The 71,571-nt window shown below is 48.0% G+C and overlaps 1 protein-coding gene across 2 annotated transcripts; it reads left to right on the forward strand.

The window, feature by feature from the left end:
- The first annotated feature begins 853 nt into the window (after window positions 1-853).
- Window positions 854-46,534, forward strand: LOC144120508 (uncharacterized). 2 transcript variants are annotated; one of them, XM_077652957.1, is made up of 8 exons: window positions 854-1,093; window positions 2,878-3,096; window positions 3,935-4,017; window positions 7,327-7,391; window positions 8,672-8,789; window positions 36,716-36,771; window positions 40,897-41,009; window positions 45,808-46,534. In XM_077652957.1, the coding sequence occupies exons 1-8, from the start codon at window positions 917-919 to the stop codon at window positions 46,042-46,044; spliced, it is 1,068 nt and encodes a 355-aa protein (XP_077509083.1). In that variant the 5' UTR covers window positions 854-916; the 3' UTR covers window positions 46,045-46,534. The 2 variants fall into 2 exon arrangements, with proteins under 2 accessions (XP_077509083.1, XP_077509084.1); XM_077652958.1 differs by having other exon boundaries at window positions 45,829-46,534.
- Window positions 46,535-71,571: the final 25,037 nt, after the last annotated feature.

Below are 71,571 nucleotides of genomic sequence, written 5' to 3' on the forward strand. Positions count from 1 at the left end.
GCACCTTTGCATTTGAAAAAAAAATATGGTTTTTAGGCAAAGTAAATGGCCCAGTATCTGTCTCACATATCGTTGGACACCTGAATCGCGCCGTAAGGGAAGGGATAAAGGAAGGAGTGAAAGAAGAAAGGAAGAGGTGCTGTAGTGGAGGGCTCCGGAATAATTTCGACCACCTGGGGATCTTTAACGTGCACTGACATCGCACAGCACACGGGCGCCTTAGCGTTTTGCCTCCATAAAAACACGCAGCCGCTACGGTCGGGTTCAAACCCGGGAACTCTGGATTAGTAGTTGAGCGCCCTAACTACTGAGTCACCGCGGCGGGTAAAACATCAGTAAGAAACTACAGTGATGAAAACGAAACTGAACAAACAAAAAATTAATCCGTAGCACAGTCGACAAGCCACTAGATGTCAAAACGGTGTGCTGTCTTCCCGGCATGCCCCGAGCGTCTTGGTGGATGAAGTGAACAAGTAGGTCTTGGAAGCTAATAGTAAAAAAACTCTATGCTTTGGAGTGAAAAGCCGCCAGCTTTCACTCTGGTCATGGAGGAAAAACTCTAGTGTACAGTAAGAAACTCTATGGTTTTTTTGCACCGGAGAGGGAACTCCAAAGAATGTGGTGCGATTATCAACTGGCTTGCAAGGCACAGATATTTCGACACATTATACAACTATCAATGCCCATACGCCATAGTTTTTGTGCACTGCAGGGCATAAATTCAAACGCGGTGCTAAAATTTGCGCTGCAGCGCACATTCTTTTTTTTTTTCTCTTTTCAAAGCTTCATGGGATTTGCCATAATTGGCGCAGCGGCAGTCACCATACTTTAGCCAAGTCTAGTTAGAAAGCAATCCACGTTTGGCGGTAGGTTTCGGATCATGGAGAATGGCTGCAGATAACTGTTGATTCTAGTCATGTTCCTCTTTTCACTGATATTCTTTGCCGTCGGGGCAGTGTCAGCTTTATGTTCGTCTATCTTGCTAGTCGTACTACCAGCGTGCGCCGTAGCCTTCGGTCTTCAAGCATTTTCGTCTCTGTCAATAGCCATTTCAACATCTCTGGTTTCGGCGCAGCTGATCCCGAGCATTGTTGTAAGAAAAGAAACTGCTTTTACCTTCTACAATGTTGAGTTGTGTAAATCGGTGCCGTAAAGTCACATGAACTCTTGAAATTGACATTATATGTGCGTCGCGTTGGCCGACAAGATGAAGGCACGATGCATTTTTGACAGCTACAACCTGAACACCTTAGAGCGCGATATGGACTTGTGTACTAGAGTTGTGGTTTGGGCTTGTTGATCTTGCTGCATGGCTAAAGGAGCGGCGCGAAAAGACGAGAACAAATACGGAAGATAACAGGTCGGCGCATGTCCCGTTAGCTTTTGTGTTCTTCCTCGTCTTGTTGCGCTGCTCCTCTAGCCATGGACTTGTGTACCGTTGCAGTTTTATGAGTGCATGCTAAATGGTTTTATCAACGTGTACAAAAATATGTTTGCAATGCATTCCCTTAAGTAGCGTGTCTGGGGCTACTGTTGTCCTCATGAGCTATTTGTTTACTTGCTTATCTCAACACCCCTCAATACTAATTGCTCACAAACAATATTTCTGCCTGCGATCAATGGAACACCACTTATAGAAAGGAATGATGCAGTCCCAGACCACACGCACTATGACATTAAGAAAACAAAAGTTTTTTTTATTTATATAGTTTGCAACATGCAGTTATCATAAATACATAGCCTATAGGGTTTGCATCCAAGCTGTGGGGTGGTAGTCTCCAGCACGCGTCGTCAAAGCCTCATACTTCACAGGGGTTAGGGCAAGAGTTCTCACCTTAGGGAGATTTAGAACTTTGCTGCTGCAAAACAAGCCACACTGCATGGTCCAGAAGCAAACCCGGTGGGCTGTATGATCTTGACGAAGGGTGTGCATGCAGAAAAATTAGTGACAAATTTTTCTGGGTACTTGGCTCTTTAATTAGTGTGGTCTCATGCAGCATGTGTGCAAAATAATGCTATCAGGCGGCAGTAATAACAATTGAGGAAGATCTTCAAAGTTATATGTGTATCGAAAGAAGAGTAAAAAGTAGGTACCAAATATGTAAAATTTTCACCATTGCAAAATAAATGAAGTCTGAGTGTGCATATTAAAACTGCTTGGGGCACGAACGTTTCGTGTGTTATGTTGAAAGAACGTCGGAAGAATGTCAGCTGAGATGGCCAGCTGACATTTCTGTTAAATTATTCTTTCTTGTAGTTCTCATCTTGTGCCAAGATTAACTAACAACAGTAATAATCAACCTTTATTCTCACCAGAAAATGGCACAGTACTTATAAGAAAAAACTATGACGAGGCTGGCTGGTTTCTGGGCCCTTTGTAACAAAAAAAGGCACAATGGCAGCTGTGAGAATAACACGAAGCTTTAGAGCTGCTGCTTTACTGCTAACATGATTGTCTGTATAAGTGCTAAATTAGTCATCTGTTAAGATGCAAAACAAGTTTTTCCTACAATATATAAGAGCTAGATATTTGTGAAGCTTTAATGAAAATTACAAATTCATGGACAGTATTTTGTAATATTGAAGCTGTGAGGCTGTGTTTTCTTCACAATGCATGTTACATGCATTATTTAAGATCACGGTCTGATTCTCTGCTGTGGTTTTCATGAGCAGATGTGAATTTTATTCTAGAGTCAGAATAATCCACTTTCTTTACTCTTATGGCCTGACATTCTGTTTTGTTGCCCAGCATGAAGGTGGGTGCACCATTGTATACTGCTAGCACACTTAACTGTGTTGTTTGTTGCTTTCAATTCATGATGTGCTACTTGTGCTTGGGCCATTTTCAAGCTCTTCTATTCAATTCTTATTTTGCAGAAGAAATGTGTACCGTTCCTGGAGCTGGTTGTGACGATGTCTGCATTAGTCTTTCCACTTGTATACATTCCCCCGTGGCTCTCACAACTGAATCTCACTCTTTTGGCTCTCCTTGACCCTGTATTCTTGGCTTTGGAGGTCCTTCAAATGTTGAACTTGGTTCGCTGGTGCAACATAAAGGCACAAGCAGGGATTGATAATGAGCCTGCAAAGTGGAAAGTGAGTATTGTTTTGTGTTGGCTTCATGCAAATTTCACTGCTGGCTGGAGCAGACTTGCCTTTACTGGAAATTACTTCAGCTATCAAAGAGATTGTGATGTGTTTATCAAAAGAACCTGAGGCTCTGTTTTGTAACAGTTGTCTTTGTGACTCATTTCTCTTGCTTCTGTACCGTTGGTCAGCAGTGTCTTTAGTACTGTAGCCGCCGGTGACTGACATTTCTTGTTTAGCTGCCAATAATAATGTCAGTTGTCTTGTCGACCAATGGTGGAAGAGCAAAAGAGTGATTAGAGAGAAACAGTTGACCTCTTATTCAGTTAATGAAACCAATCTGTGATAATCTTTGCCTTCAGTGATTGCTTATATAGAAGTGTGTACTCTACAAAAATGGTAAATATGTTAAAGAATAACATTTAGGTGTACTCCATTACCGTCAACTACTTTATTGGGCAGCCCCCTATTGGGAAATCTTCTTTTTGTGCACGTCCTTTGTATGATTGGTGCTTCAATATACATTCAATCAGCTTGTCACATAATCATAAAAAAATATTGGTGGTTTTTGCCCCTTCACAAATATTTTCTGTAACCTTTTGATGGGAATGTTGTCAGCAAATGAAGTCGCATTTTCTTAAACGATGTACACAGAACATTGGCGTGCAGGTTGGTATTGTTAAATATCAGTCCTATTCTGGTATTGTGTTTCATGAGATCGATAAAATTCCAAGAACACATACTGGAACTGGACTGGTTATCACTTTTTGGTAATAAATAAAAAGGCAAGAAATTCTCTATTGCTGGAAGAAAATACAAGCTAAGCCTTGCATTTGTTTTTCTGCAGGCCATAGTGCTGTCATTTACAGTAGTCAGCTGGTTTTCTTCTGTTCTTTTACTACTGCGTATTGTTAAAGGAGCCGACCCAAGGTAAGTTTGTTTCAGTCTTTGGGGGCATGGCTGGATAGATAAAAGCAATGGGGGTCTCACATCTGACCGTTTTTTTTTTCTGTGCCTGTCGAAATGTCATGAGTAACTGCGTTAACTCACTGAGCTACTCTTCCTCATGAGAAGTGGAGAAGTGGGGAGAATATAAATCAGCTTGTTTTAAGACTGTTAGTTAGATTTTTACCTTAGTGAATGTTGTTTTTTACTTATGAAGTGGTCAGCAGTGCATGTTATTTGAGTTGCAGTGTCCTTAGCTTACAAGACGTGAACAAAATGGCAGAATATTATGCTTTGAAATCATGAAATTTTATAGTCGCCACAGGTTCTCTAGGTTATGAGTACGTCATTGTGGCACAGATGTTGTGAGAAGAGTGGTACTTCATGTCACTGCTGCCATTTTTGAGATCGTGTGGCGTATGCATTGGCAGATGCATATTGAAACAATAGTCTGGTGCTCTAATGTGCCTTGACACAAAATAAAGACCAGCTTGTAAACTTAAAGCTTTGAAACATGCAACAATGCCTACCAGTGGACAATAAATTCAGTACACCTGTGTTCTTGTTGCTTTCATAACGCTCTACATAATGACATTGTGTACCAGAGATAGATACACTGATGGAAACTTCATGAGCCATCCATTCGGCTCCAGAAACTGGAGTTTAAGGTCTCTAGGATACATCCAGCACTGTTAATGCACGTACGGGTGTTTTTTTGTTTTCATTTTACTTTACAAAAAAATTAAATTCCACTGTGTTTTCTGAACACTCGGACATACTGGTGATGTTACCTGCGTAGTTAGAACAAGTGTTTAGCGCTGTGTAGGTTTTCTGATTGGCTGAGCCCATTTAGGTTGCTTCAGCTAGCAGCACTGACTAGTACTGAACGAGCCAAATTTGACCAGTCCGGTGTGACCAATTGGCGATCACCACAAAATCAACGTCACGCTTCGGCGGCGGCACCAACTGGTCCAAGAAGGATTGGCAATCTTGGAAGTTCGTCGTTTGCTCCTTTGATTGAGCAGTTCGCTGGCACATTTGGATGCTGTCATCAGTTTTTCTGTAAAAAAATATATCTTATGAATTCTGTTACAAATATGTTTTCTCGCTATCAAGGTAAAAAAGTCGCTGTGTGTCGTTGCACGAGTTTTCTGGTGCCAGCCATACAAAGAGAGCAAAGGAACAGGTTTCCACGCTATAGTACTATGCTTGGAGTACGATGATAGTGCAGTTATTTTTAGCCACACAGACTATATGTCAAAAGAGATAATTTGCCTGGACTATAGCAGCCTTTGTAAATAAGGGGCACTCTTTGTTAAGGAGCATCACGGAACACAGATGCACATAGAAGCGAGAAGAGTTTTCTGTATGATAGTGTGTAATATTCAGACCTTATTACTGTGTGCATGTGGAGTGCATTGTTCTCCATGAAGAGGGGAGGGTGGGGGGTTGGTTTCATTCTGTTTACATTTCATTCTAATTCGTTATGCACTTCAATTGCCACATGCGCTGTCACTGAAATCGGTCAGACAGACAGGTGGATGGCTAGAATTGCTTAAAATCGCGTCAAGAGAAGTGCATGATAGCGGCCTTGCTTTCAGTACATTCCTTCCAACCACTGCTTGCAAACAAACCAAGAGCACAAGGCGTGGTTAGTTGGTATGAGAAGACAACACGGAAAAAGGCGAGCTCATTGTAGTGCATGGTTAGTAAAATTTTATAGCTCATGAAAGTGCAATAGGGTACAGCTTTTCTGTTAAATCTCAAGCAGTAATAACTGGAAAACTTTTCTAGCCTGTTTTCTGCAAAGCATTACAAATTTTTGGTCGCAGTGCATCTCCTTACCTTACCTGGTTTCATCATTCACTCGCCGTACAATGGTCTCCATTGTTCATGTCATTGATTTTAATTTCTCTCCAAAGTGTGCATCGACCATCTACTACTGCGCTTTGACGCCAACCATTTTCAAATGCTAGACAGCAGTTTATTTCCGCTCTGTAGTTTGCTCCTTTACACCTTGAGAAAAGAGACTGTTTGACTCACATGAGGTTGCCAGCATTGAAAAAAAATCACAGTTTTATTGTGAAATATTCAAGCAAGTTACACTACCGAAAAACAGGACAGATTCAAAGAAGTAACTTTGTGCAGGCTGAGGATAGGGCACTCATATGCGATGCATTCCTATCTTCTAACCAATGCCCTGGCACCACATTGCTCGAGATGTTGTGACTGGCTTACGGTTATTCATGTTTTAATCATGTGTCGCAGGCTAGGACCAGAAAGGAGATGCCACTTTCCAGAGCTATACATATATCAAATACCTATGCACCTGTCCTTTCTTCTCGGTGACCATCAGGCGTTTTCTTTCAAATGAGTTTTTGACTTTTTGTCAAAAGTAAATTTTGTACATGCAATTACTTACCAACATGGACTATAGCCTCTTCGTCATTTTTGAGAAGATGGCTGTGTTTGTTTTTTAATCAGACATGTCAGGAGCCTTGCAGTCCTTGCCAGGGTAACGACTTCTGCTAAGGCATCTTGACTTTTCAAAGCGTATACACGTAGCCTTTCAGTAACTTTTTCTCATCTCATAATACTCCACAAATTAATTTTTAGGCCCTATACACCACGTTCCTTATACTCCCCTTTAAAAAACTTCACACCCAGCAGATTCCATTAACCTGAGTCGACCAGTTACCTTGTGTTTGGTGCTCTTTGGCTTGAGATGTCCTTGCGCCATAAAAATTAATTCATCATCATCATCACTTTCAAGCAAGTGCGATTTTACCCAAGCTGATCTCGGAGGCAGTTCTCTGCAACGCTGCCAGAGTCTATTGATTGAGTCACCCCCTCTGATCATGTAAATATCCAGCGCCACCTGTAAGTTATCAGCATGTTGCATTATGTGCGGAGTGTCATGTAGTGAGGGGATGGCCACTGAAATTGTTCTTTCCTCATTCTTGTGTCCTGCATAGAAGTAAATTTCTAGAACACGGTTGAAAGGTCTTATGCCCTGAAGGATTTTACATTGTGTTGTCATTTATGCACAGGTGAGATCCATTTTAGTGTCCCTTAAAGAGCTCTCACGAGGCTTTCCCATTTTACTTCTAGCAGATGCAGAGTGTGAGGAAAGAGGTCTTGTTTGTCTTGACAGAATGTTCATTTTGCCTAATGCGAAAGCAAAAGATTCAAGCAAAAGCGCATGCATGCTTTTATTTATTTATTAATCGCACCGTGCAAAGGACGAAGCTGAAATTGAGTACGTCTGCCCATATTTTTTCAATCTTGTTGCAGAGTTGTCATGGCACTTCTTGTTCTTAATGCTGTAGCTCATGCTGCCTGTATATATGTGGACTCAGGTGAGTGGGGACTATTTAATGTGACTGTTCATTGGGTGTGAACTTACGAAGTGTCAGCTTTACAGTCATTGAAACTTAAAAATTCACACAGTGTGTCAGCTGGCCAGAATGGTGTGATCAAATTTCTATTAAGTTTTGTGTTCAATGGCACTACTGCACAGATAATTGATAGCAAACTTGAAAAGTTTTAGCAAACGTTGTATAGAGGCCATTTTCTTTTTGCTTTGAGTGCAAGATGTTTGCCTTTCTGTGAACATGCTTACGTGCTGGCTGGTCCTGCTTTTCATTTCATAGTATTGTGTTTTTCATGCATGTTTTGCTGCCTTTTATATGTCCAAATCCTATTAGAGGCAACTTAAGGGGTTTTTCGAGGTTTATTTATTCTAATGAAACGTTTACTGTAGATATCTGTCTCCATCCTGACCGTTTCTACAAAGTTTGCAGCCATGTGGCATTTTGTTCCTGTGCAAACTGACACTAAAGTTTACATCCACTCTCCACTTGTTGGGCAAAATTTTGAGACCTGTATTAGGTCATTCCAAAAATTTTATGAATGGAGTCAGTGTTTACAGTTTCTATTTCAGTAATTCAAAATGTGTGCAAGTATTTATCCAATAGCATTGGCAACATCACTGCTACATCAAGTGGAGTGTCATCTCTGGCCCCAAACCGAATAGAAGTTTGCTGTTCTTGATGTTTTAACATAAATCCCCTCACCATTTTTCAAAAGCGATTAGTTGTGCCAAAGAGAGGGAACCCTAAGGAGTATGTTGCTGTCATCAACATAAATGTTCGGAAAGCCCAGGTCAGAGTTGCAATTTAAGGCTTTTTCGTTGACTTCTGGAATCCTGTTTTTACATGACATGTTGAGTTTGACTTCGACTTTGAATGTTGAAGCGAACTTTTTGGCCAGACTTTTTTCTTGCTTAAAGAGAACTTTTTGGCCATACTTTTTTCTCACTTATTTTCTGTAACTGTCTGCAAATGTAGCTGACTAGTAGAGCATGGCCATTCATTAATTTCAGTGACCCAAGCACTCAAGGCTCTAATAGGCATTCATCTCATCTCATCTAATCGTCATCTTATCTAATTTCATCCTCTGTTCTTATCAGATCACCTTTTTAAATGTTTTAATGCCATTTGGCACTAGCTACTGCAGTCTGAACAGCACACCCAGCTATTCTGCCGTTGTAGCTGGTGATTTGTGAAATTATTGTGCTGTTTTTATACTTTTTGTATATTTTCTTTCTATTTGTCAATGTCTTTCCTTTTCCTCCTAGGCATAATAAGCGATGCAGCTTTGATTCTGATAATGTCTCTGGTGTTGCTGAAGCTGAGCCCCTATGAAGCAGAGATTAATGGGATCTTCTGCCACGTTGTTAACTCAAACCATGCAGAGTGAGTGTGCTTCTTTTTGTCATTGTGTTTGTATTTTGCATGATTTAAGTATTAAATGTTTTGTTTGTGTTTCAGTTTAGCTCACACATTTTCTTTCCGTCTACCATGGCTGCGGGCAGATTTAAAGAAATGGCATGGCTAAGGGAGAGAACAGCTTTCCAGGAGCAAGCAATTTCTCATGGGGCAACCATCATGGGTCCTCATCCTTTTTGATGAAAAATATCTAAGATATGCTTTGAGAAAATAAGACTGGGGGATTAAAATTATATAATTACTTTGGTCATCAGATAGGACATTTTTAGCAAACATGTGACTTGACCCTTTGTAGGACAGCAGGATACACGAGTCCCACTTGGTTCAAGTACCAACCAACGGACAACGGTGTGCCTATATATCATAGTTTTGCATGCTGAACACTATCTAATTATCACACAAACCATTCAGCTAATCGGCCTTCTTGGTTTCTTGTGTTTGTTGATGTACAATTCGGCGCTGCCCGTTTTGGCAGGAAGAAAGAAATTGGAAAATAGTCAAGCTCTTGAGGCTTTTTCGTCAGTCATCTACCTCTTAATAATTCTTGAAACAGTTTTCATTTCTAATGCACGTTTTCTTATATGCTGAAAAGACCGAGGTACAGGTACGTGCCACATTTCAGGTTTTTTTGCAAAGCCATTGGTACAAATGTGTACCCATTTTTTTTAGGAAACCAATGTTCAAAACTGCTTGGAAGTGACGTCATTCAATTTCTACAGCCAATCTGAGTGTGTTTTTACCATTTGAATACATGTGGGACAGAATTTAGTGCTGCCTCACAAAGAGGGAAATATCAGACTAAGCAAGACGGATAGATTATTCTTCGGGAACATTGCTGATGTTTTTTGTTAGTGGAAAGGTGGATGCATTGCCTGCGAAAAGTGATCGGCCATGATTTCATTTTTATGACATCTTGGCAATCCGACCAGTCAGAGATGCCACTCCCAATGACCGTATAAAACCGAAAGTTAACAGATCAGTGTCACAGCGGCAAGGTGCAAGTGCGCCGCACTTCCGCCCCATTTGGATACAACTCAAGAACAGAGTGGCTTTTCCCTATCAAAGGATTCCCTTCCAGCCAATGGTGTCATGACCGTGCTAGCGTGACATTGCAGGGAGCTGTGCAGCAATGCAGGGAGGAGACTATCCCCGACCATGGAGGGAGCCGACTATCCCCTTTCGCCTGCCACTTCCTGCATTGTCATGCTAGCAGGTTCCTAAGAATCGGCTGACGCCATTGGCTGGAAGGGGATGCTTTGACGGGGAAAGCCGCTTCGTCCTTGAGTTGTATCCAACTTCCATTGCATCGCATGCGTCTGCGTCTCGTTACAATATGCTCATGCAATATAAATAGGCTCCGTCGGTGCAAAAGAAACTGAGTGAAATTACCGAAGGCAGTTGCAGACTGTAGAAAAAACAGCTGCTCGCGCTCAAAGCATGTGAGCTGCTATTGTGCTCAAACGCATTTCATTCAACATCAAATCTGAGTCAAAAATTGCATGCGCATTTCTCATCAAGCGGCGTACTTTGCTGTCGATTATCACATGTTTGTTAACTATGTAGTTTGATGATTGGTGAAAACCCTTGTGATTGACTCTGCTGGGGTTGTTGCAATTTCTGCATTTGTGAATTGGATCGGTTTATTAGCAGAAATGAACCATTGTATGCTCCGCCCAACTGTAGTCTGCTGCTTCTTGGCTACTGCTGTCGGCAGGGGATGCAGGCGTAATCATTACGAACATGCATCGGCCAGTTGAATGTTTTTCTCGCGGAAAAACCTGGCTTGCGTGCCGGCACCTCGCGTACAACATGCATGATGACCTACATTGGAAGAATTGTTCCTTTAATGAGCCTAATGAGAGGTGTTAGTGCAAGCATGTGGTACTTCTGAGATATTTTCAGTGCATCTAAAAGCATATTTGCCTTTAAACTATGCGGAAACAGACCACGCGCTCGTATAGCGCTTCACACAATGATGACATGCATGCATGCGCCCCTGAATGAGCGAGTATTAAAAATAAAAAACAAACAGTTTGCAATTTCATAACGCCTGCAGCCTGCACCAATTAGCCGATTCGACTAAACTGCTTCACCGGCTGCAAAGCTAGCATCTTGAATGCAATTGAGAGAGTGCGGTTCTGAACTTGCTGTTTACGACGGCCGCACGCAGCCCGAGTGCATAGATTGCGAGGCGAAATGTTCCGCGTTCTTGTTTGCAGCTAGCCTTTGTGTCTGTCTTATGCTGTTTTAAATACGAGACTGTTTGCACTGTTGGCTATGCTCGCCGCTATTTCGACGATAATTGCCCATCGAGACAGCGAAATGGCATTCCTCCGGAAAGCTCATGAATACGTCACTCGTCGCCGCTGCACGAATCTTCAAGTGGCAGCGCCACATGTGCCTCATTTTTGTGCGACATTTGCTACCAGGTGGCCCTAATCTATCAGTCTAGCCTGACTTAATATTTCATTTTAGTATCCCTTTAAGTATATGCCAGCAGAAAATGCCTAGTGGTTTTTGAATAAAGGAAATGATGCAGTAGCTGTCTCACTTCTTGGTGGACACCTCAACCAGTTCTGTGAGGGAATGAGGGAAGGTGGGATTGAAAGTAGAGAGAAAAAGAGGTGCTGTAGTGGCGTGCTCTGCAAATAATTTGGATGACCTGGGGATCTTTGTGCACTGACATCGCAGAGCACATGAGCGCCTTTTGCCTCCATTGAAATGCAGAGGCGGCCGTGTTGAACTCGAGTACTCCAGCTCAGTAGCCGAGCGCCCTAACCACTGAGGTTAACACAGCTGATTCCTACATAAGCATTTTCAAAAATAAAATTTCACAGCCCTAATCTAAAAGTCTAATTACTTATTTTTAGGAACAAATTTTTGCAACAATCATGGAGGGGTGTATGATGCCATGCACATCCCCCTCCACCTGAATACTGCTTCAGATGCAAGGAATGTAAATTTTGCTTCTAAAGTTGACTTATTTTTGTGTGTATCCGCAGAGCCTCAGTTCGTAACGTTATCAGATTGAATGGCTGTGTCTTTTAAGAATGGTGTTGCAATGCATATGCACATATTTGTGGTTTGTGGACTTAGGAAGCAGGGTTGCCTGCAACAGTTTGTGTGTATGTCATGTTGCTTTTGTGGTGTGGTGCCAGCCTAGGTAACCTGCCCCTCAGATGAAAGGACAGATGGTTTATGGTTTATAGCGTTTAACGCCCCAAAGTGACTCAGGCTATGAGGGAAGTCGTAGTGAAGGGCTCCGGAAATTTCGACCACCTTAGGGCTCTTTAACGTGCGCTGGCATGGCACAGTACACGGTCCTCTAGAATTTCTCCTCTATCGAAATTCGACCGCCGCGGCCGGGATCGAACCCGCGTCTTTCGGGTCAGCAGCCGAGCGCCATAGCCACTGAGCCACCGCGGCGGCTCGAAAGGACAGATAAGTACTGGCTGTATGCAATGTCAGACCGCAACCTCCAGCTGAAAACGGTAGTCTCCTCATTGTGTTGGCCTAAGAAGAAAAAGGAAGGAGGATTTCAGTCGCTGTTGCTCGTTAATTATGGGCGCGCTCGATCTCCTCACCATGGCTAGGCACTGTAGCATTCCTGCCTTCTCCTCCACTCTCTTCCGGTGGTGCTCGAGGCCATCTGTCTTGTTCGTTGTCTCCACCAGGTGCGCTTGGATCGATGTTTGCCTTGTTTCTTGTTTTCTTTTTGCCCCGATGTCTTTTTTCCCCGTGGTAGCCACAAGAAGACTCCTCACCACGCCGGCTGAAATATATGCGCTGGGCTCGAGAACGACTCGAGGAAGGCACACGCAGGGACTGCACGTGCGTGTCGCCACAGGGGAAAGGGTGAGGGCCGGCAGGAGGTGACGCTGCCCGTTTCTCTGGCGCTTATTATTTTTCAGTGCCCTTCCCGTGCCCGATAACTGGAAAAGTAATTACCGCATCGTTTTCGCGGAGGCTTGGTATTGCTAGTGTTTGTATTCTTCCTTAGTGCACCCACCGCCGCCTCCCTCGCATGCTGACTTTCTCACGGAGGAGTAAACCTGGCGTTGGCGTAGTATGCTGCAGCTGGAAACTCTTCCGTGTTGGCCACACACGTTTTTGTCGGAATGGTACTGCGCCGTAGGTTAAAGTTGGCTGAGGAGAACAGATAGGATTAGTTTGCATTGGATTGTATGGTCTCACCGTTTGTCGCGCGTCGACTGTAAAACCCATTGATAGTGATAGTAGCGACACACTACTTCCTGCAGCTGCTTTCCTCCTCAATTCCCGGATTTCACTCTCCCGGAACCCGCCGCGGTGGCTCAGTGGTTAGGGCGCTCGACTACTGATCCGGAGTTCCCGGGTTCGAACTCGACCGCGGCGGCTGCGTTTTTATGGAGGAAAAACGATAAGGCGCCCGTGTGCTGTGCGATGTCAGTGCTCGTTAAAGATCCCCAGGCGGTCGAAATTATTCCGGAGCCCTCCACTACGGCACCACTTCGTTCTTTCACTCCCTCCTTCATCCCTTCCCTTACGGCGCGGTTCAGGTGTCCGCCGATATACGAGACAGATACAGTGTCATTTTTCCTTTCCACAAAACCCAATTAATATTATTCACTCCCCCGGCGGCGGGCGCGCTGCGCACGGCACGCTTTGCCTGCCTAAGCGCGCTAGGCGCCGCTCGAGAGTCAGTGGAACTGAAGAATAATAATAATAATTGGTTTTGGGGGGAAAGGAAATGGCGCAGTATCTGTCTCATATAACGTTGGACACCTGAACCGCGCCGTAAGGGAAGGGTAAAGGAGGGAGTGAAAGAAGAAAGGAAGAGAGAGGTGCCGTAGTGGAGGGCTCCGGAATAATTTTGACCACCTGGGGATCTTTAACGTGCACTGACATTGCACACCACATGGTCACCTTAGCGTTTCGCCTCCATCGAAACGCGGCCGCCGCGCTCGGGTTCGAACCCGGGAACTTTCGATGAGTAGCCGAGCGCCCTGGGTAAAAAAAAAAAGTTTGTTTTGGCTCTGAGGAAAGGAAAGTCATTTTAGCTGCCTGGTATCTCGGTGGGCACCTGAAGCACACTGTGAAGGAAGGGAGGGGGGAGAGCGTGAAAGAAGAGAGAAAGAGGCGCCATAATGGGTTCTTCAGAATAATTGCTATCACCTGTGGTTATGTTGTTTAACGTGCACTGACATCGCACAAAATACGGGCGCATTCTGCGTTTCGTCTAACACTGCCGCCGCGGCCTCTCTCGAAGCCAATGTCTCCGGGAGGGAGGCGTCCTAGAGTATGGCACGCCTGTCCTGCAATGCATTTCGTGGTCTCATATATCGGCGGACACCTGAAACGCGCCGTAAAGGAAGGGACAAAGGGGGGAGTGAAGGAAGAAAGCGGTGCCGTAGTGGAGGGCTCCGGAATAATTTCGACCACCTGGGGATCTTTAACGTGCACTGACATCGCACAGCACACGGGCGCCATAGCGTTTTGCCTCCATAAAACGCAGCCGCCGCGGTCGGGTTCGAACCCGGAGTTCCAGTGCACGTTGATCCCCAGGTGGTCGAAATTATTCCGGAGCCCTTCACTACGGCACCACTTTCTTCTTTCACTCCCTCCTTTGTCCCTTCCTTCCGAAAAAGTAGGAAGAGCTGGAGACAGTCTCGATACTCAATAGAGGGTCTTTTATGGGTGGGAGCTCCCGTTTTAGCACTTATACTCGTTCTGATGTGTGCTCAAGACACTTGTCCTCTGAATAAGACATAGCGCATGAAGACAGGACAGAGCAGAGACAACACACGACGAGCGCTAAAGTTCTACCTTATTAAGATTCATTTAGCGCCCGTCCTGTGTTGTCTCTGCTCTGTTTTGGCTTCATGCGCTACGTCTTTTTCAAAAGTGATGCACCAACAAGCCCAAAGTTCTAACTTTCCCTCTGATCGTTTATTTTGCCAGGTTCCCTGATAAGGGCAGCACGCTTAGCTCCCGTGAATGCTCGTAAATACATTTCTGGGTCCCATAAGGGCATTTAGAATGCATTGCGGCATGCTAGAGATAACACCAGTTCCTCTTTATTCGACAGCATCAGCTGTTACAGCCAGACCGATGTTGACCCATGTCCGGAGCCATCATATGACCCATTGGCCACACGATGAGCGAGCGATGTAGCTGGGCCCCGAACGCATTCCTTTTGTCGGCTCTTTAATCGAAACCGCCGCTAAACTAAAGCACTACTTAATATCACACTAAAACCGAACCGATATTCTAGCGGATTGCATGACCTTAAGGTTGACCATGGCCAACCTGTAGATATAGTAAATATTGCCGCGACTAGGTTTCGAACGTGCTGCGGCGCGAACAGGTCAGCTTCGCTGACCACTACATGGGAGCACCATGCTATAGTCGCAGCCGTTCACGCCTCGTGCTAAACTGCAACACACTCTCTCGCTGTGTGCACTGCACATCGTCGTCTCCATCAGCTTGCATCTGTGCGCAAAAGCTTTCGCACGTTATACTCGGTTTAACTGCGTTAAAACCCTATACGATTTCTTTTGTCTTTAAGGCCTGCATGGTCGCGCAAGCTCGTTTACTTTGCGCTGTGCACTGGGAGGGTTCGTGAGCGAGGCGTACACGCGGGGCCCTGCGCGGTGAAGCGGAAGATGCGCCACACGAGGCCTGCTTTTCGCGGACACGCGCTGTGAACCTGGAGCTGATGGGATCCTCCCTTCCTCGTCGCCAAGGGGAGAGTGAGGGCGTGCGGGTACACCGCGGGTGGTTGCGGACCCCCCGGGCCGGGAGCGCGTGTCCCGACATGAGCGGGGGTTTGACAAGGACTGAACTTGGGCGCGCATGGGGCGCACTGTTAATGTGTACGCGCAGTGGCTGATAACGATGGGCCTAATCACGGTCGCGGTTGGTGAATGCGAAATGCGACGACGACCACAGCCTCCCTGCTGCCGCCCTTCTATACCCCCCCCCCCCTTCCTTCACGTCCTCCGTCTTTTTTTTTTCTTCTTTTCTCCTATTTTCCTGTTCGTTGTGCTTCGTCCTCCAGCCCCGCACTTCGTGCGCACGCATACTACTCGGCAGAGTGACGCCTTTCCTCGCGCGTAGAGAAAAGTTGTGCCGGCTTCTGGGCGGCGGCGGCGCGCGTGTCGCCAACTTTCTTCTTTGTTTGCCAACGCTGCCTACCCTGAACCAATCTCCCTTCACCTTTGTCTAGGAATTGATTTTTCTTTGGTCTCTTGTGTGGAGCGTCACTGATGGCGCGAAACGCTCTGAGGCCAAGGAAAGACGTCATGGTTGTCATATTTCTCTAATACAAATCATATAATCAAAATCCAGTCATGATCTGCTTGGACTGACAAACTCCGAAACTTTTGCGTACCCCCTGATGCGTTTTCGCCGTGCACTGAGCTTTTTCCTGCCCACCTACAGGATGCTGGACTTGTTCACTAACTTTAGAACTAATCGCACGCTCCCTTGTTTTGCACGCAGTTCACTTTAAAATAATGTCTATTTATAACTTCTACACCCTTCATTATCCGCCTTTCTCTCCCAAAACTCCTCCCCGTCACACAGTTGCATGTCAGCACTGATTCAACGCCGGCTAAATTATCTGCCCTTATCAAAGAGATTCTCCCTCTCTCATAATCTGCGACAGTTTCTGGAGACTTTCAGGGGGTGATGAACAGGGCAATCAGCTGCTGGTGACGCCTTGCAGCTTTGTCTCCATCGTGTCCATGTTTTGAACAACCTTGGGCAGTTCGTCGGAATACCACGACTGGGAGAGGTAGTTATAGTCAGCTTAACCTCCCTTCCTGCTTTGAAACAATCAGAGTGTCGGATTTTAGCATACGGGCCCTATGGGGCAGTTCTTCAACTGGTGTGCGATCAGGGAGCTCTGACTGACCGCGGTGAATGGCGTACTTTCTGACGCCACTACTTTGTTGCGGTATTCGGAGTGACGAGCCATGCTGCTTTCAGCGAAGAAGTTGCTGAAAAGCACCAAAAAGTTAGAAAGGAATAAAGATGGAAATACACGCTACGATGACGTCACCCGTGTCCCGCAGCAGGAAGAGAAGCTAAATGGGAGGGCTTGTTGGAGTGATCGACCCGACGAATTAGGTTATTGGCGCAGCAGGCAGCCTTCTTCTCGCATATTGTGCGAACCGCCGCAAGAAGAGAGTTTATCAATCCCGGCGCCACCACCCCGAGCTCTTGGGACAGCAACGTGACGGCGATGTACTTAGCGCCTCCCGTAGCTATAGGGCGTTTCCTCGAAGCGGGTTTAGATTTGCCACCATTCATCACAACGTCCTTTGCTCTCTAGTTATTTCGCTTTTGAGTCGGAATTTTCACAAACGATTTCCGCCGAGCACTGGAGTACGATGAACCGAGGGTGAAGAGGGCTGCACGGTGCGCTGGGAAGAGCGAGCCGGTGTCTGCGAAGCCGGAATAAATAAGGGGAAACACGTGAGTGGCGAGCAGTCGCGAAGGGCAAGCTCAGCGGAGCCACGAGGCGGAAGCGGTGCGATGCAGCGGGAGAGGAAGAGGATCCTACGCAGCAGATGCGCGTCCCGGAACTGCGAAGCATCGCGGGAGGGAAAATTGGGACCCGCCGGTTCCGTGTTCCCGTGATCGGGATCCGCGATGGGCGGGAAAAATTCGCTTTCCTTCTTGCTTTTAAGCTGGCGTTCATCCCCGTTTTTGTCGCTTTCTTTTTGCTTACTTTGTTCTCCTCGGCCCCGTGTGTGGATCGCTTAATTCCATCCTCCACTTCTCCGCCTCCTTCTCCCGCACTTTTTTTCGTGCACCTTCGCTCTCGTTGGCTCGGAAGTCAGTCTGCCTCACGGCCACTTTGCTTGCTCCATTTCTTCCGCCCTTTCTGCTTCCCCCTCTCCACCCCCGCCTTCTTCCCCCTCGCCTTTAGCTACCAGCTTCGGCGGCAGCGTGTGTGTGTACTCGTTCAGTCTGCCACGCACCGAGTGTAGCTTGATCCAGTTTTATATTATTGTTGCCCACGGTGTTTGACCCGGCGTTTGCGCAAATTACGTGGTGTTTCGATACATCGTGGTTGTGCCTCTGTACTGGGGCCACGCTGAGTGGAAATGAGGAGAGGCCGACTTGTGCGTTCCTCGTCTACTCTTCACAGCTGACGACTGGGCAGTCACGTGACAATACCGCTCCATGGTATGATTCCAATATGCCGTGTGCTGTGTGTGAATTTCGGTGCCAGACGTGCCTTCGGTTCTTTGATGATGGTTGTGGCCACTTGTGACGCTATAGTGGCTTTGTCAGCGTGCACGTTTTGCGCTGAGCTACTCTCCTTCTCACATATATGATGCAATGGCCCAGATCTAAACAAAGAATATTGCCAAAGTTGGAGAAAAAAATCTTTCTTCGGAGCATTGTGGACGAAATCAATTTGATTAGCTAGCCGGCTTATTACATCGAAGAGTAAACAACGGACTAAGGATGCGACAGGAGCAAGGAGAGCACAGGCAGCGCATTGCAAGTACATCAAGACTGAAGACTTCACTTCGGAACAAAGTCTCGGGACGTGGGGTCTCTCATAGCGTCTGCACTAAAGCAGGAGATCACAGCGAAGAAATGTCGAGTGCCGTTCTGCTCACTATTCCGAGCAGGTGCTGATACTTGGTCGCGATTTCAAGCTGCAGCGCACGCAGTTCGATTGGGGGCGAAATGCAGAGACGTCGTTGTAGCCGAGATTTTGGTGCGCACAGGAGTATTGATCTTGCTTTTTTTTCTTTCGGTTCTGTATTTTACCGGATATACGTACTCCCTGCGTGTATGTTCTCGGTGCTTTGAATTTTCACGTCACGTGATGATGCGTGGCTGCGGTCAAGCAGCGCGGAGCCGCGCACTTTGCATGCTGCGCAAGGCGAACGAGCTGCTTAGCTCTGCGCGTTCCGCCCCAGCTGATCTCAGGGATGGTTGCGGTTTCTCCACTGTTCTGTCAGTGGTGCCGAAGCGGCGCCTCGCACAGTCGCTTTGCGGGCCTATACCACACCCGATGCGGGCGGCGCGGCTGCAGTGAGGAAGAGCCGCACTGAAATTCTGCACAAGGATCGAGCGCTGCGCGGGCTCACAAAGCGCCGAGGCCTTGACAGCTCACAATGGCCACATTGGTGCGGAACCGCCACGAGAGAGAGAGAGGAAGGAAACCAGAGGGACAAGAGGGAAGAAGGAAGGAGCCTGTGGAGATAAGCGCTGCCTGTGTACGTGTGTCGGCCCATTGTTTCCGCGGTGGCGCGTCGGAAGCCGTACAAATCGACGCGCGCTGTGGCGTAGGAGGGACGGCCGCGCCGCAGAGACAGCGATGACTTCCAGCGCGCCCCTTTCTCCTCCTCCACTGCTCCCCGTCGTCATGAGCCGCTATCGGACACGGGCGTTAATAGGAGTACATTAGAGGCACGACTTCGCGCGCTCCGGGGCCCTAGCCTGTGTGTCGGCGGGTGCCGAGGTTCCTTATCGAGCGCGCGCTGAGCTCATTCCGGGCGCCCGCTATTGAAAGGGAGAGCCAGCCCCCGTGGCCTCTTCCTATTTATGCCCGCCTCGGTTTCGTTACTCCACTGTGTGCATGCGTGCGACTGTGTTGGCGAGGAGCGCGTCTCCGAAGGCCGCGAGGGGCACTTGTTTCCCTGGGCGGAAACGATTGCTCATCATCAGACCGTCTCTTCCTTTGCGTGCACGCGACGATTGCCCGCCTTGCTTGCGCCCTCCGGTCGTGAATGCCGATGGGAGCAAATTTAAAACTTTTCATTAGAGGAAGGTTGCCGCTCTCCCCCGCCATGGGGTTTTTGTTCGCGACTTCAGTGACAACTGAATTTCCCCGGTCCAACTCCAAATTAGGCGACCGCTGTTCAGCTGTCGGTCGACAGAGCAGCGCAGTATAAGGGAAGGACGCGGTCGATGAAAGGTAGCAGAAAAGTTTCCTTGCGTCCTTGATGACTTTTGATGATCTGTCTGAAGTTATTGATTATAATGAACAGAAACTTACGCTTTCGCGATGGGAGCAGGCGCTGGCGGTTTTGCTTGAGCTCGTCAGTCCAACCGACGCATCGAGCTTTCACAGTCTTTGTCAAAAGTATGCAGCCCCTGGGGTCTGCTTCTGAGCCCCTGCAGCGCGGCTCCTGTTGAATAATAAGGGACCCTAATCTCACAAACGCGGGAAGAACCTAAGTCCTCAGTCCATTCAAGCTTAAATGTGTTAAAGAGCCCCGCTACGCGAGTTGGAAGCGAACCCCTTGGCCTGTATACTTTTTACAAAGACTGTACCTATTGACTCACATTTGCCCCCAGCTGTCGCTTGAGTACGGCACACCGCTGAACTCCGACGATGCAGGAAGTCTTGGCACCGTAGGTGCACGTGCCAAAGTCTCAAGAGCAGGAAGAGTGGAAAAAACTTAATTTAAGGCCAGCGCTAAAGCCCAGTGCCAAACGCTCAGCGAGCGTCCGAAAGTGTTTATCGTGCTCTCTTGTGCGGAGAGCAGCTGACATCCAGGCACGTATATACGTGCGCGTTTATGGGTTTCCGGATGCAGAAGGCGACTAATATGGCCGTCCTGCGGGGTGTCTCGTTGCCTGCTCGGGTGGAAAGTATGTTGTCAAAGGGCGCTCACTTGGTGTGGTGGTTGAATTTGATGACATCGTGAGATTTATTTTTCATTCACGCTCACTACTGTAGAGCATAGCGCCATTCTCTTGCTGCTCTCGAGATTCTGTAGGCACAATGCAGACGGGAATCCGTAAAGACCGCTGCTGTAGTGTCTAGCCCGGAGCGCCGTCTTGGGGCGTGGATGTCGCGTCGCAGCACGCGTGACAAATTGAAGCCGAACGGGAGTTCTTGGGGGACCGCACAGCGAGTGTGCCGCGACGATGTTTCATTTCATGCCCGGTGATCGTCGCCTCCGAGCGACCGAGTTTGCTGCACGCCGTGCCCGCGTATCATCGTCACCCTCCGTTATCGGGAGTAGATGACGTTCGGGTGGGTTCCCCGGATGGCGGTGTGAGAGGATGTCACGATGAATCTGCACCCAGTATGGGGAGCACAGACCGCCGTGTCTTGGCCTCTGGTGTCTCGACGTGATCGCCCCGGGGGGGCAGCAGCGGAGCACGACGAAATGCGGCCAGCGACACCGGATCTCGGTGATTGGCGTGTGACGTCACCGCCGATGGACTGCAGCTCGCCCGGGGCATCATCTGGATGCGTCAGGCACAGCAGACGTCGTTGCCGCCTCCTCCGCGGCGCGTCGCTCGAGGGGCGGCATAAACAGGCCCGTCGCATGCGGCAGAGCGCGCGGCGGCAGAAGCAAGCACGGCTGGTCGGGAGTTTGCTCCTGATTACAACCGCGCAGAGGAGGACTGCGCATGCTTCCCCGGACAAGGGAAGGCAAGCGGTCATCATATGGCAGTGAAGTGCGTGTCGATTGAGGGAAATTGATTCGAGGAGCGCCCACTGCCTTCCCATCTTTGCACTTTGCATTTCTTCTACTTGAGTGCACTGTGTTCGCTGAACAACAGCAACAGAATTCACTTTGCTCTTTCCGTACCGTGCTGCAGCAGTTTTGTTTTCAACAGCTGCGAACATTAAAGTGCCTGCTAGCGTCTGTGCTTGCTATCGACATCCTTCCGGAAAATTGTGGGAAGGACCTGCCTCTTAACAGAGTTAGCTTGGGAAATTGTTCTGCATAGGTGATTGTCTTCTAAGCGGTTTTGTTGTATTTACGTTCCACAGTACTCATGTGCGTTCAACTTTCCTGGCGGTGCAAGGTGGAGACAGCACAGTTTGCGTACATTATTCAAGAAAGCAAATCATTGAAAGCTTTCAAAAAGAACATCACTGTGTACCTATTGTAACTTCAGGCGTAAACATTTTTACAGCGATAGCTGTTAGGCACCCGTCCCTGCCTTATGCGTCGTAGTCGTCCGGCGTCGTCGCCGTCGGCGTAACCGGTGGGTGCGTTACCATGGTTACCATCCATAGTTACCATGGCAACGCCGGTAATGTATATCCCGCATGACACCACGTAGAATGTGTTAGGTCTTTATTAATGGTGTGCGTCTGTTTGTGTTCCTTCGTCTGATGTCAACTTATGTCACGGTCAAAATGGGTCGCATAAGCCTACTGGTGGCTCTGTTTGGAACAGCCGCCTGCCAAAACTAAATGCCTGCACAGCTATCGTTGAATCTCGCGTTACGTAGTCGTAACCGTTTTGTGAGTTTTTCTCTTGTTTTTGTGTATTTGTGTAACGGCAAATATACGTTCAGTATGAAACACTAAAGTACAATTTAAACCATTACGCCTATGTTTTTATTTCGTTTGTGTTTTCTGCGCGGAATGACTTGTGCTCCTGAACGGGAGCAAGAAGGCGGCAGACTACTGGTCACGTATTTATCTACCTTTTGGTCTGCCCCCAGGCAACTGTAACTGCGTTGTCTCAATGAATACTTTGACTTACACAGTGCTATCAAAATTTATTGTTTTACCTAAACGGCAGTGGGCTGTATCGCTAAGCCTAGGCCATACCTAACGTCGTCAGCAAAGCAAGGGTTATGTTGCCTTGTTTGCTTGAGCAGAACCTTCGTCTTATCTTTGCTAGCAAGATAAAGTAGTGTGCGCAGGGTGAATTGAGTGAATCAGTGGTTAACGTGCTAGCCGTTTGACTCTGTTGAAGTTAGTAGGAACTCATTAGCGTGTTTGAAGCCGCTCTGATAATATCTATGCGCCCAATAGACTTGTTCTGGCATCGACTGTAAACAAGTTTGTACTGGCATTATGAGGCATATATGCCCAAACTCTAATCAGTAGTGGTTATGGCGCTCGGCTGCTGACCCGAAAGTCGCGGGTTCTATTCCGGCCGTGGCGCTCGAATTTCGATGGATGCGAAATTCTAGTGGCCCGTACGTGTATGGTCGAAATTTACGGAGCCCTTCACTACGATGTCCCTCATAGCCTGAGTCACTTTGGGACGTTAAATACCCCGTAAACCTGTACCTATCTCTTTTATACAATCTAATAATTATGTTTATTTGAAAACTGGCTCGTTGTCGTGCACTTGCGTAGTTTCTCTTATGTTCAACGGCTTCTCTTTTGCTTTTTTTTTCTCTCGTAGCCGCCGTTTAATGCCGTAAATATTGCGTCCGTTGCGTTTCTTGTACTGCTGTGAGGAACGCGCTGAGTGAATGGAATCATTGTCAGCCAGTCTAACGCGTATTTTAATGCGAAAGGATTATACGGTTCATCGGCAACGAAACCCCGCGTTGTTGCCCAGACGAAACGGTCCGAAAGCTCCAGTGACGTCACCATGGTCCCAGATTGGTGGCTCAAGTAAGGCGGTGACGTAAGGTTACAAGTTCAGAGAGTCAACGCAACACCCAATTTATACATTTACACCCAATGGCCTTTAGGTCAAAGGCCTATAAGTTGAAGACGTTTAAATGAACACGTTTGACATATAGGCCTTCACACTGAAGGCCTTCAGATTAAAGGCCATTACCCTAAAGGTCTTGAACCTGAATGCCTTCATCCTGGAGGCCTTCTACCTACAGGCATTTTTCCTAAAGGTTTCTCAGACCTTTAGTACCTTTACTTACTTGTTACTTTTACTTCCATGGCAACTCTGCCACCTCGCGGTCTAACACGTAGCGGTGCTCCGCCACATCGATGGTTATAGTGCGGAAAAACCCGCTTTCCGGGCTGCTTGGCGTAATAGATCTTTACTAGTTACTACTGGCTACTAACTAGTACTAACTAGTTAACAGGTGTCGCTAACTAGCTGTTTACGATGGAACACAAATGCTTTCGCATTCACAGCGTGTAAAGTAGTCTTCGTGACCTCTGTAATTTTTCCCCCGATTCTTGCTCAGTCGTACATCACGTTCGTTTGAAACAAAATTCAGAGTTCACCATTCCCAGTCTGGATAAAGTGCACCATGGTGGCCGCAGCGTCATATTTTCTCTATATAGCATCTTCATTACGAAATTCGGTGACCGTTATACTTTGTTCGCATTCGGCCTTCCGCCTTGTTCTACACTGTCGATCAGTAGACTGTGCGTCATATCCGCTCTGAACTGCGAGACCTGATCAGTGCGGGCGTTGTGACGCTACGACTTACTGGCTGGACGCGGCGAGTGGGGAGCCTCTTTCCCTTCTCCCGCCCTCGTCGCTCGGAAGCCCTGCGCAGACGCTGGAATTATCTCCCATGGAGCTTTTCCTTTCTTGACAGGCTGGCTGCTTCGCGGATGGAAATCGAGTTTGCGCTCACCTTTTGCTGCGTGGGCATGTTTCTGCGGCTTCATCCCCTGGTTTTCTTCCTGTTTTAACTGCCGCTGTTGCACTTGTTTCTCGTCGTCGTCGCCTGGTGGCGCCACGCGCGGGGACACTTGTCGTTCGTGTATAACGCGTGCTTCATCTTTAAAGTTATCGAAGTTTGTTCTAGTTGGTTAATTACTATTTCTTCAGGATCACAGCAGCGCGAAAAAAAGAAAAGAAAAGGCCTGACGACGATAGACTTGAGGAAGGAGCAGACAGGACAAGCGCTAATTTACCATTTTATTATTGATAAATGTCACCTTACCAACTTGTCGCTCCGCAGTCAGTTATTTCTTTATGTTGAAATACAAGAAATAGTTTGATTGGGTTGACACCTGCGACGTCATGCTAAAGCATTAAGCAGGGCTTTTTCCTCAAAGTTGTTGCGGAACTCCTCCTTTCGAAAGCAGGCTGTGTTGTGGCAACACTGCCTATGAGCAGGGCTGTCAGCTACAGGTGGCGCCGTGCAAGTTTTATGTTCTCCACTGTTTTTTCTTTGGTATGAGTCACGCTGAGCACTTTTTTTAACGTCGCGAGTGGCCTGACAATCTGTTAACTTCCGAAATCTGGTGCAGTCACACCGTAGGATTTCAGCACCTAGGCCTTATAAGGAGTTTTGAAACTGGTACCATTAAAATAGCTATGAGTATGAAGGTAATCAAAGGAACTGAGCGACAGGTATATAAGGTGGCCTTTGTCAACGACAAAAAAAAATCGGTGCCTGTCCCGTCCTTACTCTGTCGTCTTTGGTTTGTTGCGCTATTGAGCGTCGAAATTTAATCGCCTTGGGACCAGTAAGAATATATCGTTTCTATGTTCGCCTGCCGGCCACTGAAACTGTGGCACCTGTGGTCACATGACGAAGCTATGTGGTTAGTGCTGCCTTTCGATAAAGGAGATAACTTGACCAGCCGCGGTTTGGCTAAGTGGCATTGACATTCGGCTGCTGATCCCAAGCTTGCGCGCCTGAGTCCCGGTGGTAGCGACCGCATTTTTGTCAAGGCGAAAGGCAAACACGCCGCTTATCTATGCGATGTTAGTGCATGCCCAAGTGATCGAACTCAAATCCGTAGCCCTCCACTATGGGGTGTCCTTAATTCCATATCATGCCATATTTCGCCCCGCAGAGAGCGACGAGTGGGCGTTTTTTTTTCTTATTAAACAGTGAAATCTTGCATAAAGCAAGAGGGTAAATGCTGGTTTTGGATATGGAATAATAAGGCTGCTTTGATTTCTTTTTATCATTTTCAAAACACGACGGCAGCCCTGCTTTGAAAATGATAAACAAATCAAAGCAACCTTATTATTCCATATCCAGGCCCAGCATTTTCCCTCTTGCAAGCTTTCACTGTTTGCTAATAAAAAAAAAACGCCCACTCGTCGCTCTCTACGGGGCGAAATATGGCATGATATGGAGTTAAGGTTACCCTATAGTGGAGGGCAACGGATTTCGATCACTTGTGTTCAATCGCTTGGGTTCGATCGTTTTCAAAATACGATGGCAGCCCTGCCTCCACTTCGGCTCCTCTTTCTTCCTTTCTTATCTTAGTCCCTCCTTTATCCCTTCTCTTACGGTGCGGTTCAGGTGTCCGCCGATATGTGAGACAGTTACTGCGCCAGTTCTTTTCCACAAAAACCAGTTTTCATTTTCTTTTTTTTTTCAGCCCTGCCATTTCGCGGACTAACCCGTAGCGATGCTCCGTCACATCGATGATGATAGTGCGGTAAAACCCGCTTTCCGGGCAGATGCCACTGCTTTATGCGGATAGGAAATGCGCTGGAGCTCTCACTTCTCGGTGGACACCTGAACTGCGCCGTGAGGGAGGAGAGGGGTGAAAAAAGAGAAAAAGAGTCACTGTGGTGAGGGCACCGGTCTGATTTCGACCATCTGGAGTTCTTTAACGTGCACTGACATTACACAGCACACAAGTCTTTTACACTTCGCCGCCATAGAAACAGGGTCTCCGCGGCCGTGATTCGGCACCGTGAGGTCTTTGTCAAAGAGGCTTGAAAATTTCCGTCAGTGGCGTGATATGACAGGCGTTAAGGTGCCTGGTCAAGATATCACTGAGTGCTGGACGTGCGATAGATGATGCCGCAAGGGAAATTAAAGACACCGGCCGAGTCAGTAGGGAATAGGCTGGTTGCCTGATACTCTCAGAGGTGATGCAAATGCTAGCGTAATAGCTCAGCGCACCGTGTAAAACTGCTTGGAAGGGAGTGCTGTTTCCTGTCGAATTTATGTAGCTACAAATAGGGCTCCATCCTTTGACGCTATAGCATTTTTGTTGTTTCTTAAATATCAACTCTGCCTGCTGACGAAACTATGGAGGGTGGATAGCGGTGGCTGCCACGAGCTTGTTTTGCTTTCACAACCGAACTCGTCATCGTTACTGCGTCACAGCGGCGGCGCTCATTTTTAGCTAAAATCTCTAGGATTATCCGAACAACCCTCACAGGTTTCATTTTCCTGTCGTCTCTGTAGCTGGGAGAGTAACTGTGACGTATAGCAATAAGATTACGGAAGAGTAGCGAGAAAATAAAGCAGTAAGTAAACGATGAGTGGGAGCGTTATCTGTCTCCCTTCTTTACACTTTTCCCGCTCGTCGGCGTGCCTTGAAAATGTTCTCCCGGCGTCATCGTTCTCTCGTCTGTCGATTCCGGTGCGGCATTGCACTCCCGCTGTCGATTCGCTCTGATTCGAGCGCCTCCAACTAGTGCTTTGAGTCTCTCGCGGCAGTATTTTTTTTTTATTTTACCGAGCCGTTCCAGGCGCCAGCTTTTTGCCCCCTCATTCTCTCTCCCACCGTTCGGTGGCTCCAGGAGCTTGGGTGCCGGGTGACTGTGAGAGCGTCGTCCATCATTTTTAATCCGTCGTATTTTTGAAGTCGGCAGCGTGTCATTTTGACTCCGTGCTCGACCGGGCCGGACCGCCCGCCCGCCCGTCTGTCCGGCTCTGTTTCTTCCCGCGATGCTTGCTGTTCTTCGCGCTTCCCTCTACAATTTCTACCAGTGCCTACCGCCCCGATCCTCTCGCCACCGCCCACCCGTCGTTTGTTATTTCTTACTGCTTCACCTGCTGGAGCCGAGGAGGAAGGGCAGAACAAGACCTGCGAACGCTTCTCGATAAGCCTGATAAGAGAGAGAAAAGAAGAGAGCGGGATAGTCATGTCCCAAAAGAGAACTGCGCGCATTTCTGAGCCGCTCACCTCCCGAGAAGGCGAAGCGAAGGAACTGAGGTTGTCCTCGGCCGATTCCCTACGCGAAGCGGTCGATGATGTCTTCGTCGATCGAAATGATCGTGATGACTTTGCCGTTTCCCCGACATTTTCTCTTCTTTCTTTTTTTTTCTTCCCCGTGGCTGTCTTCTCCCTCTACGAGGAGCCTCGCCCGTTGCCTCCCTATTCTTACTCGGTAGCCGTGTTACCAGTCCATTGTGGCTTTCCGCTCTCCTCTTTTGTTTATATGTGTGTTTGTCTTGCCCTGTGTTGGCCTCTTTTTTTCCTGGGGATGCCCTGTAATACAATCGTATCTGGGTTCGAGTTTGCTTATGTACATGCGCGTTTGGCTGGGGCTGCCTGTATTTTGACGCGATCGACATGCTCCGTGATGCCGTCTAGCCTACGCGCGCGCCTTGCGGATGCGTGTATTGTGTTGCACGCACAGTCCCGGTGGATGGCGCCCGTACATACCCGCCAGCGTCGGAGCTGTTCCTCCGCATATACACGGCCAGGAGCATAAAGAGCACCGGTGTTCTCTCGACTGCGCCTCCTCCTGTGCGTTTATATTTCTTCCCGTGACTGCTTCGGGTCTTTGAACCTTCCCCATCTTTACGGCTGCTCCGCGTGAGTTTATCTCTTCCGCGTAGTGTGGACTGCAGAGAAGCAGGAGGCGGTTTATGCGGAGGCGATGAAACCGCATCTGTTCTTGCTTCGTTTCGGTAGCGTTGCGAGGGCAGGAGACGCTGCTGCTGCTGCCGTTTTGTGGGGCGCCTTCCGCCCCATTGTCTCCCGGCGGCTTAGTACCGTTGACGCCTTTTCACTCGCACCGTCCTCGACACTTGTGAGCGTCGCGCCGTGTGTCTGTCGTCGAGCTGTCCTCCTCGACCAAGGCTCACCCTGTTTCCGGACTGTGAGTCTTCTGGCCTCCCCCTTTCCTCTCCCCCTCTCTTTCCTTCCCCTCTGCTGAAGAGGCGGCGTTCAAACGAGATTCGAATGGCGGCAGACCAACTGTTGTTTGCCCGCGACGCGCCGGCTGGGTCGTGCCTGTGCTATCCAGACGCACGTCCCAGTGTGTGATCTCTTCGCCACGCGGTTATATTATGAGTGTATTATTGCTTCGGCCACCTCTGTCGACTGCGGTTACAGTTTTTCTCGTTGGTCTCCAGGCTCTTGTCTTCTATGTTTTACTTATCCATCTTTAAGTGTCTTGCTCTGGCGTTTTGCCGTAAGTGACGCTTTGTTGGCAGCTTCGAAAGAGGAGAGTGAATAGCCGGCCCAGAACGAGCATGGACACGTGCTAGAGTCTGTTAAATTTTTCAAATACCTAGGAGTGTATTTCACCCCTAATCTGTCCTGGAGCACTCATATCAATCAGGTTCTGGCTGACACATATAGAATTTAGGTTTTATTCGCTGGTCACTCTGTAAAGCTAACAAAGATACACCACTAATTGCTTATACCACGTTGGTCAGAGCGAATCTGAAATATGCGTCATTAATTTGATGTCGTCATCAACAGCACCTTATTAACAAATTAGAGACACTGCAAAACAGAACCAGTCGATTCATCGCACGTCAGTACTCGCATTTCTCAAGCGTCACCGTAAAAGAAGAGGGCCTTAACCTCCCCACGTTGAAAAGCAGACGTAATGTATCAGGCCTTGCTTTTTTTCATAAATTATATTTTGACCCCACACCCTACTCCGCACCGCTAATTAGGCCTGCCATGCGCACATTTCGTCGACTTGACCACAATAAAAAAAATCGAACCTCCATTTGAGCGAACAGACGCATTCAGATTTTTGTTTCTGCACCTGGCGATAAAAGAATGGAATGCTCTACCCATTCTGTAGTTAACACTATTGATCGCGATCAATTTCTCTCACTACTAAAATATAGTGGGACAGAGTAGGTGTGTAAGATTTATCTTTTGACCGGTTTGTTTTGCATTCTTGATGATTTTGTGGTTTTTTTTTATTCCTTCAAAAGTCTTTGAGTCAGTCGTATTCCATGCTTGCATGTTAAAATTCACACATATTGTATTTCTTATTGCTGACTGCTTAAACCTTTCTTATGATGCGTTCCTGCATGCTCTGTAAGTGTCGTTTACAATTGTATTTTGTTCTTTGTATTTCTTGCGTAATGTTCTCCCCCTTTGTAATGCCCACATGGACCTTTAGGGTAAATAAATGAAAAAAAAAAGCTTAGCTTGTCGAAAGGACTTCAGTGTGATATTTCTTGCTGCAGCTTTGTAATTGACACGTGAAATAGTTTTAACGCGATAGTATTAGAAACCTTATGGCGCAAAAAAAAATTCGCCCACTGGTTGGAGGGAAGTTACGTCACCAGACAGGAAGTGACGTCACTTCTGGTAAAATCATGGACTAGCTTCTAATGCTGCCGCATTTCCAACACACAATGTAAGTAGGTGCCTTTGCAAATTTTTTTACTACTCATTGTGGCCGTTATCCGTTATTGTCGCTGTCAGGCGTGCACCTTAATTCGATCGTGATCGAGACGATGAGGATCGAACTCAGTGCAGATTCGCCGTGGCTATGCGGCCAGTTCAATCGCGATCAAGCCCGATCCTGCTCAACTCCAAGCCGGTTCCCGAAGCGTGATCGAGGTGTGCTACCCTCGGGCTCGCGAAACAGTCAGATTCAAAAAAGAAAATAAAACGCTCAAAAACCTGCTCTATAGAGGCTATACAATTTTAAAATAGTTTTTCATTTATCCAGAATGGTTTGATATCAGACGCTGTGTTCACACTCTCAATGCCGCCCGCCTGCCTGGGTAGTAAACAGACATAGCACCCACGTGGTAGACACATACTCGAGTGCAAGGATTTCACGGTGGTCCTCTTAGTCGGCCGGTAAGTTCGCGGATATGCATCAGAGCTTTAAGAACCTCGTGAGCAAGACGAATGCAGGGGAAAGCGTTGAGGCGCCGTCCTTTTGGACGAGCCGTTCGTCTGGAGGACGTCCCGTTGCTACGAAGAAGGATATTCTCTTCGCACCCGCCGAAGTTCATGCAGCGCTATCGACCATTCCAACTCGGAAAGAGTGGGCTTTTGCTGCTTGTGTAGCTTAAGTTGGCAGTGCGAGCCTTACCGCCGAACAGTTATTCATTGCCCTGCGTAGAATTTCATATTATCATTCCACTTTGGTACTTGTGGTTTTGGGCTGCACACCCTATGGACTTCCTACCAGGGGAGTGCACCTGGGTTGCAGCCAAGTCCTCAAAAGCAGTCGCGCGCAAGAGGGAGGGAACTGGAGAAAAAAAAAAAGAAGGGAGTATTGCGCGCGCTTTATTTAAAGATCCACAGCCATCAAGGGCCAGCAGTTTGCGGGTGATATGGCCCCTCGAGCGGCACCGGAAATTGTGGAGGAGGAAGAGGAGGCGGAAGGACGAGGTCGTATTAGGGACTTCCGGCCGCGCTGCTCTGATTAGAACTCCGACGGTGTGAAAGCCTCGAAGTAGTTAGCGCCCTGAAAACGCGTAATGGGGAAGACTTCTTTCGCTGCCTCGCTCTGCCGGGCTAGCTGTTATTTTCTTCGATCGGAGTAGCCTTTTGTGTCCCGCTGCTTTCTTTGCACGCGTGTTTGCTTTTTTTATTTAGTATTTGTCGCATGGGGTGCGGACCGTGTTGATGCTTCTGCATCGGACGTAACTTCGTATTGGTCGACCTTGATCGTTAGCATAATTTCGATGGCAGGAACTTGGACCTGCACTTTGGTTGAAACGGTGAGTGTCTCTAAAAAAGTGCAAATGCAGTTGACCCGAGCTTGGATGTGTAACTTAGAACCGTAAAATCAATTTGTTCGCTTCGTTTGCGTTCTTTCTTGCGACATGGGAAGGACATGGGGGGGGGGGGGGGGGGGGGGGACTATGATGCTTAATACGGCATAATCGATTGTGCCGTTCTTCGTTAGAGGAGAGAAACCCCAAATAATGGCAAAGGAGTGGGGGGAAGTAAGCATGATGGTAGTGACGTGTCCCAGCATTCAGTACGGAAGCACATTTTGCGACCAAATCGAAAAAAGATACAAATGGGGAAAATCGCGGAGCTAATTGTTTTTTTTTTCGATTTCCTATCATGCTTCCGCGAGGGCAATTAAGGAGGGTGGTTATTTATTATATTCGTCGCCCCGAGCATGCTTCGTACGTTGAAAATCTTCGCTTTGCTTTGCTAATTTTTTTTTGTTCTAGCGACAAGATTTATGAACACGCGTCGTTACTAGAAAAATAAAAATGACCATGCCCCTAACGGCGCCTTCCGTCTGGGCTCTTCGAAGTTACTCGCAAAACAAGTCAAACTCAAACAAGTGTTCTCCTTTCGAGTCTGTGTTTTTTGTATTGCAGTCTTCACTCCTTGTCAGTACGGTATAGCTTTTGCCTCTTTACCATCGCGCGTTTCCCGTTGTATTCCACTTTCACTCAGTGCTCTTCGCCGACGCGCAGTGAAACGTTGTGCTAGTTTGGACCGAACTGCGAAACTTCGTCGCTCGGACCTCAAGGCTTCACGGAATTCGGTTGCATACACTGCGGACGCTGGTTTGAGGTGCTTCCAGCCTCGTTTCGCCGCAATCTTGCGCTTATTTTATCTCTGCAGCTGCACAAGTCACGTACCATTTTGTTTTTTTTTTCCTTTTTTCTCTTTGCTTTTGGTTTTTACTTTCATACAGAGATGAAAAAAATAGGGGGACTTAAGCCCCGCCTTGAGGGTATAACGTGACAGCGTTCATAGTTATTTGCTACTTTGTTGTTTACTTAGTCCCTCTTTCTAATTACACGCACACGCACGCACGCACACTCTCTCTCTCTCACTAGCACGCACCAGTAAGCATACTAGACCACGTGATACACCACATGACAGAAAAGTCTCCATTTATCCAAGGCGAACTAGTTCGTTTAGTTTACACCCTTAAACACTTCAGTGAGGCTGCGACCTCATAGTCACAGTTTAAATTCCGTTTTGATCATTTTCATTCCAGAGCTCAGCGTGTGACGTCACAGCCCTCTCGGCCAATCCGGAATTAGTGTGATAACGCGCTCAACTTTTCCTCCGATCGTCCGCTCTAACGCTGTCGCGTTAAAAAATAAAAAGAAAGCGAGATGGTCGCGGATCACACCACGTTCAAGTCGAGTATCACAAGAAATTCGCTTGCTAAGATGAGCCCAGCACTCCATGTGAAGGCGCAGAATGCAGGGTAACTTCTTGGCATCACCTTCGGGTTGAGCGCTGGAAGGTCGGTGAATTAGCACGCCGGGCCTTCCCTAGCAAGTGACACTTCCAGGCTATCTCTCAAACCGTCGAAATTCCACGATCGCGGGGATCTTCTGCAGTAGAAGCAGTTTCACGCAACCTATCGAATCGTCGTGTTCAGAAGAGTGTAAGCGTTCGATGCCGTTTCTTTTTTCTTTTAATGATTATGGCTATAATGGGAAGCGAGGTAACATTTATTATGACAACTTATTGCGAGAGTTGGTAGCGGTATTCCATAACTACAACGCAATTGACGTTAATAACTGCTTGAGATTGGGCTATTTGGAACATGGTCATATGCAAGACGTCCGCACCTCATATTGACAAAGACACAGTTAAAGACGACAATACGAACGGTTAAGCGCAATCTAACAAGTAAAATTGTATTCCATTCCAGTGACATAAGCATGATAAATATAAAAGGAGGAAGAGAAAACACGGAAGTGCACTGCTCTGATAGCAAAATTGGCAGATGGAAAAATGAAAATAAATGAAAAAAAGAACTGAGAAAGTACAGAAAAAGCAAAGAAATGTTTGTGAAGCTGGGCTGGGAATTTCGCGGCGTATCCATATCCACCCTGCCTACACACGCCTAGCTGGCACTCGTATGAGTTTTTTTTTATCTTTACGCAGCGTTTCAATCTCCCTCCGGGTGAGGACAACCGATGGGGAACTTGCGTAGTCGCCTTCCATGCCAGTAATCATTCGGAAGGCCGATGGCCTGACAGAAGCTTGGTTTGGGCTAGTTGGTTCGAAGTTGTTGTATCATCATCATCATCATCATCATCATCATCATCATCATCATCAGCCTGACTACGCCCACTGCAGGGCAAAGGCCTCTCCCATGTCTCTCCAATTAACCCTGTCTTTTGCCAGCTGCACCCGCCCTGTGCCTGCAAACCTCCTAATCTCATCCGCCCACCTAACCTTCTGCCGCCCCCTGCTACGCTTGCCTTCTCCTGGTATCCACTCCGTTACCCTTAAGGACCAGCGTTTACCTTGCCTTCGCAGTACATGCCCTGCCCAAGCCTGTTTCTTGATCTTGATTTCGGCTAGGATGTCATTGACACGCATTTGTTCCCTCACCCACTCTGCCAGCTTCCTGTCTCTTAACGTTACACCTATCATTTTTCTTTCCATGGCTCGCTGCGTTGTCCCTAACTTAAGCTGAACCCTTTTCGTTAGGCTCCGCGTTTCTGCCTCGTAGGTGAGTACCGGTAAGATACAGCTGTTGTACACTTTTCTCTTGGGGGATATTGGTAACCTGCTATTCATGATCTGAGAGAACCTGCCATATGCGCTCCACCCCATTATTATCCGTCTAGTTATTTCCCTGTCATGATCCGGATTAGCTGTCACTACCTACCTTTAGTAGACGAATTCCTTTACATCTTCCAGCACCTCATTGCAAATTGTGAACGGCTGTTCCCCGGCTAGACTGCTGAGCATTACTTTGGTTTTCTGCATGTTAATTTTTAGACCCACCGTACTGCTCTGTCTGTCTAACTCATTGATCATGATTTGCAGTTCATCTCTTGAGTGACTCATCAAGGCAATGTCATCAGCGAATCGCAGAGTATTTAGGTATTCTCCATTAATTCTTATCCCCACCTGTTCCCAATTCAGGCCTCGGAATACCTCCTGTAAACAGGCGGTGAAAAGCATTGGCAAGATCGTGTCCCCTTGCCTGACGCCTTTCCTTATTGGAATTTTATTGCTAACTTTATGGAGGACTATGGTGTCTGTACAGTTCCTTTATATATCTTCCAGTATTTTGTCATAAGGCTCATCTACACCCTGATTCCGCAATGCCTGTATGACTGCTGAAGTTTCCCCTGAGTCAAATGCTTTCTCATAATCAATGAGGGCTATATATAGGGGTTGGTTATATTCTCCGCCTTTCTCTTTCACCTGATTGATAGTGCGAATATGATCCATTGTGGAATATCCTTTACGAAAGGCTGCCTGATGATTTGGTTGATTGAAGTCTAAGGTAGCCCTGACTCCATTAGTGATTACTTTAGTGAATACCTTGTAGGCAACGGACAGTAAGCTGATTGGTCTGTGATATTTCAAGTCTTTGGCGTCTCCTTTCTAATGAATTAAGATTATTATATTTGCGTTCTTCCAAGCTTCTGGTACGGTCGAGATCATACCAGAAGTTCTTGAATACATAGCGCCAGACATACGAAGACGACGCAGAATACACAGGGCAGGCTCTAACTTAATAATAATAATAATAATAATAATAATAATAATAATAATAATAATAATAATAATAATAATAATAATAATAATAATAATAATTGGTTTTGGGGGAAAGGAAATGGCGCAGTATCTGTCTCATATATTGTTGGACACCTGAACCGCGCCGTCAAGGAAGGGATAAAGGAGGGAGTGGAAGAAGAAAGGAAGAAGAGGTACCGTAGTGGAGGGCTCCGGAATAATTTCGACCACCTGGGGATCTTTAACGTGCACTGACATCGCACTGCACACGGGCGCCTTAGCGTTTTTCCTCCATAAAAACTTGCAACTTCAAGACGACACAGAATACACCGGACAGGCTCTAACCTGCAACTTCCAGGTTGCAAGTTAGAGCTAACCTGCAAGTTCAAGACGGCACAGAATACACAGGACAGGCTTTGACCTGCAACTTTCAGGTTGTAAGTTAGAGCATGTCCTGTGTATTCTGTGCCGTCTTCGTTTGTCCAGCGCTATGTATACAAGAACGTCGATGACCTCACGTTTTTTTTTTTTTGCTCTTGCCAGGATTACGGTCTTTTCAAACGGTGGATTGCAATCGCGTTTCAAATTTCCTGGCCCCTGCAGGGAGCGACAATTACTTCTGTGCTCTAGTAGCCGTTCGTTTAGGCACCCTGCGGTCTGCCCCACATAGGAAGTGCCGTATGAAAGAGGTATTTTGTACACAACCATTGTTGAGCAAGGGACGAAAGGTGAAACATGGCGAACCCCGCACCCCCCTTCCTCAACTGCAGGTTGTACCTGATTAACCGTTGGTGTTGTCGTCTTTAACGCTGTCAATCTAAGCAGCGCACTTCTTGCATATGAGCAATGTACGCTATACACTTGCCCAGTGAGTTTTTCTTGTTCAGCTTCATTTCTCGTACAAAGAGTCCTTTTACATGCGAACTTGATCATTTTCATGGTGTGCCAGTAGTCGCCGCTGCGTCATGCACCGCGAGGGTGTTAGGATTTTACAGCTGCGTGATGTGTCCTCCCTCAGTGTGTCTCATGAATGGCGCTGTAGTTACGGTAGCCTGTCACCGCGGTGGTGAAATTTCGATGGAGGCGAAATTTTAGAGGCCCGTCTACTGTCCGATGTCAGTGCACGTTAGAGAACCCCAGGTGGTGGAAATTTCTTAAAACCTTTCACTATGGCGTCCCTCATAGCCTGAGTCGCTTTAAGACGTTAAACCCCCATGAACCTAAAACTAAACCTAAACGGTAGCTTGTCATGACCAATTTTCCCGAATGCAAACACTGGTGGACGATTGCCCCATCGATCCTCGAAGCAACTATTGGTAGGGATATGGGCTCGCTGTGACATACGTATGAAGGAAGCCAACAGTCACCGAAAGCAAAGAAAGCATAGAGGAATTTTTGTTATAATTTGTGATGTTGATCAATTGCAAATTAGTTGTGTAGTCATTTTTTCCTGTGAGATGATTTATCAGAAAGTATAAGTTGAAACAACGACTTGCCGTCGGTGGGACCCGAACCCGCTGCCTTCGTGTGTCGTGTACTGTGCTTCAGCCACTGAGCTATGGCGGCGGCCGTGGAGGCTGTATAGCGTCCTGTACTACCGCGAGTGCCACGTGGAGCGTGATCGAACGGTGGGGGCGAAAGCTTTCCGAGAGTCCTGTTATGCTACCTATTACATCAAGACTGCCAGAAACGACGCCCCCGTTAAGCTATGAAGCAGGCAAAAGTAGAGAAATTAAGTGTTCGTTATGGAATTACATTCATGGCTTTTGTTGGGGTAAATTTTTAGACTAACCATATAGGTCACACCGTTTTGTCTTTTAATCGTCTTTGTTGCTGCCTTATTTTGTTTTATTTTCAGGCCCTGGAGCGATTCGCTTCTAAAGATGCTGTACGACTTGCCAAACTTGACGCCTGGTAAGTTTGATGCGCCGTACACCGAACTGCTGTGTTTTCATTGCCGATTTAAGCTTACTTTTTGGGTGCTCGCTTCTCTTAGCTGAGCTGATTATTTAGCTTCATATATATTTGCGGGCCTTCCATGTAGGCAACGCTGACAGAGGCGTTTCCGAAAAACAGAAAAGCCAACAGCTTCATCGTTATCAGCACTGTTGGATGTTTTCAGCTTAGTGCTGAAGTCTATCCTCTGGCAGTGTCAAAATCAGCGAGCCATTATTCTGCTCGTGGGGGCAAGCAGAAGGTGGTTAGATTAGCTGGAGTACATTACGGTTGTACCATTCTTTTCGGCTGAAGCTTTGTTGCGTACAAATCCTCACCTATCGCCGTACAAAACACGCCACTGGGGAAGCTGTCAGGAGGCCAGACAAAAAAGAAAACTCCCCAGACGATTACGATATAATGCAAATTTCAAGCGCAGCTATTAACAGTGATGTTTCATGCAGTAATAAATTCCGTCAATTTTACCCAGAAATCTCTATTTCAGACCCTTTTTCCCCGCAGCAGCAGCAGCTTAGAAAATTTGGTCACTTTGGAAAAAGTATGACACTCTCGGTAACATCGGTAGTATCGGTGGGATCTGCGCAAAATCTCGGTGTCGAAGCACGCATTTTGCTTGATAAAATTCTCTGAAGGTCCCTTAAAAATTTCCTTTCATTGCTGGCTTTCAGGTCTTTTTCATTTCGCGATACATTGAGGAAAGTAATTTGAGAGAGGCATTTATATATGTGCCGCTGCGTTGGCTCATTGGTTATGGCGCTCGGCTGCCGACCCGAAGGACGCGGGTTCGATCCCGGCTGTTCCGGTCGAATTCCGATGGAGGCGAAATGCTAGAGGCCCGTGTACTGTGCGATGCTAGTTCACGTTAGAGAAAGAACCCCAGGCCGTCTAACTTATCCGGTGCCCTCCACTACGGCGTCCCTCATAGCCTGAGTCGCTTTCGGACGTTAAAAGACCCGAGACATGTACTATATATATATACAGTTATGGACCACTTTTTTGTTGTCCTCACATACTGCTGCCAGTCATTGATAGTTGTGAAACAATCCTTGTGATGTGTGAAGTGCACGTGTTTCGGGAGACCATTGCAGCAGTGGGAGGAGTCGGGAAGAAGCGGAACAGGACCGCTGGATCCTGGTGCCGGCGGCGTTGCGCCTCTGCTCGGGTGGCGCGTTGAGCAGCCGCGGCAGGTCAAGCACTGGTCCCGATCGCATCGGCCGTTGTGCAGAAAGGCTATTCCTGTTACACCGGCTGCCGTTCGAGCCGCCAAGCAGAGCATGAGAGGAAATAGCGTTTCTTGTCGTCATCGGTTGAGTGGCTGGCTACAGACGCCATGCATGCAGACTTGCGAGCCTCGTACCTTCCACGGTAAACACCCTTGACCACCGGCGGTTACCACCCTTCGGCTACAACGGCCCTCAACACCGACGCTTCACTCAAGGCTTCGCTGTGAAAGGCGCTGTCAGCGATCCCCCTCTTGCGCCAAATGCACCAAACTGTGCCAAAGCAAATAAGCTGCGCCGTTCTGATGAAACTCGGCGAAATCGCTCCAAGCTGCTCGAAATTGACTGATTTGGAACTGGGTGCGTGCTGGTTGTCCATCTGGACATGAGCTTAGTTGCCGCCGCTGTTTCAAAATGAAAAGCTGCGTCTGCTGAAGCCCACTTTTGGTGAACATGACCGTCACGCAACACCCGTAGTTATGTCTCGAAGGAGGATGTATAGCTGGGTGAGTTGGTATTAGTAGCTTTAGATTTTTTATGTTTCGTCTGTTTCGCGCTCTACCACCCACAATGAACTATTGCGTCTCGAAGTTTGCGGTAAGTGGACTAATGAAAACGATTCCATAACGCGAACTTCTGTGCCGTATGCTTATGCCGGGTCACCATCGGTCCGGCGAAATTGCGGCACGTCTTTTCGTGTCGTTTTCCCTTTTTTTACCTCCGCTAGAAAACGCGCAAGCCGCGCACTCGTCGAGATGAAAAGGCCGATCTGCGTTCCGATCCCTGGGTGTCTTTAGAGTCGGCCCTTCGTATAGGCGCAATGCCAGCGTGCCAGCCTATTAGGCCTAGCGTGAGTCAGGCGCCCGATCGAAGGTTGCGTTTAACTACGACGCAAATGTCAGTTGGTCGTAGAATTTGCACGCGGATATATTGTGATCTCTGTTTAAACGGCACGTCGGGTATCTCAGGATGCGTTTTCGCAGACTGACGACAGTTTGTGAACTGACGTTGCCGTACGGCTACAGCGGCGATGCGTGGAGAGCGTCCCACGTGATGCGGCCTTTGGTTTAACTAGCATTGCCAAAATTTTAGCACTTAATATATGGGCATGGACTCTTGAGATTCAGTGAAAATACCGCAGGCGGCGAACTTAATTCACTTGGCGGATGGGGGAAGTGACCGTGAAGTTTAGGCTGAAAGCCATGCAGTTGTGCAGGTTTGGTGAACCGGGCGGGCAGTTTTTCAGATATTCGAAGTTTCGTCTCTTTGAAGGGATTAATAATAAATGCGTGCAGCTCAGGTCACAGCCGGCTTACGAAAGCGGTTCAGCGCTGGGTGAGCAGGCCTCGCAGTGAGTTCGATGTGTGAGGCGACGGTGCTGAGCTGACATGGAGGATTTTTTCCAGATCTTTTTTTTTTGCATTCGTGTAACGCTCGTCCTACTCATGTTGTGCGCGGAAAATTTTCGACGAGCAAGTACGTCCGCTGTGGACACCACTGTTAGCCTTGTACATATCACAATCGTATGCTGCCTTAAATTCCACAAGGGAATTGAAATAGAGACCACGGCTGCGCACCGCGTTTGCTCACGCGGTTTTGCTGCGCCTCCATGTTTGTAGCAGCCGTGTACCGCTCTGAGGATGTTCGTTAACTATCGTTAACTACTCGTTATTCATTTGTTAAATGAAAAGTGGAGACGCTATACCTGTATGTTGTGTAGGGTTAGTGCTGGCATGCGGGCGGAATAATTATCAGAGGTAATGTTTCAGCCAAATATAAACTGATCAAGACTGGGTCCATAAGGTCGTGGGTGCGGTAGAGTCTGATTAGCTGCTTCTGAGTGAGGCAAGCAAAGAGTGCAAGGAAACGTGTCTGAATTGGTTGACATAAAGGAAAAAAAAATGGAGAAGGTTTAATGCGCACATTCAATAAAGGTATTCGAGCTTTGAAAAAGTGTGGGCAGCTGCACAGCAGCACAGTTGACCTAATGTGCTTGTGGACGTCGGCAGAGTACGAGCTCTTCAAGTCAGCATCGTGTGACTTATTTCCCGAAGGTGTCGCATCTTCATTTATACGGCATAAAACTTAGTCGCACCACAGATCTTAAAATAGCGACAAAAATGTAGCACACGTTCACATCATTTTGAAAATTTTCCAGAATTTTTGGCGTACTTGTTTCTAAACTAAACTGATAACCTGTTTTAGTATTGTGATGCTAGGAGCTCGGGATATTAAAGCTACTTCTAAGTTTCTAAGTGCTTCTAAGTTAGTGTATCATTTCTCCGATGTTTCTCCGATCATTTCTCGAGAGTTGTGGGGAGGGTGTACGATAAAGAGTGCTCCTCAACTCGACTAATGCAGGCTGCGTGGAATCGTGAAAGGGGCGTACGAAAGGGAGGTCAGGCGATAGCGCTTAGTGCAAATGGCGCTTTTGCGGTCACGGCCCATTCGTCAACTTTATTCGCTGCTAGGTGCGCCCCCTTCATTTGTACACGTGACCAGCGCTTTATTTATCAGATGCGCCGACACGAAACAGCGGGAAACGGGGTAGACGTGGAGGCATTCGTGCAGGCTGTGATGCGGGGTGTTGCAGGGAATACGAATTTAAAAAAATCGTTTGAAAATATTTTGGGGGGTTTAAAAAGGTTTTTTTTTGCGTTGTTGTTGCTACTTCATTGATTACTTGTGACGTGAGCGTTTGCAAACCTATTTGAACATGACCTCGACCTTTTTACGCATACATGACCCCCTTGACAGTTGACGCCAAAACCTGTGCCACATTACGTGGTCGCGCCTCTTCGATTTTGCGCGTGGCCGTCACGTTGTCGGCACTGCTGCACCATTCTTCTCGGCTCTGGCGCAGCTTCGGGCACCTTCCGGGCGCTGACCTCGGTCGCCAGCCCCGTGTTCTGGGCCAGCGTGCTGTCGCGAGTGGGTCTGGTGGCTCCCACCCTCTTCTGGCTGCTTCTGCCGCAGGTGAGTGCGAGACAAGCGCCTTGCAGAGAAAAAGACGCGCACATGACATGCGAATCGCAGGGGGGCTGCAGAAAAGCATTGCCGCTGATTGTGTTGCCTTGGTATACCTTCAGCTTCTTCGTCTGCTACTTGGTTCCTGCTCTTTATCTTGATACCCTCACCTGAACAACGTCGATTAACCAATCCTTCTACCTACGCTATGGATTCTTCTACGCTATGGATTGTGTACTATGCGTTGCTACGTATACAGACTAGAAATATGAATACACGAGAGGGACAGAGAGAGAGAAAGGCGAAGGTAGAGGAGTTTAACCAGATGGTTGTTCTTGCTGGCTACCCTGCACTGGGGAAGGGGGGGGGGAAGGGAAGTGAACGTGAAAAAGAGGGATGGAGTGATGAGGATCAAGGACACAAGGTAAGGACATGCATGCTGCAAAGTCGCAGTGTGTCGCACAAGCACGAGGTCCTCCGGAATCTGAACTGCGCTTTGTGTTTTTCGTACGCCTTGAGGGTTGCCACTCGCTGCGACCTCAGTTCGAGGATTTTACCCGCCGCCAGAGGGCGAGGATCGGCGTGCGTGGTCGAGAGTACCGCACAGTGGCGGACACTGTCCTGCAGCGTCGGCGTCGGTGTGACGCCTCCACCTGCCAACCGTGGCAGGAGGTGCTTAAGGAGGTTTCCTTCTCTCCAGCTGCTAGTCGTCTTCCCCTCTTTCCCCTTCTCCTGTCCACTTGTAGAGGAAAGGAGGGAGACGCCGGACGAGGAGTCACTGAGCACAAATGAAAATGACCGATAAGGAAATGACTCGGACGTCAGCAGGCCTGCGTAGAAAATAGACAGCCTCCCGAAGAACTACCTGCACAAATATAAGGCTTGCGGGAGCTATCCTTTCCCGCATTGCTCTGGAAGAGCAACCTTGTTCTCAAAAGCCCCATCAGTGACTGTTTGAAAGAGCCACCTTCCGGTGCGTGTGCGTATCGTTTAATAACCGATGCGCCGCTGCGTCGGTAGCGGTATGAGGACTCGCCGCGATCTATCACTGTGACACATATTTTTCGTAGTTGCGTAGTGGGAATTGAAATACGATCAGCTTAAGAATAGACTAGAGAGTGTAGCACAGTGGACTCAGAATTGGAGCAGAATTATAATTGGAATATATTGGCGAGTGACAGAGGAATGCTATTGCATTTTCTGCGCATCGGTTCAATTGATTGCCCTTAAATTTTGTCTTTCGGCGCTAAAGACTGGTTATTCACTCAGCAGATGTTTGAAGTTGGAAATTTATTTCAATAAAACATTCAAAACGATATTAATATCCACATGTATTCCATCCAGTACAAAAGAGGTCTCGAACTGGCTACTGTAACGAGGCCTCTTCTAAAAAAATCAATAAATTAGTAGCATTTATGGGCGACAGCGTTAAAAGCAGGACAATACCACTTGAAAAATACAATATAATAATTGGTCTAAAAGTATTGCAATTATAATATCCTAATCAGTTCTATTATTTTGTGTCTCCACAGCCACGTGTCACACGCAGGGCTGTCGGCCATGCCAATTCGGGATGAGCACCGCTGCCTAATACCAATACTGAGCCGCATAAGGCGAAGCAAAGTTGCTTCAAGTCACAGTAGAGAAGGAGGAATACGAAGGTGCAGTGCAGGGCGATAGCGATGGCTGACGAATTGGTCCCGAGTTCCATACGGCAAGCGTGAGCTCACGCGCTAGCGTGCGGAGCCTACCCACGCGGCGACGACCCTTGGTATATGATAAACGAAGATCGACCGTCACTGGGCAGATCGGGCAGCTCCGTCCACGTGGTGGTGTCCTGTGATGCTGCAAAAGTATGTCGTTACATGTGATGATTGCGCCGCGATAAACTTCGCGGATATCTGAGACCATCTGTTCATGCGATCCGCAACATAGTGCAGCTTGCCAGGTTTTGAGGAGGTCCATTCCTGTGCGTTTTCTTGGCGGATGAACTCGAAGGCAGCTCGAAGGGGAGCGAGTTCCGCACCGGTCGGGGAAATGCGGTACGCTGTTTGCACCTTGACCAAGATTGACCTTGCCGGGATGACCACGCAGACCCCGCAGAACAGGTGGAACTAACTGGGCCGTCTGTGTAGACTTGTTACGAGCGGCTGTGGTTAGAATACGGGAATTACATCGTGGCCTGTTGGAGAGCAACCGGTGATAACTTCGCTTTCTTCTTGATGTCTGCATTAAATAGGAGCTCTTTTAGTTGATGCATGGGAGTGAGGACTGTCTCGAGGCTGGTGTTAAATGCGCGGGGCAGAAAGGAGCGATGGGCAGTGAGGGCTTTTCTGAACGCAATATGCAACAGGAACAGTGACATGAGCCCAGAGTGTGAGGTGCCGAATATGTGCTCTCATGGTGTCAGCCGCAGTGTATGTAGTGTGGGGTGTTCCCGGGCGACGTAACAGGTGTCGCCGTATATGGAGAGTAACAGTTCGGTAAGCCTGGGCGCCTGCGAAGACCTTGCGCCTGCACACACTGTGGAGAGCGTGGGTGTTCGTCTTCATGTTAAATTCCCAGATAAGGGGAGACTGTACAAGTGTGACCTTGATTGCTGTCATGGGTTGCTCTCCATGTGAGCTCTGCAGCCCTGATGCTAAAGTGGCGCCGTGATGTGCGGACGCTCGTGGATGAAAGGTCTAGAATAAATTCCTGCGTTGAAAAAAAAAGAAAACCTGCAGCGGGAGTCTCTCTTGCGCTGCTATGGGGACTGGGAGAAACCGCTAATATCTGTCGCCACACAATGAGAATGCTGGATTAACTCCACTGGCAGTATCTGCGTACATCCGCTTTCGCGTTCAGTACGTATAAGTGAAAAAATGGCTGCAGGAGGGCGTGGTATAAACAAACACCGGTGAGAGTGTGCCTCTGAAAAAAGAGAATGTCGAAATTTCTTGGGTGGCAGAGCGCATTGTACCGCTCTCTGCAACACGTGAGGCCGTTCTTGTTTTCTTTACATTTTTGTTCTTTCTCTGCTTGGAGAGATTCAGGCAGGAAACTGCAGCGCACTTAAGAAGGGACACTGAGGGCAGTTTCGTGTGAATATTATTCTGCTTAGAAAAATTGATACACTGGCCCTTTGGGACTGCGTTGACGTTTTCACGGCAGCAGAGGACGCAAAATGGGATCGCAAAGACTTCCCGCCAGGTCGAATCAAACTAGTGACGTCATTGCCGAAAAGGATGCGTTGCCACCGTTTAGAAATAAATGGCGGGGTAGCGTAACCTCTGAGATCCGCGCATAATTCGGTGTCGACGCACGCATTTTACTCGCGAAATCGGCCGATGGGTGCGACAGCTATATTTAGGTTTTTTTTTTGGTCTTTCCTAGCTTATAACAACTCCGTTTTCGGCGAGAGTGCCCTCTTTGCAATTAGAATTTGTCTTCAGAGTTCGTTACGTTCTGCACTTTTTTTGCTAAACAAAAAGAAAATAAAGCAAGTAAGCCGTGCTCCTCTGGTTTGCTTTCGTGTACGCCGAGGAGTGAAAGTTGCTTTAAAAGCAGCCGCACTGCACAATCTTCCCTGTCCGCACATTCGTTGTGTTTGAAACTTATTTGTTTAGAGTGGTTTTATCCCTCCGTTGTAACGTTTTATTGTATTTTAGCATTTCTTTGTTTCTTCTAGAGTGGATTTCTTTCGTCGTAGAATCGCATCATCGGTCCGTGCAGCCCTGCCCATGATCATTTTGTTGTCACTTTTGGCTTGGCTTGTACGCTGCGAAAGAGAGAGGGAGGGCTGGTGTCTTGCAGTGAACTTCAATTTTAAGTAAGCTCTCGCGGCTGCCCTTCCGTGCGTTTGCTGTCAAGTTCCGGTTATTGTACCGCTGCATCGTCCGTACCAGACTGCACTGTTAGCACCACGCGAGTGTGTATATTGGGCTTGGCGCCAATATACAGTGGCCGTGACGGGGCACCGGTCGGCGATTGCGTCGCGCTCACTGCTTCGCTGTCTGGCCGTGCTCGAGAGGCCGGTGCGGCTGTCGCGAGTGCTGCACCGTTGCTGCGACGGCTGCGCCAGCTGTCGCTTTGTGTCGTGTACAGCGTGTTCTATGCGGGCAGCGGCCGCCGTGACTTATCTTGGCGTACTGCCGCCCCCCAAGTGCGCTCCGCCACTTTTCGAGGACTCTGTAGTGCGCCGTCCACTTGTCCTCTCTTTTTTTTTCTTCTTTATCTTCATTGCTCTTGTGCTGCCTACCTTTCCTCGCTGTTTGCCTGTCTTCTTTTGTTTTTACTCCTCCGTTGGAATTAACGCATGCATAGCGATGCTATTGAATTACGTCTCACTGTGCCCCGTAGAGATGACGTTCATCGAAGGAGCTGTGACGTGGAACTGTAGCAACGTTGGAAATTGGACAACGTAATAATTATGTAACGTCAGCCTAATTGTAATTATCTGTTTGTTTTAGTTAGTTTCCTCCTGAGGGATTTCCCCTAAGCACACCAAATGAACATCGTTCCCACTTCTAATTGTTGCTCAATTCAGCCTCGCCTGAGCTGTCTGCTAGCTGTTCTGGTTACATTAGTAATGCCATGATGGCACAGTGGCTTTCCCATTCGGCTGCTGATTCCAAGGTCGCGGGTTCGATCCATGCGGTGGCGACCGCATTTCGATGGAGGTGAAATGCAAAAATGCCCCTGTGCTGTACGTGCGATGTCGGCGCTCGTTAAGGAATCCCGGTGCAATTGTTCCCTTCTTTGAACGAGGAGCCCTTAGCCGCGGATTTTGACGTGTTTTTCTGCGTGCTTCCTCGTTCTGACGCAGGGTGTCGCCAAGGGTTCGCAGGATGACGAAGGCGTCTCGTCCGTGCTAAGGCGCGCCACCGTGACCGGGGTGAACCTGCTGGCGTACACGCAGGCGTTGTGGCGACTCCTCAACGGCTGCCGGCTTCCTTACGCGCCGTCCTGGACCAGGCCCACGCAGGCGCTGCTGCTGGCGGCCACTTACGCGGCTCAGCTGGTGTGGACCGAACTGCAGTCGCGGCAGGGGGACGGCTGGTGAAGCGGCCCTGGGGTCGCGCCTCCCGACGGTTTTTTTTTATCCTTGTTTTTTTTTGCGTGCAACAAGAGGGTCATGCAGTTGGACGGCAGACGCAGTCGCGTTTGTAACCAATGGGCTATCGAAGGTGTCTTGCTCTAATTCTTCGGTGAGACAGCAGATGCCACCGTGCACCTCTAAAAAAAAAATCGCCCTACTTAAATGCACCTGCTTATACAGCCCACCGTCCTCCTCTGTCCTGACGACCTCTCATCCAGCAGCCTTCGCAGCAAACTCCACAAGTCCATATCCGATTCAGTGCCAGGCTGAGAATTCCTCTTTGTGTAGAAAATTCTTCTGAACAGTGTTGCGGTTAAAGCGACACGATTTTTGTGCTGGCATTGTAATAATCTGCATGTGATCAAAGCTAAACAATTATTTGTTGAGCACTGAAATCGCTATTTGCTGTACTGGATTGTGTAGGTTGAAATAAATTTTGTATTAATTACGACGATTTGCGCCTTCGTGCCTGTTTGTGCTCTGCCTGCTTGTATTTTCCGCCAACTTCTGGTTCGCACCTGTTAGCGATATAGACACAAAGCAATTAGGTAAACGCATATCGGCGGCTTCTTCTCCTGGGCTTCGAGCGGTACGCGATGGCGCTGCGCTTGCACATCTTAATGGTACGTATCGTCACAGACGGGGCCTCGAAACGGTCTCCCTGTGCCTGTTCCGCGCAAAGCTGTGGAGGGAGCTGCGGCTTCGTAACTGCACCCTTCTTCGCTGGCCTCTTTAGCGGCCGAACGGCTTCTGCAGCCGCCCGAATACCGCTGAGACAGAGCCACTACGCGCGAGTTGCTCGATACGTTATTCCCCGCGCTCTACTTGCTGCGAGCCTCACTCCCTGCTGCCTCGTCTCGAAGGACGGCTGTCGTCACTCTCTTAAAAACTGGTACGCAGCGCTCAATGCCGGAACATTTTGGTAGATTCCCTCTTCAAAGCGCTCTTGTTGGGCGATGTAGAGTGTTCAGCTTTGCTCCCAGTGCGGATGCAGCCCAAGGCGAAGCGATCCGTAAGTAATACGTAGTTCGATACTTCTGCGCAAGTATATTTAGCGCAAAAAGAGGAGGACACAAGAAAAAGTGGACAGGTGTCCTGTCCACATTGCGTCTTGTGTCCTCGTCTTTTTGCGCTAAAAATTAGGAAATTGTGCGTAAGTGCCCGTAGACAATCCGATCGCACCAGAAGTACCGGAAAGTTGGCCGGCGCTGTGCCACGTCATCTTATCCACGCTCTGTTCTGTGGCAGACATTTCACTGAGGATTCCCAGTGCCCCTTTCTCGGCCGAGCGTGTGTTTCATAGTGCTGACATCTGCCGCACGGCAGAACATTTATCTCAAAAGGCTGTTCCAAAAACACTACCAGACTTTCCGCCTTCCCTCCCCATGGGGCGAACATGGTACAGCCGCTGTAACGGACTATATTAACGTGTTGTACATTAAAGCAGACATAGTAGAACGATGCCATTACGGTTGATGTGAATTGCGGGGTGATATGTTTTTGTAAAATTCCTCGGCCGCGGAGTGCATTGTGCACATTGTCCAGGAGGTAGGATGTTTCGGACACACTCCCCCGCCACCACGGATGACACGAACGCGGCAGTCGTGACCGCATCTTCGACCACTAAGCGCTGCTCGCACATTGCGACGCGCGATTTCCGTCCCGCGGTACTTGTCGCAAGCAGTGAGCAGTGGGTGGCGCGCGATCCGCACATCGCCAACGCCGCAGTAGCCAGTCGTGCGGTACGCAGAGCGAGCAGTGAGCTGCGGTGTGCATTTCGCCCACGTCACGAGCGAGCAGTTGGGCGCGGCCCGTATATGTTGCTGACGTTGCTACCGCCAGTCGTGCGATACACACCGCGAGCAGTTAGCGCTGGCGTGCGGCCGCAAATAAATCGCCGTCAGCCGTAAACAGGTCTGCGTGAATGCATTTTCTGTAGCCTGCTACATACGGATTTTGTTGGTTCTGGATGATACGAATGTTAGTGCGAGAGCACTACTTCAGACGTACCAACCCCGGGCAAGAATCTTGTCATCTTGTATTGTCTTGCTCTCCGAAGTAACTCGGGTAAGCTCGGTTGAGTTCGGGTAAGTTCAGAGGAGCATCGCGCCAGCTGTGGCTAATGGGAGGAGGGCTTCGCGCCAACTAGGTCACGTAAGCTTACAGCGTCATCACAACCTGCTCTGGCAGGTGATAGTTAATTCAATGATTGGTCGCGAGAGGTTCCTCGGGAAGAGCAACATGGCTCTCACAATCCCTTCGGGTGGCTGTGATAGAAACAGCCACTGCCAGTGCAGTGGCGCATTGCTTAACCGCTGCGCCACTGCGCTGGTAGTGGTACGAGCACTCGCCGTCATCTACGAATGTTAAGTGGAGGATGACCAATTCTGCATATATGCGCAATAAGCCACAAAATCTGCGTCATACCCTTAAGGCGGAGCTTAATTGTCCGCTCGAATTGAAGTATGAACACCTTCTCTCGCTCGTCTGCTGGATTTAACCAAGCTAAACCCCTGCTACTTTTTTTTTTCCGGTACTTCGTTGAGGTTTGTATAATCGAGATTCTACTATATTCACGCCTTCTTAACAGAGAGCACGAGCCAGGTCTATGAAAAGAGCTTTTGCTGAAAGTGCTTGATTGACCACACCGTCTCGGTGCTCGTCTGTCTTATCAGTATGTCAATCTCTTATCAGCTCAGAACTAAGGCTAAGACCACTACAATTTTTCTCTCCATTGCAAAAATAGTAATGCAACAAAGGGCTACTATACGATTGAATGCATATGTTGATGCTGGTTTATTGGGTACTAAACCGAAAAATCTCTTGACAGTAATTGAATTACGAGCTATATTATATCCCACGCCATCACACGTTATTCTGGCGGCGCAAATTTGATTTCAGTTTAGTGGACAGCTGTATTCGTAGAAATTGTGACTTGCTAATCAGCGGAAGTACGTAGTGCTTGTTGGCTCGCCTTGCTAAAACATGGTAGGCAATAAAACTATTAAACTTTACAAATGTTCATAAAGGTGACGATGATCATTGCATGTCTGACCTGGTTCAGCAGGACGAAAAGTTATAATCAGCAGATGGATGAAGCTTTAACGTAGTGTGAAGGGATCGTATTACACCCTAATCATAGCCGTGAAGAGGCGTTTGGAAGTTCCAAACATGAATTTTTCCAATCGAGAAGGACTGTAAGAGTGGACAGCATTCTAGTACATTAGCCGCCTTCTTAAAAAAAAAAAATGTAGGGTATTGCTAGTTGGCCATTTTGCTTTGAGAATGCAAAAAACAAACATGCACCGAAAGCCTATGTGAAACTTCCTGTTCCACCGTGTTCCGAAACAATTACCCTGCGGCTCTGTGCCTTCGCATTGCATCTACCGAGACGTCGCGAAGATGACTAAACATTGCTCATCGCAGACACCTCGACAAATGTCCCCGTGCTTTTTCGCGAATCCCACGAGACGCGTGGGTAACAACAGCAAACGTCTATTTTTCTCCGTCCGCACATTGCCAGGTCGGGAACGCACAACCCCGCAGCATTATTTTGATGGCGTCTGACGTGCTACAAAATAACAGCAGCTAGCCGACGCACGGCGCGGGGCAAAATAAACAAGGAAAAGGGAAAAGGGAAAGAAAAACGCGACAAATTCAGCAACCATCTCGGACACATAAGTCAAACAAATACGAAACGCAGCTCGACTAAAGGGACACCGCTGGTAAGGGGATGACAAATGACGCCCAAGCGTGCCCAAACATAAAAAACCAATCGACGAGGGAGTTTAATAGAATGCGCCCCTCGCCTATTAGCTGCGGGTACAAAACAGCGATAAAGCGAACCGAAACGGCCGACCGACCTGTTAAATAGAAGCAGCGATTTGCTGACTTCGATGATAAGGGGGAGTTGAGCTCTCTTTCCCCTGTGCTCCCTTCTCACCCCCGCCGCTTCGTGGCACGCCAAACACCGCAGACACAAAGGGAGCTCGACAGCACGGTTCATCACGAGCGTCGTTTAAAGAAAGGAAGTTCGCCAGAAAACAAGACCATCCTAGTAACTCCCTCCGCTCGACCGCTTCCACCCCATCTTCATCGCGCTGCGCTTCCCTTGTTCCCTGTCCTCTTCCTTCTATCCTCCCCCTCTTTGTGCGTCCGTCAGGAAAGAAAGAAGGAAACGAAAGAGCAGTTCGACTCATCGCGGCTTCTGTTAGGGACTTTCCCGGCTTGCAAGCGATCGAAACACGCGGGGTGAGGGAATGACTTCGGGGGCCAGAGAATACAGGCTGACTGTGCGGGATGTGAGGGGGGAGGCTAAGGAACGACAGGAAAAGCACACGAGATGCGGAAAGATGTTGCGAGCGGCGCGTGAAAGAAGAGAGAAAAAATGGCGGAGAGAGAAGAACGAGAGAAGTTGCTGAGGTTTCTTCATCTTATTAGAGGCATTTATGATTTCCTGACTGTTTGCGCGTTTCGGTGCCTGCGGTTTTGTCAATTTTGATCGTCGTCGGCCGATGTTCCACAGGCGGTGAGGGATGCCCCTCGCAGCTCCGTGGCCTCCCTTCCCAGACACAACTGCATGCGTTTACCTCCCTACCTTGGCCGCTTGTCTTCAGCTCCCTTCGCACGCACCCCCGCAACATCCCGCCTCGTCTGAAATTTTTTTTCTTTGCTGCTCTGGCGAGGGTGAATGGAAAAGGAACAAAAGGAAAACGAGAGAGCGCGCGATGCGAGAAGGACGACGAGGAGGCGGAGGAGGTGAGCAAACCGAAACCGAGCTTCCGATTGGCTCGTATAGGTGGCGGGGGAAGCGCCTCACTTTGACAGGGAGGAGTCTCCTGTGGGACAGGATAGGGTAATCACTACGAGCATGGGCACCCCCACCACTGGAATAGGGTGAGGAGGAAGAGAGGAGGGAGGAGGGGTAGGAAGGGGCCGAAGCCGTGCGTAGTGATGCGAGGAGACGACTTACATAGACGCCCGCCAAATGCCAATGGCCCGAAGAAGCGGTGAAAGAGCGGCACGCGTTTTGGCGTAATAAGAGGACAAGCCACACAAGGCAGCGCCAAAAGAACGAGGGGTTAATAAAGAGAGGGGGGCCGCGCAAGATACGCTCCTCACATTTCCCCACTCCCGCGTGGCGACGAGAAAGGGAAGAAAGGGGCGGCTGAAGCACGTTTTTCCGGTGGCGCCAAAGAGGAGCGGCACGGCGCCCAGTTCCGGTCGCGTCTGCTGGGACCATTTTCGGCCGACTCTTCCCCGAGACGTGCGCCAGGCTGTCCTTGAGACTCGGCTCATTCTCTCGCCACCTTCCCCTTTGATCGGACTGCTTTTCTTTTTGTTTTTCTTCCCTTCATCTTTCTCCGCCGTCGGTTCGAACTCGGTCGTCGCGACGAGTCCGGGCCGCGCCACGTGGGTCGAAGACGACGTCGCTCGGTCAACTCCTGCTGCTCGCCAGCTTGGCGCCGGACGTAGGCGCTAACGACGTCCTGCGTGTCTCGCCCGCAACCGGCAGCGCCAGCATCGCCAGACTCGTCGCGAGAGGTGCGCGCAAGAGGACGCCTGCTGGCCGCCCTGCTCCGGTCGCCGGTACGCTCTTCAAGAGGAGGAAGCGCAGGAGCCTGTCCCGTCGCCTGGCCAAGGCCTGCAAGCGACAAGCCGCCGTAGCAGCCGCCGTCGCCGCCTCTAGCGCCGCCGCTGCAGCCACGGCCACGACGTCTTCCGCCGCGACGCCGTCCGAGATGCTCTCCATCTTCTCGTCTCCCGAACCCAGCGAGTGCACTACGGCCATGGTGGATGGGTCAGTACGCATTTGCCTCTGTTCACGTGTTGCGCGCGCCGGCTGGTTTGGCTTGTGGAATGTGCATACCTGGAATAGCGATCGACAGTGCTCCCAGGCGGAGATGTAAGAACAGCGACACCGCCGCACACTGTTGCTGGCGGTGATGGCTTTTGCCTTCTACTGACACGAAGCGACGTGTGACCGCTGACGTGGTGCCGCATGTTGGGTGCTGAGGCTCAATGCTGTTTTCGATGGCAGCTGCTCATTCGCTCAGGTCATGTGTTTTGTCAAAACAAAGAGGGAGTGACGCCACGTTTGTCTAAAGCCCAACTCCATTCTCTGAAAACGTGTAGTTGAACTTGTTCATTTTACATGCTTCACTTCTTGAACGAGAAGTCAGTTTTCGTCATTCGGGAAGGGCAGTAACGAGATCAGCGAATTCTACTCTCACTCTCAAACGCTTCCGGCGTTGCATATGCTTCTCGCGTAGACTGAAAATCTTGCTGCATTTGTTTGCCAAATTTTGATTCCAGACACCTTATGCTACCATGAGGTAAAAAGAAACGCCTCCCTCTGACGCTGTCTTAAGCTCTATTCCAGGTTGAATGACAGTGCGACTGCCAGAGGCCAAAATTATTCGAACCTGTCTCCTGTGGAAACCGTACCCAATATGACTTGCACAATAGAAGTAGCGTCCGCATGGCATATATAAAACCATTTTTTCGACCCACTGAAGTGATATGTAAAAATAATCTGAAATTGTGCATCCCACGATGAAGCAGCAATTGCTTGCTGCCGTCGTCACCTAAGTAGCACCGATTTCAAACGCCGCGTACTTCTCGAACGTTCAGAAAGCGGTTGCAGCACCTGTAGTGGAAGCATGTCAAACAGTGCGTAATGGAATAATTTGACTGATGTCACCATGGCTGTACGTGTGGGTAAGTTGCATCGCTGATGCATTCCTGCGCGAGCGGAGGACAGGCAACTCCTTTCGTTGCTTTGTTTTGACGGTTGCCTTCAGTGGGCCCCTGCTTGCGTTCTGCTGCGACGCTGTAACCTTGCCTAACAAGAGAGTAAAAAAATACGTACTAGCGTTTCGATCGTGGCGAAACGCAAAGACGCCCGTGTGCCGTGCGATGTCAGTGCACGTTAAAGATCCCCAGGTGGTCGAAATTATTCCGGAGCCCTCCACTACGGCACCTATTTCTTCCTTTCTTCTTTCACTCCCTCATTTAAACCTTCCCTTACGGTGCGATCCAGGTGTCCGGGGATATGTGAGACAGATGCTGCGCCATTTCCTTTCCCCAATAACCAATTTTAGATTTTAAATGGACCCCGTAATCTGACGTCAGGTACCACCGGGCGGGAAAACTATGTTCGCACCGACTTAACATAATAAACGCCTTTTTAACTTATCAATACCCCTCTCCTCTCCTAGTAAAATAAAGAAATTTGAGCGTGATTTGTGTTTATCCTTGCTTTACGCTTGAACAAGCACAGCCACGTGAATATCGCCTTTTTATTTTCCACAACACAAACCTTAGGAACAGGCTTGCGGGCATCAAAAGCGTGAGCGCGACGCCATGCTTTGGAATGGCTACAGTCATCAGGAAGTAGCACAAGTTTTTTATACAGCGTATCCTTTCTAGAGTTTTAACTGACATTAATTTAGACCAAGTACTTTGTAGCGATGCCTTTGCTTAGATTTGCCTTCTGTACAACGGTCGCATTGCTTACAAAGCCACATACATCGTTGCTTCTGTTGCGAACTGCATTCGGGAAGTTGTTTTCACTGCACCCACTCATTGCATCGTTTTTAGGAATGAGCGGACGCTCTCCAACAGGCATCGTGCATGCAACACGGCGGCATCATTAAACGTGAAGACCAGTTGAATAGATCTTGTAGATGGATCTCATGGATAAGATGGTTGTAAGTGGGCCCACTTACAAGAACCGTTTCATTATGCACGCGCCCGTGCTTAGCATTTTTCGGTAGTGTGTACCGTTTTTATATCGAGGAAGGTTGTGAGCTTACTGTCCTCAAAACTGCGCTTATTGCATTACTACATTCAGATAACTGATCGCAGGTGGGAGGCTGAGCTCACTAGCAATAATATTTTTTCAAAGTAACCTGGCCGCTTTGGCTGTGGCCTGATAAGTTGTTGATTCGCGAGGCGGGACATCTTTTTCGATAGTGGCTCTTACAAAGCAGCGTACGCATAAGCTAGTGGGGTGCATTTATGACTTTTAGGGTTTAACGTCCTAAAGCGACTCAGGCTCTGAGGGACGCCGTATTGGAGAGTGCTCCGGATAATTTCGACCACCTGGGGTTTAACGTGCACAGACGTCGCACAGTGCACGGGCCTCTAGAATTTCGCCTCCATCGAAATTTGACCGCCGCGACCGGGATCGAACCCGCGTCTTTCCGGTCAGCAGCCGAGCACCATGACCACCGAGCCACCGCGGCGGCCTAGTGGCGTGATTCCAGTAGAGACGATATTATGCAATCGCAGAAGCGTTGCCACATGTTCAGCATAACACAGAGTGCACAGAAGACGCTGCTCGTAACTTGCTCACATATTTTGCGTGCTAAGAGGCTGCGATTAAATGCAGAACAGTACAGTGCTGTTGTCCCGAAAGTAATGCGAAGTTGGTGAGCCATCTCGCTGGCTTGGCACAGTGCGCTCAGTTGCTCCAGATGGAGCGAGTATCACGTGCAGCTCACCTTCTAGCTCTTCAGGCCATCGATGTTGTCAGCATCCTGCGATTAGCTCATGCAGAACGGCAAAGGCCGCCAAGAACTTGCACTTATTTCGTACGTTACTGCAGTTCGTGAGTTGTGCTTGTTTGCAGCAACAAGTGAAATTCGGACAGTGATGCAAGCTCTTGCTGCTTCTGTGTCAGAATGCATCTTCAGGTGCTTCCAGTGAGTCTTGTTATTTTGGAAGCAGCTGCTTAGCAGGAGTATTCCGTACATCGTTAGAGATATTTATCATAGCGGAGACGTACTAGAGTAGTTTCTGGACGCGGGCTGCGAACGCGAAGTGGCCCTACCTGGCCCCGTCTCTGTCACTACGCGTATGTAGCCCGCTTTCAGTAATCCGATTTACATTTACGCTAGTGCGCCTCCTCTATGCTAAATCTCTCATTTGCAAACGTTACTCCCTGTCACACATGTTGCTAAATGTCATGCCGCCTGACGTCATTCCATTACCTAACACAGGCTTTTCGGGCCGAGCACACCAGTGAGAAGTTGCTCGTCAGGCATGTGTAATGTGCTGTGGGGGACTGAAGGCATTTTCGGCACCTGAAATTTGTCTCAAGATAATGATTCTTATGAAGTCGTGCCAGTCACCGTGCTTCACACACTGCCAAAGCCCAAACTCGTTGAATCTATGGAGTGCCCTTTTCCCAAGCACTCGGCAGCTAGAGTGCTCTAATTGTGCTGAAGTAACTTTTCAAAGTTAAATTTCCTGAAGAAGTAAGTTTTCGAAATTGGTTACTTTTACTGTGAAAAAAAAGTAGCAGGTAATCGAAAAGAAAGGACTACTCACCATTGACGTGGTCCAATACTCCGATACTGTGGCGGCTGACCCTGACATCCATCTCCGCAGCGCAATTCTGAACACAGTTTGCGGAATTCGTAGGTTCGGTACCCATGACAGATTTTTTTCTTTCTTTGTCTACTCCCGGCTGCTTTGTTTAAAAATAAAAAAATGACGGATGATTCAGCGTGGTTAGGCCAAATGGGAATCAGGTGCACTCGCACTTCTGTTTCAGTTCGAGGCTTGGTTTAGGAGGGCAATGCGATAGCGTTGCGTTCTCTATCCATTGCGCCCGAATGGGAGTTGGCGGAGAAGTCGGCATCCAAAGCACAACGCGAGAGACTGGCAGTTAAACACGTGGGATGTTAGGCTGCGGCGTTGACGTTGTAGTCTAATGCAGAGGCCAGCGAAGCTGATCTGCTCGCGCCGCCGCGGGTTTAAAGCCCACTCGCGGCCATAGAGTGTTTTGCTGTAAAGCGTTTTGCACAGTTGGCCATAAAGCCTGCTGGCAGGTGCCCTTAACCCGGTAGACAGGCCCTCTGTTGCAGGCGGGCTACCTGCCGGAGACTTCGGACAAACATAGGCGAAAAAATTGGTAGGGGTTGAACTTCGTTAAACCGAGCAGAGCGAAAGCGGGGGGTGATTCTTCAATTGCAGGAGGCACTTAAGCTCCGCCTTAAGTGCCGCTTGACGCGATGTATTTTGTGGTTTAATGTCCATATATGCAGAATTGCTCATTCTCTACTTAACATTAATAAATGGCGGCTGGTCTTCATAGCGCTACCAGCTCAGTGAGGCAGAGGTTAAGTGATGCGCCAGTGCACTGGCAGATGGGCGCTCCTGTCACAGCCAGCCGTAGAGATTGTGAGACCAAAGTTGTTCAAGGATGCACTGACGGTACCCTCCTGAACACCTGGCGTAGTGAAGTTTTCGCTTCAATAAGGGATTGGGGGTTTTAGTGCGAGGACATTACAAAGTCACAATATTAGCTTCTCCACCTCCAGAAACACTGAACTTGTCCTGCATTTTCTCCGGTTTCAGTGACCGTTAGCTCCTTTCGTGATTCAGTTAAGGAGCGACTCATCTTTTTTCACTGAATTGCTGAAGCCGCTTCGTTTGCTTGTCTACGCCGAAAAGTATCATGAGCTGCTTTGGTAAACTGTATGGAACGCTTTCTATGAACTTGTTTTATAGGGTAAGCGAATGCGCTTACATCGTGAACTTGGTTTACATTGTTAAAAAAACATTCACACACATCCTAAAAATAAAAACATTTTTTTCTAAACGTCAGCCGTTCTTTCTACATGTCTTAATTACCGCTACCACATACCAGAAGACCTTTCCGACATCCCGGCCGCAGCGGTCGAATTTCGATGGAGGCGAAATTCTGGAGACCTGTGTACTGTGTGATGTCAGTCCAACTTAAAGAACCCCAAGTGGTCTAAATTTCCGGAGCCCTCCACTACAGTGTCCCTCATAGCCTGAGTCGCTTTGGGACGTTACACCCTCATACACCAAACCGAACCAGATCTTTCCGACGTAAAAGTTGAGAGGATTTTGCTTCTAATGAAAAATGGCTCGACCAACAGGTCAATCTACATGTATATCGCCGATGTAAACAGAAAGTTCTGAGAAATTGAGCTTGGAATTCCCCAGTTTCTCACTGAGCCTTTGAACCTTCTGATGTTGAATGAGATATGATGCCTCTTCACCCTCATGTAACGCTTTATGCTGAAGATTTCTGCATTTACAGCAGTTCTCTTTTTGCTTGATTCAGGCTCAGATCTAAATTGGTATTTATGTTGCAGATGCTTTCCTAGGCGGCAGGTTACGGATGCGTTCCGGTCATATTCGCCTGCTCTTTCCTCAACGCGAGAAACATTACTCCGATTTCAATTATTGATCGCTGAGAGAAAATAAATAAATTTTTTTGTGTGTTATATTCATAAATTTATTAAGAAAGGCAAACTCATTACTCAATGCAGAAAGAAGTATGAGATCAGACGTCCTGAGCATCTGAAGCTACCCTGCTGGCACTCGCGGACGCATATTGCTGCTGCATTCTATGCTCGTTCGACAGGATTGTATTGCCACTGCGGAGGAGTAGCGGCTTCATACTAAAGTGCTTGTGGATATTTGTTTTCGACAAAAGTAAGAAAGACACCAATATGCGTTTTGTGGACACAGGATGTACGACGTCACCTCCTGGCTGATGATGCAGTACGAGACGCGCACCATCGTGTAGTTTCTGTGGCGGCACTCGGCGTTCAAAATTTATCAAGTGATGTGTCAATAAGTGATCTCGTTAGTGCATTTTACGCATTGGTGGCACCGTGGGTAGCCTCCGTAGGTCGCCGTTTGGCTTGGAATCCGAGCGGGAATTCGTGGTCTAGCTGAAGAAGAACCAGTCTGTTATGTTCAGTAACTCCAGGATCTGGGGATTGACTGACTTCTGTGGTCATCGCGACCCGTACATGGAGTCTTCGTTGAGGAAACGTGAATGGTAAATAAATAAAGTCGACTTTCACAATGCCGTTGTTGGGTTTCATCAAGAGTCGACAGTGTGACTTGCCACGTAACCGAAAACAGTAGAAACATAAGACGTTTATCTTTCTGATAGCGCGTTTCTGATAGTCGAGCAAGTTGGTTTACCCGTGGCTACAAAATTTGCGTAAGAAATGCATGTATAGAAAACAAGAAGCAACACAAGCGTCCGTCCAGCTTTACGCTTTAATTTTCTAGTTATATTTTTGATCGTTATTACACCTATCCTCAATGTCAAATTGTGGGTTTTAAGCATTGAATGGAAGACAGCGTTACAAGCCCTCTGCCTGTTTCAATAGTAGCGCCTTCCTACTTCGTATCCGTAATGTATGCGTTAAGAGACAAGGAGGGCAATGTCATTAGTAATATGGATAAGATAGTTAAAGTAGCCGTAGAGTTATGCACAAATCTGTACAGTAGCCGATGTAATCAGAGCGTTAATGAGAAAGGCAGTAGTGCACATCAATGCGTCATCCCGCCTGTAACGAAAGAGGAAGTAAAGAAAGCCTTAGGGAGCAATGGAAAGGGGGAAAGCAGCAGGGTAGGACCAGGTATCGGCAGATCTGTTGAAGGACGGAGGGGAGATCGTGCTAAAAAAACTAATAGCTTGTATACGCAATGCCTTATGACCTCAACCGTACCAAAAGCTTGGAGAAATGCAAACATTATCTTAATTCATAAGAAGGGAGACGCCAAGGACTTGAAGAATTACAGACCGATCAGCTTACTATCCGTTGCCTACAAAGTATTCACTAAATTAATCGCTAATAGAGTCAGGGAAACCTTAGACTTTAATCAACCAAATGATCAGGCAGGCATTCATAAAGCATATTCCACAATAGATGCACACTATCAATCAGGTGATAGAGAAATGCGCAGAATATAACCAACCCCTATATATAGCCTTCATTGATTACGAGAAAGCATTCGACTCAGTGGAAAGATCAGCAGTCATATATACATTGCGTAATCAGGGTGTAGAAGAGCCTTATGTCAAAATACTGGAAGATATATGTAACAACTGCACAGCTACCATCTCCTGCATAAAGTCAGCAATAAAATTCCAATAAGGAAGGGTAACAGGCAAGGATTGGTTTGGTTTATGGAGGTTTAACGTCCAAAAGCGACTCAGGCTATGCGAGACGCCGTAGTGAAGGGCTCCGAAAATTTCGACCACCTGGGGTTCTTTTTAACGTGCACTGACATCGGACAGCACACGGGCCTCTAGAATTTTACCTCCATCAAAATTCGACCACCACAGCCGGGATCGAACCCGCGTCTTTCGAGCCAGCAGCCGAGCGCCATAACCACTGAGTCATCGCGGTGGTTATTCGTCAGGCAAGGAGACACGATTTCGCCAATACTATTCACCGCATGTTTACAGGAGGCATTCCGAGGCCTGAATTGCGAACATGTGGGGATAAGAATTAATGGAGAATACCTAAATACTCTGCGATTCGCTGATGACATTTCCTTGCTGATCCACTCAGGGGGTGAACTGCAAATCAAGATCACTGAGTTAGACAGGCGGAGCAGAACGCTGAATCTAAAAATTAACATGCAGAAAACCTAAGTAATAATCAACAGTCTGGCAAGGTAACAGAAGTTCACAATTGGCAGCGAGGTGCGGGAAGTGGTAAAGTAATTTATCTACTTAGGTCAGGTAGTGACAGCTAATCCAGATCATGAGAGGGAAATAACTAGAAGGATAAGAACGGGGTGGAGCGCATATGGCAGGTTATCCCAGATCATCAAAAGCAGGTTACCAGTATCCCTCAATTGAAAAGTGTACAACAGCTGTATCTTACCGGTAATCACCTACGGGACAGAAACGTGGAGGCTAACGATAAGGATTCAGCTTAAGTTAAGGACAATACAGCGAGCCATGGAAACGAAAATGATAGGTTGAACGTTAAGAGACTGGAAGCGGGCTGAGTGGGTGAGGGAACAAACGCGTGTTAATGACATCCTAGGCGAAATCAAGAGGAAGAAATAGGCTTGGTCAGGGCATGTACTGCGAAGGCAAGATAACCGCTGGTCCTTAAGGGTAACGGAGTGGATTCCAGGAGAAGGCAAGCGTAGCAGGGGGCGGCAGAAAGTTAGATGGGCGAATGAGATTAGGAGGTTTGTAGGCACAGGGTGGGCGCAGCTGGCAAAGGACAGGGTTAATTGGAGAGACATGGGAGAGGCGTTTTCCCTGCAGTGGGCGTAGTCAGTCTGATGATGATGATATTGACAGTTCCTGGAAGACTGTCACGCGCCATGCAGTCACCGTGTTGGAAGAGAACAAACCACACGGGCACCGTGCGGAAGGTGAACTTACCTGAAGACACGCAAGGGACGCTCATACAGATACGGGCGGAACTTGTGGACAACCAAGAAACTAAGCATTCCAGTTCAGTTGCAGCGTAGTTGCTCTTGGACTGGCATACGCAATAGCGTGCTCGGCACCACTCTGAATCTGGACAAGTACCGCCCCAAGGCCGACACCACTGGCACCAGTGTGGATCTCTGTGGGAACAGTAGCATTAAAGTGGCACGAAAAGGGTGCCGAAGCCAGAGCATATTTTAGCTGGTTGAAGGACGAATCACATTCGGGTGTCCACACAAACTGCGAGTCCTTATACATAACAGAAGTGAGCGGATGTGCAAGATGTGAAAGGCCGGGAATAAAGTGTCTGAAATATGACAAAATACCGAGGAAAGTCCGAATGCCTTTCAGGGTTTGTGTTTTTTTTTAATTTCGAACCGCAGCAAGCTTCTGCGGGTCGGGCCGGATTACCTCCTTATCCACGAGGAATCCATGAACGAGAGTTTGCCGCACTCCCAAGTGGCACATCTTGGAATTTAAGAATAGTCCAGTCTTGCTGATCAGTTGAGAACGGTGCTGAAGCGTTCATTGTGCTCATGAAGGGTCTTGCTAAATATAATGACGTCATCCAAATAGCGCATGCATGTATCCCATTTTAATCCACGGAAGACCGTATTCATAAAACGCTCGAACGTTGATGGTGGATTACACAAGCCGGAAAGCATTACATTAAATTCTAAGAGGCCGTCGGGAGTCTCGAAGACGGTTTTCTCTCGGTCTGATGGATGCATCGGTATTTGCCGGTACCCAGATCGGAGATCAATGGAATATACAAGTATGACGCCGAATGAAGACAGTCCAGAACGTCATCAAGGCTTGGTACTGCGTACACATCCTTCTTTGTGACCGCATTCAAGCGACGATAATGAGCGGAAAATCGCCATGAATTGTCTTTCTTCTTCACTAGTATCACGGGCGTGGCCCACGGGCTGCAGGACTCCCAAATGCCTCCGTCCTGCAGCATCTCTTGGACATGCTGGTGAATGATTTTGCGCTCGGCCGCCGAGACTAGATTCGGTTTCTGACGAATGAGATTGGCATTCCCTGTGTGAATTTCATGATGCATGCGAGAGGCTGGCAAAGAAGGAACAGATCCGGTCCGGGTAAAGTCGAACATGTGGGCATGAAGCGCGGGAACGTCCTGCAATGCACGTCGCTCTGGAGAGGGGAGCGAATTGTTGATAATATGTCGCAACTGAGCAGTATAGTGAGGCGTCTCGGATGTTGTTCGGGCACAATCGGAAACGGCCGAGACAGCGTCGGTAAGATAGTTGTCGTATTTCGCGAGTTTAAAGCGAGACGGAAGGTGAACTGGTTGTGCGGAAGGGTTCAAGACCTATACGTGCGTGCAACCGTCCGCTGCGTCCATGACCGCATGTGGGAGCAATACGTTTTTCTTCACAAGGGTAGAAACTTGGGCAAGTCGGTAACGGTGATCCATGGAAAGTGAGAGTAGCGCAAAACGGGACAAAGGGACAGAGAAAGACAGACACAACACAGGCGCTAACTTCCGACTGAAAGAAACCAGGGCGGCCAAGACGAACGTAATCCGTGAGGGGAAACAGGCGCATGCGCCCAGAAAGATAATGAAAAACAGGTGAATGAGGATCTACGGATGTGCACGATTCAGCGTTTCTTTAAGAAGGCCAGCTCTCTTTTGGACAGGGAGATAGACGGCTTGCTTACACATTTATCGTCCAAGGCAGCGATACGAGCTGCTTCAATAATCTCTCGCGTTAACTGATCCCGGTGTCTGGCAACGATCGAGCACTTGTCCAGAAATGGCACACAACCACACTCCTTGCAGTGTAAAGCCAGATTACTGCCAGTAAAAGTTCTCAAGTTATTTTTGTGTTCGCGAAGTCTCTCATTCAAGCACCGACCTGACTGACCAACATACCGCTTACCGCAAGAGAGAGGGATGTCATAAACAATGCCTTCAGTACATTTCACGAATTTCTTTCTGTGGTTAATGGTGCACTGCAGCTTTTGGGGACGTTTATCAGCGGGCAAAGTTTTTTTGGAAAGCGCACTTAGTTTTTCAGGGGCAGAAAAAACGACACGAACATTAGCTTTTGTCCCAATTTTCTTGAGATTGTGGGACAGGCAATGAATGTAAGGAATAACGGCAATTTTGTCTTTTTTTCTTTCTGAAGGCATGGACGGCAGTTGACCTTCCTGGCGCTTCTTCTTTAGTATGCCTTCGGCGACGGAAACACAAATATCAGCTGGGTAGCCTGCTTGATGGAACCTTGCGAGTTGAGCGTGAAAGCTCTCGCTGATGAGGTGGGGGCATGACTTTTCCAGAGCATTCTTCAAGCATAAATTAATAATGCCCCTTTTAACGAGTTTAGAATGGGCAGATATATAAGGGAGTAGAGGTTTGTTTGCCCGAGGTGCATAGCTCCAACACAGGTGGTTGTCCAGGAATTTAAAACGGATATCAAGAAAGCGAATCTCGTTGTCGGTTGGCATTTCGTTAGTCAATAGCAGCGGTGAAAAACACTCTTGTACCTTAGCTAAAATACCGGATGCAACTTGCTCTAAGCACGATGGCGTACACTCAACAAGGAAAAAGAAATCGTCAACAAAACGAAAGATCTTAACGACATGAGGGCTGGTAAGCCTCTCTTGGAGGCTCCTGTCAAGATGTGCCAGATACAGGTCACTAAGTACAGGGGCTAGACAAGACCCAATGCATATTCCCTGTTTCTGAATGTGAGCAGCGCCTTGCCAGTTTATGAAAGTGGAGCGGAGATAAAAGTGTAGCAATTCTAAAAAACCACTGACGGATAAACCGGATTCATTCTGAAATGACACAGCGCCGAAATGATGGATCGAATCTTCGACAATTGTAAGCAGGTTATGATGGGGCAAGGAGTAATAAAGATCTTTCACATCAATTGAGAAACCAAGAAGGCTCTTGTCAGAAAGCGATTTCACAGCACTTAACACTTCCTCTGAACTACGTACTAGAAATGGGTCATCTATCGTCAACATGTTTAGTTTTTCTTTTAGAAACACAGCGATTGACTTTTGCCAAGTGTCCTGTTCGGAAACGATTACCCTTAAGGGAACGCCAGCCTTATGCGTTTTTGCGCTGAAAAACACTTCTAGGAAGAGGCGCTTACTACTTTCAATGCTGCTGGCTAGTCTTTCAAGATTAAGCTTGAGACAAAGTTTTTTTGCTTGAACCTTAAGTTTGGGAAGTGAAACACTTCTTCCACATTTAAACACTTCTGTTATGGCATGATTGACTTTTTCATTGAATACACCGTGGGGAAAGACAGCAAACCCGCCCTCTTTGTCAGAGGGGATGACGCAAAGCGACTGTTCGGCTAGGTAGGACACGACACGATCCACACGAACTTTTGAAGGACGAGGCTTACAGTACTGTAGGACGTCTACGCCATCGGAGGTGCACCGGCCAGAGTCCTCTTTGTCGGCTAGGCGAGACACACGTCGCACCATGGAAAGTAGCTCATGCGGAGTCTTCGAAGTCTCCCTTGCAAACTTGGGTCCAAGGGACAACAACCGGTTGACGTCCTCAGGAAGGGTGACTCCTTCGGAGACGTATACGCTGTTGCATTTTCTCGACCCCTTAGGTGGGCAGAGGGATCGAAGGGATCGGAGTTGAAGTTGCCACAGGGCTTCAGTTGTTTGGTCCGCTAGAAGCAGATACGCTCGCAGCTGACGTTTAGCGGTGTTAGGTTCCAGTGCCTGTTGGAGTTGCACGGCTAAGTGCTCCCTCAGAAGACGTACATAACGATGACATTCAGATTTTACAATCTTGCATATTCTGCGGGAGTGCCCAGTGGAGGGGTTGAGACCATTGAAGAGAAGTCTGACGTCGTCGGGTAGAATCCCGGAGCGGAGGCAAAAAGCTGCAGCACGTGCTTTGCACACAGTGGCAGCAATAACGGACACGGTCGCACATGGGCCTTGGGAAACACGTAGAAAGACGCCCGAAGAACTAGAAACGTAATTCACAAGGGTAGAAACTTGGGCAAGTCGGTAACGGTGATCCATGTAAAATCTGAATGTCATCGTTATGTACGTCTTCTGAGGGAGCACTTAGCCGTGCAACTCCAACAGGCACTGGAACCTAACACCGCTAAACGTCAGCTGCGAGCGTATCTGCTTCTAGCGGACCAAACAACTGAAGCCCTGTGGCAACTTCAACTCCGATCCCTTCGATCCCTCTGCCCACCTAAGGGGTCGAGAAAATGCAACAGCGTATACGTCTCCGAAGGAGTCACCCTTCCTGAGGACGTCAACCGGTTGTTGTCCCTTGGACCCAAGTTTGCAAGGGAGACTTCGAAGACTCCGCATGAGCTACTTTCCATGGTGCGACGTGTGTCTCGCCTAGCCGACAAAGAGGACTCTGGCCGGTGCACCTCCGATGGCGTAGACGTCCTACAGTACTGTAAGCCTCGTCCTTCAAAAGTTCGTGTGGATCGTGTCGTGTCCTACCTAGCCGAACAGTCGCTTTGCGTCATCCCCTCTGACAAAGAGGGCGGGTTTGCTGTCTTTCCCCACGGTGTATTCAATGAAAAAGTCAATCATGCCATAACAGAAGTGTTTAAATGTGGAAGAAGTGTTTCACTTCCCAAACTTAAGGTTCAAGCAAAAAAACTTTGTCTCAAGCTTAATCTTGAAAGACTAGCCAGCAGCATTGAAAGTAGTAAGCGCCTCTTCCTAGAAGTGTTTTTCAGCGCAAAAACGCATAAGGCTGGCGTTCCCTTAAGGGTAATCGTTTCCGAACAGGACACTTGGCAAAAGTCAATCGCTGTGTTTCTAAAAGAAAAACTAAACATGTTGACGATAGATGACCCATTTCTAGTACGTAGTTCAGAGGAAGTGTTAAGTGCTGTGAAATCGCTTTCTGACAAGAGCCTTCTTGGTTTCTCAATTGATGTGAAAGATCTTTATTACTCCTTGCCCCATCATAACCTGCTTACAATTGTCGAAGATTCGATCCATCATTTCGGCGCTGTGTCATTTCAGAATGAATCCGGTTTATCCGTCAGTGGTTTTTTAGAATTGCTACACTTTTATCTCCGCTCCACTTTCATAAACTGGCAAGGCGCTGCTCACATTCAGAAACAGGGAATATGCATTGGGTCTTGTCTAGCCCCTGTACTTAGTGACCTGTATCTGGCACATCTTGACAGGAGCCTCCAAGAGAGGCTTACCAGCCCTCATGTCGTTAAGATCTTTCGTTTTGTTGACGATTTCTTTTTCCTTGTTGAGTGTACGCCATCGTGCTTAGAGCAAGTTGCATCCGGTATTTTAGCTAAGGTACAAGAGTGTTTTTCACCGCTGCTATTGACTAACGAAATGCCAACCGACAACGAGATTCGCTTTCTTGATATCCGTTTTAAATTCCTGGACAACCACCTGTGTTGGAGCTATGCACCTCGGGCAAACAAACCTCTACTCCCTTATATATCTGCCCATTCTAAACTCGTTAAAAGGGGCATTATTAATTTATGCTTGAAGAATGCTCTGGAAAAGTCATGCCCCCACCTCATCAGCGAGAGCTTTCACGCTCAACTCGCAAGGTTCCATCAAGCAGGCTACCCAGCTGATATTTGTGTTTCCGTCGCCGAAGGCATACTAAAGAAGAAGCGCCAGGAAGGTCAACTGCCGTCCATGCCTTCAGAAAGAAAAAAAGACAAAATTGCCGTTATTCCTTACATTCATTGCCTGTCCCACAATCTCAAGAAAATTGGGACAAAAGCTAATGTTCGTGTCGTTTTTTCTGCCCCTGAAAAACTAAGTGCGCTTTCCAAAAAAACTTTGCCCGCTGATAAACGTCCCCAAAAGCTGCAGTGCACCATTAACCACAGAAAGAAATTCGTGAAATGTACTGAAGGCATTGTTTATGACATCCCTCTCTCTTGCGGTAAGCGGTATGTTGGTCAGTCAGGTCGGTGCTTGAATGAGAGACTTCGCGAACACAAAAATAACTTGAGAACTTTTACTGGCAGTAATCTGGCTTTACACTGCAAGGAGTGTGGTTGTGTGCCATTTCTGGACAAGTGCTCGATCGTTGCCAGACACCGGGATCAGTTAACGCGAGAGATTATTGAAGCAGCTCGTATCGCTGCCTTGGACGATAAATGTGTAAGCAAGCCGTCTATCTCCCTGTCCAAAAGAGAGCTGGCCTTCTTAAAGAAACGCTGAATCGTGCACATCCGTAGATCCTCATTCACCTGTTTTTCATTATCTTTCTGGGCGCATGCGCCTGTTTCCCCTCACGGATTACGTTCGTCTTGGCCGCCCTGGTTTCTTTCAGTCGGAAGTTAGCGCCTGTGTTGTGTCTGTCTTTCTCTGTCCCTTTGTCCCGTTTTGCGCTACTCTCACTTTCCATGGATCACGTTTTTCTTCAACACACTGGGTACCTCCGGCTCAGATATTATGTGGCAAGGCCCCAATCGCATGCCGGAAGATTTAACGGGGATGAAAGCTGCTGTCTGATCAGGCAGGAGCACGTCTTGCGTGAAGAAAAGCATGCCGTCACGACTCTGGGGTGGATATTCGACTAACTTAGACAGCATCTGTCGTCGCACATTAATGGACTGGGCAATGTCAGTGCACGTTAAACAACCGCAGTGGTCAAAATTTCCGCAGCCCTCCACTACGGCCTACCGCATAGCCTTAGTCGCTTTGGGACGTTAAACCCAATAAACCAAACAAGACATTCTTTGAAGAGCGATCACGGAGTCGTATCTCAACAAGTTCCGCAGGAGTTGTTATTGCTCACGCATCTGGCTAGCCTGTTCAGCCAAGAAATGTGAACAATAGAGGCGCCCCTGAAACGAACAGCGAACATGCTTTACCATGACCCGTCTCTGAAGCGACGTACCATTTTCGAAAGGGAAGCGGGCATACCAGCTGTGGTTTCCTCGACCTCAGAAATAATGATGAAGACTGCGTGTCCATCAGTACTTCTGAGGTGGGCGGAGACTGATACCGCAGCCGTGGAAAAGTCAGTAAACATTCGTGAAAGAGCTCGAGTCCCGAGCTAGAAACCTAGAGATGAGCACCTCTTGAAGAGAGCAGGGAAAGGTGAGCTAAGCACCTTTCACGCCTCTCCCCTGATTTTGGCTCCCGGCTTACAACGATGTAAATGGTCTGCTTACAATTCGTGGTCTGCGTAATGGTCGTACTCTCGTCTCTGGCTTCCTCGTCCCTGCTTCTAACCGCAGACACTACCTGAGATATCAACAGTTGCCTAGTCAAAGCGTCTTTTCTACCTCGATCTCTTCCATCAGCGCCTCAAAAATGAACGTCACTGTGTTTTAGACGTCATCTAGTGACCGCTGGATTAAGGGGCCGCCAGAAGTGAATAATGTGGGAAGAGCTGCTAGGAATGCCGAGTGATCTGGAGGAGTGAGAACTGCGATACCAAAAACCTCCCAACAACCGCTGGTGTGATGCGCTGTTTGGATTACTCCTCTGCTCGTGTCGTTGCTGAAGGGAAGGCTTCACAGAAACCAATCATATCTTCCTTTTTAATTCTGAGTTGACAATGTTTACGGTCAAGCAGAGCAAGACAGCATGTTTTTGAAAGCGCTGCCTGCAGAACCTTCGATGACTAGCAGGACAGGCCCAACAAGTAGCGCAGAACATGCTGCGGCCGCCCTGTGTGCGGGCAAGTGCTACTGTTGCGATAAACTGGCGCGCCTGCTAGGCAAAGGCGCGCTTTGTGTTAGGTCGAGCGCAGCGACCAAGCGTTCTAATAGCATGGTTTCGTCCTTTTTGGTACTAACGTCAGGCGCACTGAGTCAGGAATATCAGAGGCACTGCTTGCATAGTGGCAATTGCCACCATGCAAAGCCTGAATGCAGTGACATGGGATGAAAGCAGGGCCTGAACGGAAAGATGCATTTGTGAAATTTCTTCCCATCGGCCCTGTCTTTCAATGAGATAACGAATTGGTCGGGTTCTTTGCTCAAGTTGCGGTGAAAATTTTCATAGCAAGCATAACCACGCCCTCTGCAGGGCAAACGCCTCTCCCATGTCTCTCCAATTAACCCTGTACTTTGCCAGCTGCACCTACCGTATACCCGAAAACTTCTTAATCTCATCTGCCCACTTGCCCTGTTCACTTCCGTGTATAACAGCGACTGCTCTTTGAGAGGTATGCCATTTTCTATAGTGCAGCTGATGAAATCAACTCTGTGTAGTGCTGTCAAAACCTTGGTACGCAAAAAAAGGAGGTGATCGAGAGAAGGAGAAAAGCACAGTGAAAATAGTGGAAACAGAGTAGCAGGTGTGTAAAGGGATTCGACGAAGGCAAGAATCAAATCATCCGAAATTCGCTTTTTCTCTTTATAACGCCGTCACCTGTTCACGGCAGTGTTCGACAAGAATGAGTTGCAGCAAAAGAAAGATATTTTTATCGACGATACCTTACTAAATAAGTGAGCTCTAAGTTCTCGCCTGGAAGCGCCGCTGGAAACAGCGAGTCGGACGTTATTCTAAAATTACAACTTTCCAGCTGCTCGCTTACAGTGATTGCCCGTTAATCTGCGGATGGTCGTTCTAGAAACCGGCGTTAGTTTAAATATTCATCTGCAATATACTGCCAGCTTTACAACAGCAGCCCATAAGCCCCGCGGCGCCGCCAATGACTCAGGCCACCACGGTTACACTGAGTTTCATGTTTCGGATCACGTCTTCGTTCGCCCTGAATTAAATTTACGGCTAGCTGACGTAAGCCTTTCTGGGACGACACACTGACATAGTGAACTGGAGGTATAGTGAACACGTTGTCGGGTGGTGTGCCTCAGGTAAGCGACTGTCCACTTGTTTATTTTTCGCATTATGCTAAAACTGCAGGGACGCTTAGCAGCTCCGTCGAGCAATTCTAACGCTGGACAGATAATGTCAGGCCCGTTCGTACCCGGTGATAATTCAGTTTCCAAAAGATTGTCTTGAAGGGCATAACCACAACGAATATTCTTCGGCGCCGCCGTAATTTGTAACAGGAAGGACTAGAAGAGAAAGCCTTGCTGTCTTGGTTTCCGTACGAGTGGTGCTTTTAACAATACGAATTCAGGCTCGGGTAGCCGGCTATTCATCACCATTACCTTGCCAGAGAACAAGACAGACAAGCTGATGGGAACAACTACTGCCTGTTGCAAATGCTTGCGTACACTGACCGCTGCCACTCGCTAATTTTATCGTTAAAGATGTCGAGAAGGCATTCTGCTATCTGTCGCGAACTCGCACGAGCATATTAGCTCTACCGTTTTCTCAACATACGCGTGAGATTGCGCACTAGCTACGGACGCGTTGGCCTGAAAGCTTTCACAAGTGGCGCGTGCGTACTAATCGCACGTCTATATTAGCGTCGCCTACGACGCTGCTCTTCCACCCAGCTTACCACCACTCCTCGAAATTCATCTTGTATTTCTTGTGAAAGCCTGTTGGCTACATGTGGTCGATGCAGAAAAGGATATCTAACCGCAAGATTCTAGCCCGCTATTCGTACGGCAACAACATTTTGTTGCATTTTCTTCTTAAGGTAAGTTACCTGCTGGTTACCACCGCCACATGGCTTTATCATGTTTCCTGTTCAAGTTACACGTTGGTGGGTGAGTTATCTTGAATGTGTTTTCTGGATGCGACTATATTTTCGTCGCGAAAGACCGTGACCACGCGCAGTAGACTCTAAAGTGTTCATGACTGTTTATGGCGGTGTAGGCACGCTATCAGGAAGGTTCCTAGCCACGATTATATAAACCGTGGCCCATAGCCGCGTCCGGTCCGATACTGACGACAACCTATTGCACTTGTCAGTAGCTGCGCCGCCGAGTTTCTTTGTTTCTGTGTGTCTTGGTACAGGTTCGCACAAGGAAATAGCTTCGAGTTCTACGCCAGATTGCCTGTCTGCGTCACCACTGTGTGATACCATGCAGAAGAAGCGATTGCACGGTTTCCCGCTTCGTGCGCAAAAGCTTATGATGTCGAATTTTTAAAGCGAAAGCTTTACTATTCACCTCCGAAACTTCTTCGCCGTGTGCACTAGTTTGACCTTGAACCGAGGAGAAACCACATGATAGCTGTGAAGTAACTCAGCCGCCGCCGCCGCCGAAACCTAGCGCTCGCCTCTGTTTCGTCGGCGTTCTTTGTGTTGACTGGCGTTGGCGTTGACAACGCCGATGATTTTGAGGAAAGGAAGGCGCGTAACAATCGCGCTTTGAGGTACTCGGCGGTGGTGAGAGAGAGAGGTGTGGCCTGCATGCATTAGCGCTGACAACGTTGTGGCACACACGTGGCACTGGAGCAATAGGCCGCAGCATTTATTCGCAGGTGACCAACCTTTCGCGATCAACCATTAATTCAACTGCCACCTGCCAGGGTGGCAGGGTGTGCGCGCTGCCTATCCAGTGTGCGGAAACGCACTCAACGTTACAGACGCCAAGCCTCGTCTACTTGTCCGATACACCACAGCTTTCGCTCTCTAACCAGTCTCAGCAGTAGTTAAACCGCAGCTAATTTTTGGCTTTACATTCAGATAAACTACTTGATGCGAAGCTTGTACGCGCTCGTACGCATCATGTTTCTACAAGGTTGGTAATGTTGTTCCCATACAAATGATCGCGGAGGCACTTAACACGCCGGTTTCCCTCTGCTTCTCGAGTGAAGCTAAGCTTCAGGAAAATAATAAGGAAGCCACATCGCAGAGCGGCACACATACTTTGTTTTTCTATTCATGGTGAAATAAGCTACTGCAGTAGTCTCCCCTCTGCATAGCCTATTAGAGCCCGCTGTCTGTCCTTGCTACTTAGGTGTAATGCTATGTGGCTGACAAACATATGCGACGCTGCTCATTGTATTTGTTCGTGTTAGCGCTGTTGTGCTGAGATGTGATATGCAAAATACGGCTTCTCGAATCGCAAGGATGGTAGCAACGTTCGGCGTGGTACAAGACTCGTCTGCTTTAAAAAAATGCGGGCCCCAGGTATTTGTGCGCTTGCACAAGTACTCTACAAGCGAGCAAGCTAGCCTTCCGTGATGTTTGTCGAATAAAAATGACCTGGCTGTCGGTCAGCCAACTCCAGATAAATGCAAACAAAACTGGTTTATGATCTTCCATCCAGAAAGACACTCTTAGGCCATCACATCAAATTAGAGTTTAATAACGCGGAAATTAAATAAATGCATAGTAGCCGTTTTGTTAGAGTGCGTTTCCGAGATGATCTGGGGATGACAGATCATGTTAAAACGAAGAT

The sequence above is a fragment of the Amblyomma americanum genome, chromosome 2 (assembly GCF_052857255.1).
Source record: "Amblyomma americanum isolate KBUSLIRL-KWMA chromosome 2, ASM5285725v1, whole genome shotgun sequence".
In the NCBI taxonomy this organism is placed as follows: Eukaryota; Metazoa; Arthropoda; class Arachnida; order Ixodida; family Ixodidae; genus Amblyomma; species Amblyomma americanum.

What these genes read in the sequence shown, in the direction of transcription:
- LOC144120508 (XM_077652957.1), top strand. Translation starts at nt 917, where the DNA reads ATGTTCCTCTTTTCACTGATATTCTTTGCCGTCGGGGCAGTGTCAGCT. An exon ending in CTGTATATATGTGGACTCAG is followed by an intron (nt 7,392 to 8,671) that starts GTGAGTGGGGAC and finishes TTTTCCTCCTAG; the next exon opens with GCATAATAAGCGATGCAGCT. An exon ending in TCTGGCTGCTTCTGCCGCAG is followed by an intron (nt 41,010 to 45,807) that starts GTGAGTGCGAGA and finishes GTTCTGACGCAG; the next exon opens with GGTGTCGCCAAGGGTTCGCA.